The sequence below is a fragment of the Gymnogyps californianus genome, chromosome 11 (assembly GCF_018139145.2).
Source record: "Gymnogyps californianus isolate 813 chromosome 11, ASM1813914v2, whole genome shotgun sequence".
Lineage (NCBI taxonomy): Eukaryota > Metazoa > Chordata > Aves > Accipitriformes > Cathartidae > Gymnogyps > Gymnogyps californianus.
Genome location: NC_059481.1, coordinates 4,845,823 through 4,917,395, shown reverse-complemented (window position 1 = coordinate 4,917,395; position 71,573 = coordinate 4,845,823). Strand labels below are relative to the sequence as shown.

General features: G+C 41.5%; 1 protein-coding gene across 30 annotated transcripts; it reads left to right on the top strand.

Moving 5' to 3' along the window:
• The first annotated feature begins 45,157 nt into the window (after nucleotides 1-45,157).
• On the top strand, nucleotides 45,158-65,699 carry TPM1 (tropomyosin 1). Of its 30 annotated transcripts, none has more exons than XM_050903341.1 (10): nucleotides 45,160-45,432; nucleotides 46,067-46,192; nucleotides 46,372-46,497; nucleotides 52,889-53,022; nucleotides 54,282-54,399; nucleotides 54,890-54,960; nucleotides 55,212-55,287; nucleotides 56,404-56,466; nucleotides 56,724-56,793; nucleotides 58,073-58,155. In XM_050903341.1, exons 1-10 carry the CDS (start codon nucleotides 45,319-45,321, stop codon nucleotides 58,153-58,155), a joined length of 981 nt encoding a protein of 326 aa, XP_050759298.1. In that variant the 5' UTR covers nucleotides 45,160-45,318. The 30 variants fall into 30 exon arrangements, with proteins under 30 accessions (XP_050759317.1, XP_050759298.1, XP_050759316.1 ...); XM_050903344.1 differs by lacking the exon at nucleotides 46,067-46,192 and adding an exon at nucleotides 64,757-65,699 and having other exon boundaries at nucleotides 45,164-45,432; nucleotides 58,073-58,151; XM_050903340.1 differs by lacking the exon at nucleotides 55,212-55,287 and adding an exon at nucleotides 55,780-55,855 and having other exon boundaries at nucleotides 45,164-45,432.
• The last annotated feature ends 5,874 nt before the right edge of the window (nucleotides 65,700-71,573 follow it).

The window sequence follows — 71,573 nt, the reverse complement described above, 5'->3', positions numbered from 1 at the left end:
GCATACTTTTCCCTTTTGATTTACCCTCCTAATTACCTCCTTCAGTCTTGTTTCAGCTGCAGCACTTACTGATAGCAAAGCAAAAGTGAAGAACAGCATGAGAATGCTGGTGTTTGCATGCTACTGTCACTAAACCTCTGCTTGATTCTTTCATTTGTAACTAAAACAGTATTTGGAGCAGAAGCTCACTCACATATGCTGAGGCAGCACCAACCATAATGTGGGATTTTGATTTCTGAACTGGCACATGAAGGCATCACTGCGCAACAAGCAATGGAGTATAATGACGAAATAAAAACTCTTCAGAAACTATATCTAAAATGTCAAGTCAGCCACATTCAGTGAGCTTTCATCTTTCATGACCTTTTACTTCTGTGTGCTCCCAAGTTCTGACTAGGAGGTGCAGAGCCGTAATCAGGCATTGCTAGTCTAAAAGAAAACGGCAAGTAGGGGAAATGCGAGGAAGGAGCTCGAGGCCTTCTCTTGAAGTTTCAGCCTTTATACTAACTACTACTGAACCTCTGCTTGGGAGTTTGTTTCTGTAACGCATTGAGCAGGAGTAGTTACATATGGCAGCTCTCAAGGGAGGAAGCAAAAATGTAGAACATGGATAGGAAGGCAGCATTCTTCCTTTTAAAAGGGGATGAGTCTTGTCCTCTAGGGAAGGCAAGTCACAAGAGGAGGCCATATTCAGGGATGTCATCAAAGCATTGCCAGCATATTCCTTTCTCTCAGCTCGGTGTGATTTACAGAGCTGGTGATGTCAGAGAGCTGGGATTCCAGACAGAATTGTTGATCTTACCTCACCGTGAGAAGTTGCATGGGTTAGCTTTTCCTTACAAGACATTGTCCAGCCTTTCTTACATGAAGGATTTCTCATATTTCATTTGGGCTAATTATGCTGCCTCCCTTTCCTGCTCTCATGAATTAATACCACTATGCCTGACTCTATCCATTCTGAAGATAGCTATCGATACAGCTCACAGCTATTTATATCTGCTAGTGTCAACATGAAGCAGGCACACATTCCCAGAAGAAATTATGACTTTTTACAGCTTCTGCATTAGCAAAGTTAAAAAGGCTCAAAATGCAGAGGTAGCTTGGACAAAGTTTGAAATGTTCGCCATTCTTGCCTTTCCCCTGAAGAAGATGCAGGAAGTTGCTTGTTGTGATAGATTTTTGAAGTCTTATAGAATCTGCCAGAATTTGCCCCCCTTTTTTTTTCAGCTTTGAAAACAGGATTTTCTCAAGTCATGTTGTGTTTAATGTACGGATTAGCTTCATGTCCAGGAATGCAATAAGAAATGTTTATCATTCTGGTGTAGTAACTTCCTTCCCTAGAAGTAAGTCTTCCATATGCTTTGACATTTTGGTTCCTGAACTGCTGTTGTAATAATGCTAAGAAAACCTGAACAGGATTGAGTAACTCGGAGAGCAATTTGTACTCCAGAGTAGCTCACAATTTAGATGTCAGAGCATTACGAAGTAAAGAAACACACTCATGGGACAGTTAGAAAACAAGCATGATGTTCCGAGGAGGATGTCTGGAACACTGCTGAGCAGAAAATTGACATTGTTTACTTGCATCTGCTGACAGGTAGCTGAAGTGGCAATACTTTTTTTTTTTTTCATATGTTTGTGACCCTCTATTTATCATTTGAAGTATGAAGACACATTTATATCTAAGGATCTGGGCTTATGTCCAGTAGTGTTGTCCCCACAATGCTTTGTTGAGAAGCTGGAGAGATAAGAGGAAGAAGGATACTTACGAATATATTGAAACACTTTGTTCAATCTCAATTTTTTTAGATTGTGTGTTCCATTAATGTCTAGTGCAGAACGCTAGTTTTGAAACAAGAAGTATCAAAGCATTTCATTTCAATAGTTCAATATTATTAACATTTCATCCAAAAGAATTCAGTGCAATGCTCTTTATTTTGCTGTGTGCATTGGATTTTGACAGAATTTTTTACTCTGATGAAATGTGACTTGCAGTGACTCTGCATTGGAGTGCCATGCAAAAGCAACACATCAGTTTTTTAAGTATCTGCAAAAGAGTCGGTTCCAGGGCTGATGGAACAAGAGAAAGAGTGAGGGAATCAGTTCTCCTAACTGCCTGCTCCAGAAGAGCATGCAAGTCAGTGGGAGCAGAAGCCTCCACAGGGTCCTAGCAGCCTTAGCCAAATGTGAGAGACCATGTGGAGTAGGTGCTTCATGTCTTTCAGAGCAGTGACATATGATCAAGCTCTCTGAGATGGGGAACAGGAGAAGGGATCAATGAGACTCTCATCTTCCTGGGCTTAAGTGACTTTTTGGGAGCTTCCCTTTCTTCAAAAGTTTCAGGAGCAAATTTCAATGCCTAGGAGCATTAGGAGCTTGTCATGGGGCTTTTGGCATTTATGAATTGCAGACAGCAACAATCCTTAAACAATGACAAAGGAAGTAAGTATTTCTGAATTTCACAGTGTGGGGAACTAAACCCAGTTAGTACAGCTACAGATGTGAACAGGACAGTGTTAAAGACTAAAGAGCTATAGCATCACTTGTACTTGGTTTTTTCCTTGTTTTGTGATCATGCATGCAGCTCTCTAACTAATCAAAGATAAGAGGGAGTTGCATTCTGTGTTGTACTTAACAGGAAACTAAGTTATACGCATGCATGAAAACCAGCCAGAAAGTGTTCAGACAGGAATTTCTGAGTAGCTGATGAGGTCAAAGGTGGGAGCCAGTTACAGTAGCTTTGGTGATCCTACAATATCAGAGATAGTTTTGAGACTCCCTTCCCAAACAGAAGGATGAGCTAGGGCTATGAAATTTCTGTCACTTTGGTTCTATTGTGGTAGAAACAGTCCTTAAAGATCTTTAGACACAGGCAAAATAAAGCTATATAAAATGTTCTTTTCTGGCTGGAAGCCAGATCCAGAAAGAATTTAAGGAGCTGGCTGTGAGTTTCCTTGTTGTCACCCTTAAAAAAACGCTGAAGGCATTGGGATCCTTATTCTGTATGACAGGAAGAAGTATCTGACCTTGTAGTATGTTTAGTATTTCTTCCTTCTGTTCTTCAAATAACGAACGAAAATCTCACAGAATCATCAGTTATACACAAGAAAATGATGATGATTAAGTATGGATTTAGGTAAGTATACGTCTCTGTACAGTATGTATGAGATGAAAATCTGCTCACTCCCACTTCTCAGGTAATTTATGGAAGCTTTCAGCTCATGCTATGCAGTAGAGGAACTCTGCTGGAAATAATGAAACACCAGTAAACCACTAGCTCTAACTGTTCTTGTGATATTTTAATTACAAATTCTGAATTTAAAGCTAGTCAGAGGTAAGGGATTGCTAAGCAATTGTAGAAGGACTGAAACACACATGTTGTAAAAGCTCCTGAGATCCCTCTGTGGAAAACCTTAATTGTGTCTGTTTGGAAACTAGTCTGAAATCTGCATCGTGACAGCCTATGGAGAGAGCGGTGTGTGTCTGCCCTTCACAGCCCCCTTCCATAGGGATTTGGAATGTAAATTGTATGCTGCTGGTACCCAGTGCCGCCATCTGTATCATCTCAGCCAGTTATAGGAGTTGCTTTTCTGAACACAGAGGTAGAATTAGCACTGATTAGATGCAGTAAGACAAACTTTAATCCAACATGATAGTTGTTAAAATAAATATGGCTTTTTCAGATATTCTGACAAGGCTTTTTTGATGTTTTTGTATTTGGGGGTTTGTGGGTTTTGGTTTTTTTGCTTTTGGGTTGTGTGTTTGTTTTTACATGAGGGAAGACACTAGAAACAATATGTTTACAGTTTAAATACCATTTGCAAAAGTTCTTAAGGAGGCCAGAAAAGTGGAGCAGCTGGCAGCAAGTTAGTGTTCAGCTGAGTCTGGGTTTGTGAGTTCCAGAGCAGTAAGGGCAGAGAGTAAGAGAATGAACCTCATGCGGTAGATGCTGGTAGTATCAATTGGAGGATAAGATGCTATAGTCATAAGGAGCAGTGTCAGCACAATTCCATGGATAACGAGTTTAGTGAATTCTGCCCTGTACTGTGATCAGTTTATGACAGCAAACTCTTCCTTGATTTGGAGTATTACTTCATTGATTAAGCATTGTCCAAGCTACTCTAAACGTACGTGCTAGTTGCTGCTGTTCCCATTCTTGTTTTTTATTAGTATTATTTTATTACTGTTATTAGAGCTGATTTAAGGCCCACTTCTACAGAGTTCAGAGAAGTTCTTGGGAGATGGTTAACTCTCCCATTCCCAGTTGCTATGTAAGGCTTAGCTCTGCGATCAAGCTGCAGCAAGTTAACAAGTTGCCCTGCAGCTGTTGACTTGGTCAACATTAAACCTGGCCAATGTATGATGTTTAAGTTATATTGTATAGTCATGTGTACTATAGGCTAAGACCAGATAGTACAGACTGTCACCATGGTTCAGCTGATGAGTAGAAAGTTACGGAGGTGATGTAGTTTGATCATGTGTCTGAATATGGGCAGCAAAATACAGACTTAGTCAGGGAGGCCCTGATTCCCCCCGATTCTCCACAGTTTTTAATTTTTCCATCTAAGTCTAGAGGACTGCTTTTGCTGAGGTCTTTTTTAAAATCTGTTGGGCAAATATTTTAGGTACTGGTGTTGGATTTATTTTGTGGAATGACATTCATGGTGCTCTTTAAATGCTGAGTAGAGCTAGTCACTGCAGTCAGGAAGGAAGACAATAAGAATTGTGGAAGAAAGTTGTAATTTCTGCAGGTGAATGAAGATAACCAGGAAAGCATACCTATTTTTATTAATCCCAACCAAATGGGGCACAGTGTCCTGCAGTATGCTAAAAAAGCCACAGTTGTTGCATACAGTAGAAATTAAGACTGATTCAGACACTGCAGTTCAGGTTAAAAATTTAAACACTGAAGGCTGTAATTACAAAAATCACAGTCAGTAACACTCACTAGCAGACTCCAGAGTAATGGTGCAGGGAATGCAGAAAACAATGAATGTGGTGACAATAAGTTTTTTGCGAGGAAAGGCAGCTACACCTACTGTCCTGGTTTCAGCTCGGATAGAGTTAATTTTCTTCTTAGTAGCTGGTACAGTGCTGTGTTTTGGATTTGGTGAGAGAATAATGTTAATAACACACTGTTTTACTTGTTGCTAAGTAGCACTTATCCTAAGTTAAGGATTTTTTCAGTTTCCCATGCTCTGCCAGCAAGCAGGTGTACAAGAAGCTGGGAGGGAGCATAGCCAGGACAGCTGACCTGAACTAGCCAAAGGGGTATTCCATACCATGGAACGTCATGCCCAGCATATAAACAGGGGGGAGCTGGCCGGGAGGCGTGGATTGCTGCTTGGGCATTGGTCAGCAGGTGGTGAGCAATTGCATTGTGCATCAGTGGGGTTTTTTTTCTTTTTTTTCCCCTCTTCTTTTTTTTGTTATATTCCTTTTCATTACAATTATTTTTATTATAATTATATTTTACTTTAGTTATTAAACTGCTCGTATCTCACCCATGAGTTTTACCTTCTTTCCCGATTCTCCTCCCCATCCCACTGGGAGCAGGGGGGAGTGAGCAGCTGTGTGGTGCTTAGCTGCTGGCTGGGGTTAAACCACGACACCTACACCCTGCAGAATAGGATGTTGAATAAGGATCTATAAAATCATTTAATGAAAATTTGGCGTTAATGCAGTTTGAGGATCTTGTTTATTTACACTGCTTCAAGCAAGGGTAATGCTTAGTAAAATGAGCTAATAGCACTGCTCAGAGATAAGAATAAATATGGATAAGGGGCTTTAAGCTTCCCTTTCATACCTTTGAAAGTTATCTTTTTTTTCCTTTTTCTTTTACCGTTACTTTCTGCTATTCCACACCTTCCACAGCAGTTCCTGTTAGTACAAGAACAGCTCCGTCGATAGCAAACCAGGCAGTCGTAAAGTTGAGCTAGCTAATGATCATGTATTCATGTACTCATGATCACTGCTGTGACTTTAGTGGATAAGGTATTGAAGTGTGTTGCTTCTTGTCCTTCTGGCACATTATCTCTGCCCTACTTGATTTCTTATGCGTGTTGGGCAGTAGTAAGGCAAACTGTGTTTTGTTCAGAGTAGCAAAATGGCAAGAGTTCACACTCACAGAGAAAACTGAAATTGCCCCATGTATTTGTAGACATGTTCAAAGGAAGTAAAGTCAGTGCTGCTTTATTGCTTTTGAAGTCTAACCACAGTGTTTGTGTCTGTGACGTCAGTGAAGAGTGAGCAAACAGATGAAACCTCATAGTACCTTCTATTAAAAAAACCAAAAATAATTGAATAACAAATGAAAACAGTAAATACAATAAACTGAAACATTCCTATCAGATCTCTGTCCAAGAATTTGTAAAAGGTAATCTCCACTGGTGTATTACCTGCAGTGTTCACAGACAAACTTTTGTTGTTTCTGAAAGAGATAAGAACAGCAATATGTGGTTCTGGTGTGATAAAGCATCCTGTATTTCTGAACTCATTCAGTTGATTACTTTGTTTAATATCCTTCATGCCTGGGATGACAAACAGCAGAATTCCCATGACCAAAAGCGCCCACACAATTACAGTGCAGGAAATAAATTGAGATGTTGGATGATGCACTTGCATGCTGTGAGTATGTCAGAGGTCCCCTCTCTGACACGAAAATGTACAATCTGCTTGTTTCTGGGATGCCAATTTCGTGTCTAGGTTCCATTCACAATCAGTGGAAATAGCAGTGCAACACTCCTATTTCTTCAGTATGTAATAAACCCATATTGAGAGATTCATAGTCTATTGTGACTGGTAAGCAATAAAGAGCACAGTTGAAGCATAGACCATTTCCCCCTATTGTACCAGGTCTGTCAGCTTGCTCAGTTTGAGCATGGGTTATGCGTTACAGGATGATTTTCAGTGAGACCCAGCTACTAAAGTAATATAAGACCCGGCTCCTAGAGTAATCTGAGTGCGTGAGAATCTCAGATTTGGCAGGGGTAGGGTAAGGTTGTTTGTTTAAATTACTATATATGGCGAAAATCTTGGAAGTGTCATGTAAATTCAAAATCTGGAAAGAAACCCAACATCAATTTATTATTTCTATGAAATTGTAGAAATTAGGATATTAGAATGTTCACCTCTTCGGAAGAGTTTGACTTATGATTTAGGAGCATCAGCAACATCCCCATAATCTCATGCAATTAATTCTTTTCCATATATCCAGCCAACTCTTATTTAGGATGCATGTAGCATCGGTTCACACAAATAAAAACCCAGATAATGCAAAACATAGAAATTAAGTTAAATCTGTCATGAGGCTGATGTAGAAGGGAGGGGTGCATGTGCATAGCTAGTCTGTAATCTAGAAAATCAGAACTGAGTTCACTTTCTTCCATTCCTTGGAAAGCGTTAGAAAGTACGTCCATCACTGAATCTGTCCTTCAGGTATGTGAAGTCATGCAAAAACAGATGAGAGGAAGAAGTACACTCTACATGTCTTGCCTTGATTTGTTTTCACAAGGTCACTAGTCATATGTTACTTTCTTTACAGTTATCTGCAGAGGAATCAATTACAAAGGAGAGAACCCTTTACTTTAGGGCTGTAGAAGCACTGAATCATAGAATCATAGAATCGTTTAGGTTGGAAAAGACCTTTAAGATCGTCGAGTCCAACTGTTAACCTAACACTGCCTAGTTCACCACTAAACCATGTCCCCAAGCACCTCATCTACACATCTTTTAAATATCTCCAGGAATGGTGACTCAACCACTTCCCTGGGCAGCCTGTTCCAATGCTTGACAACCCTTTCGGTGAAGAAATTTCTCCTAATATCCAATCTAAACCTCCCCTGGGGCAACTTGCGGCCATTTCCTCTTGTCCTATTGCTTGGGAGAAGAGACTGACACCCCTCTCGCTACAACCTCCTTTCAGGTAGTTGTAGAGAGCAATAAGGTCTCCCCGCAGCCTCCTTTTCTCCAGCCTAAACAACCCCAGTTCCCTCAGCCACTCGTCATAAGACTTGTTCTCTAGACCCTTCACCAGCTTCGTTGCCCTTCTTTGGACGTGCTCCAGCACCTCAATGTCTTTCTTGTAGCAAGGGCCCCAAAACTGAACACAGTATTTGAGGTGCAGCCTCACCAGTGCTGAGTACAGGGGGACAATCACTTCCCTAGTCCTGCTGGCCTCACTATTTCTGATACAAGCCAGGATGCTATTGGCCTTCTTGGCCACCTGGGCACACTGCTGGCTCATATTCAGCTGGCCGTTGACCAACATCTCCAGGTCCTTTTCCGCCAGGCAGCTTTCCAGCCACTCTTCCCCAAGCCTGTAGTGTTGCATGGGTTTGTTGTGACCCAGGTGCAGGACCCAGCACTGAGCCTTGTTGAACCTCATACAGTTGTCCTCAGTCCATCAATTCAGCCTGTCCAGATCCCTCTGTAGAGCCTTCCTACCCTCAAGCAGATCAACGCTCCCACCCAACCTGGTGTTGCCTACAAACTTACTGAGAGTGCACTCGATCCCCTCGTCCAGATCATCGACAAAGATATTAAACAGAACTGGCCCCAATACTGAGCCCTGGGGAACACCACTTGTGACCGGTCGCCAACTGGATTTAACTCCATCCACCACCACGCTTTGGGCGCAGCCATCCAGCCAGTTTTTTACCCAGCAAAGAGTATGCCCATCCAAGCATGAGCAGCCAGTTTCTCCAGGAGAATGCTGTGGGAAACGGTGTCAGAGGCTTTACTGAAGTCCAGATAAACATTACAGCCTTTCCCTCATCCACTAAGCAGATCACCTTGTCATAGAAGGAGATCAGGTGAGTCAAGCAGGACCTGCCTTTCATAAACCCATGCTGACTGGGCCTGATCACCTGGTTGTCCTGGACGTGCCACTTAATGGCACTCAAGATGATCTGCTCCATAACCTTCCCCAGCACCGAGGTCAGACGGATGGCCCTGTAGTTCCCCGGATCCTCCTTCTGGCCCTTCTTGTAGATGGGCGTCACATTTGCTAACTTCCAGTCAACTGGGACCTCCTCGGTTAGCCAGGACTGCTGATAAATGATTGAAAGTGGCCTGGTTAGCACTTCTGCCAGCTCCCTCAGTACCCTTGGGTGGATCCCACCCGGCCCCATAGACTTGTGTGTGTCTAAGTGCTGTAGCAGGTCGCTAACCATTTCCCCTTGGGTTAAGGGGGCTTCACTCTGCTCCCTGTTCCTGTCTTCCAGCTCAGGGGGCTGGGTACCCCGACAGCAACTGGTCTTACTATTAAAGACTGAGGCAAAGAAGGCATTCAGTACCTCACCCTTTTCCTCATCCTTTGTCACTATGTTTCCCCCCCACATCCAATAAAGGATGGAGATTCTCCTTAGCCCTCCTTTTGTTGCTAATGTATTTATAGAAACTTTTTTTAATTGTCTTTTACGGCAGTAGCCAGATTAAGTTCTAGTCGGGCTTTGGCCCTTCTCATTTTCTCCCTGCATAACCTCACAACATCTTTGTAGTCCTCCTGAGTTGCTGGCGCCTTCTTCCAAAGGTCATAAACTCTCCTTTTTTCCCTGAGTTCCAGCCAAAGCTCTCTGTTCAGCCAGGTTGGTCTTCTTCCCCACCGGCTCGTCTTTTGGCACATAGGGACGGCCTGCTCCTGCGCCTTTAAGATTTTCTTCCTGAAGAATGTCCAGCCGTCCTGGACTGCTTTGCCCTTCAGGACTGCCTCCCAAGGGGCTCTGTCAACCAGGCTCCTAAACAGGCCAAAGTCTGCCCTCCGAAAGTCCAAGGTAGCAGTTCTGCTGACCCCCCTCCTTACTTCTCCAGGAATCAAAAACTGTATCCTTTCGTGATTGCTATGCCCAAGACAGCCTCCAACCATCACATCACCCACAAGTCTTTCTCTGGTCGCAAACAACAGGTCCAGTGGGGAGCTTTCCCTAGTTGGCTCCCTCAGCAGCTGCGTCAGGACGTTCTCTTCCACGCACTCCAGGAACCCCCTAGACTGTTTCCTCTCTGCTGTATTGTATTTCCAATGGACATCTGGTAAGTTGAAGTCCCCCATGAGAACAAGGGCTAGCGATTGTGAGACTTCTCCCAGCTGCTTATAGAATATTTCGTCTGCCTCTTCATCCTGGTTGGGTGGTCTATAACAGACTCCCACCGTGATATCTGCCTTGTTGGCCTTCCCCCTGATTCTTACCCATAAGCACTCAACCCTATCTCAGCATCATTAAGCTCTAGACAGTCAAAACACTCCCTAACATACAGGGCTACCCCACCGCATCTCCTTCCTTGCCTATCCCTTCTGAAGAGTTTATAGCCATCCATTGCAGCACTCCAGTTGTGCGAGTTGTCCCACCATGTTTCTGTGATGGCAACTATATCATAGTTTTCCTGCTGCACAATGGCTTCCAGCTCCCTCCTCCTGTTTGTTGCCCATGCTGCGTGCATTGATGTAGATGCACTTCAGTTGGGCTATTGATCCCGCCACCTTTTTGGGGAGAAGCCCTAATTTCTATGTGACCATTCTCAGGCGCTTCTGTGGTTTCTAACACATCAATAACTCTTGCGTCTTTGCTGCCGCATGGATCTCCATCCCTTACCTCCACCGAGACAGCAGACCGAAGGACCTCGCTAGCACACCGTCCCTCAAACGTTGGTGTGCTGTCCCCAGGCTTATCTCTAGCAAGCCTGGTTTTATCCCTTTACCCCTTCAAATCTAGTTTAAAGCTCTTTCAATGAGTAGAGAGGGTCTGCCTGAAGGAGCTTATGCAAACACCATTAAACATCACTTATTTAACAGTCAAAAGAACTGACGTGATGCAGTCTGTAAGCATGCAGTCAAGTAAGGGAGTCTGTATCTTCAGCAGCCCAGTTCAGTGCCAGATAAAATAGACGTTATATCATACACTGTGTCTTTCTTCATGTACAGAAAGACTCAGGAATTAAGTATGCTTTCTGACTTCATCACAAATAACTATTTGTTAAAAACACATCACAGACTGTTATGTTACCCTTCACTTAAGATTTTTAGGTGACAAACCTTTTAAATATATTGAGGACCAAGTAAACCGTAGGCCACTTGTTAGTGGGGAGACACTAATTGCAAAACAGATTGCATTCATAACTCACAAATTATTTGTCTAGAACCTGTATTTTCATTAATTACTTGCATTGAAATAAGTACTTTCCTTTGAAATATTCAGGTATTCTTGGTATTTTGTAAGCTCATTATGGGAAATAGATGATGTTTGGATGGAGATGACATAATCCTTACAGAAGGTTTTGGCAGATGAGTTTTAGGTTTTGTGGAAGCAAGCTAAGAAGCTGAGTTGGCAAGTAAAATGAATGTCAGCCTTCCAGTTCACAGGCCTGTGTGAATGGTGTTTGCTAATGCCTAATTGTAGTGGTTTCATGTTGCACGTCCCCTTTTTCCTATCTCAGTTCAGGCTGGCTCTGGGTTTTGAGGTTTACACAAGTACAGGTGCTTTGCAGAGGAAAACTTGTTGCTCTCAACAGAGGAGCACTGTGGGATCCTCCTTGATTTCTAACAGCTACATTCTTTCAAGCTTGGTAATGTATTTAGTGACAATGAAAGTAAGTAGCTCATTGTGTTGGTATGAGCCAGGTGTAATGTAAATAAGCATTGTGCAAACATATTCAGACTACCAAAGCAAATTATTTCAAGTTGATCCTGGCCTTCTATAAGCACAGGTTGATAACCAAGGGGAAGATCCTTGTCTAAAAGCTTACTACTGTTATCTGTGGCCCTGGCATCTGGAGATCTTCCCAGAGAGCAAAATGCATGACTGCTTCCAGGGCAGGATCCCTGCCATACTGCTTTGACAGAGCCTATGGCAAATATTAATTGATTAAACCCTTGAAAACAATTGTGTTTAGAACTGAGCTCATCAGGCTGAAGATCTAGCAAACCATTAGAGGAGAGCAGCTTCCAAATGATGCACATACAGTGTCTCCTTCCTAGACCTAGAGTTCTCCAGTAGTATGGAAAAATTATTAGAGGAGATCAAAACAATGCCTGTCAATTAATGCATTTGTGACCAGTGGGCAGACTGTAGAAGAGCTTTCTGGAGGGGAATCACTAGCACCCTGATACCTCTGAGTGAGTTAGCTGAAAGCCATACTGTTTAAAAACATGACTGAATTGGTACCAAGTCTTTAGAATTAATGTTAGCCCCAAGCAGAGAAGCATGTTGGAACGCTGGCTTCCACTTCCCTTTGGTCTCATCACTAACCCATCCTCTTGTTATCAGGGCCTGGATGTGCAGAATCCCTGGAGCTGTAACAATAAAGACCTGGTGAGCATGTAGAACTGGGCGAAGGGGAATTACTGGAAATCTGAGACCCCTCCCTGCCTTTACAGAGCAAGCATCTCTTATAATTGATATGTGTATTTATTTAGTGTTACTAGTTACAAATCTTTAGTAAATAATGCCTCAACAGGTCAAACATTTAAGGCACAATGAGTCATTCCCCAGCATTAAATGAGAAGCCTTGATCCCAAAATTTTTGATTGAGGCAAATAAGTGTTTTAAATGTGTATCTCAAGCTGCTTGTTAAAATAAATGCCTGTGGTATGACTGGGCTGGAAGGATGAAAGAGAAAATTCACTGGGCTTTCAAACTGGAACATACATTGCCTGCTCCAACTTCAGGTTTTATTGCAAGGGCTCTGGTTTTACCCAAATTGACAGCAACTTGGCAGAAATTTTCCTCAGCTCGTTCTTTTTATGTAGATTTACCAGCAGAAAACTCAAAAATTGGACAAATGAAACTTGTCAGTGAGCCTGTGGTGTAAGTCTCCCTCTCTGCCCAACCCACAAAATGTTATTAGTCAGCTGTTGCCCCAGCCAGAAAGTGTTAGCTCCTTAGTTCAGGTTGTGGTAGCTCGTGTGTTTAGCTTGGGAGACTCCAAGTTCAATACACAGAGTGCCAGCCAACATGACTACTCTGTCAGAAACAAAAGGCCTGTCAAACAGAGTGGCCTCCTACCTCTGAAGAAAAGGTGGATGTGTCCAGGGAAAGAAGGACACAATAGACTTATACCTGTCCTTTCCCCATCGTGTCTTCCCTCCAGCTTTTATCAAGATAACTTGGATACCACCTCAGTGGAGAACCTGACAGGTGCTTCCTTTAATTCATGATATGTCTGCTACCACAACATTTTAAGCTCTGTATTTCAGCATAGAATCATAGAATAGTTTGGATTGGAAGGGACCTTTAAAGTCATCTAGTCCAACCCCCCCTGCAATGAGCAGGGACATCTTCACCTAGATCAGGTTGCTCAGAGCCCCGTCCAACCTGACCTTGAATGTTTCCAGAGATGGGGCATCTGCTGCCTCTCTGGGCAACCTATTCCAGTGTTTCACCACCCTCATTGTAAAAAATTTCTTCCTTATGTCTAGTCTAAATCTACCTTCTTTTAGTTTAAAACCATTACCTCCTGTCCTATCGCAACAGGCCCTACTAAAAAGTTTGTCCCCATCTTTCTTATAAGCCCTTTTAAGTACTTAAAGGCTGCATTAAGGACTCCCCAGAGCCTTCTCTTCTCCAGGCTGAACAACCCCAACTCTCTCAGCCTTTCCTCATAGGAGAGGTGTTCCATCCCTCTGGTCGTTTTTGTGGCCCTCCTCTGGACCCGCTCCAACAGGTCCATGTCCTTCTTATGTTGGGGGCCCCAGAGCTGAACGTAGTACTCCAGATGGGGCCTCACGAGAGCAGAGGAGAGGGGCAGAATCACCTCGCTCAACCTGCTGGCCATGCTTCTTTTGATGCAGCCCAGGATACGGTTGGCTTTCTGGGCTGTGAGCGCATATTGTTGGCTCATGTCCAGCTTTTCATCCACCAGTACCCCCAAGTCCTTCTCCGCAGGGCTGCTCTCAATGCCTTCATCCTGCAGCCTGTATTTGTGCTTGGAATTGCCCCGACCGAGGTGCAGGACCTCGCACTTGGCCTTGTTGAACCTCGTGAGGTTCACGTGGCCTCACTTCTCGAGCTTGTCCAGGTCCCTCTGGATGGCTAGCATGTCCCTAAGAAATTAAGTCCACTTTCTGGAATGATCAATATTACTAGAGCAAAAGTAGTTTGATAAATTTAGCAGGTTGTATTACACAAAAGACTTCTTTACAGGTATTTGCTTAAAGTAGGGACTGGCTGTTGATTAAGAGGTAGCATAATCAGAAATGTAGTTGTTTAATAGCTCTGAAATAGAAAGCCTTTTGTGCAACTGTACATATGTGAAATTTTTGAGTGAAAAATCAGTCCTCTCAACTGCTTCAGATACGACATGCATAATACTTTTACAAACATCAAAATGTTCTTGAAAGAAAGGAATTTGTGGCGTGAGTTCTTAAAAAGCCCTGCTTTGCTGTAATTGAAAGCCACTTTGGCTGCAACTCAGCAGATTTCTGTTGTCTGATACTGTCTTTCTCCTTTTTGTCTTCTAGGACAGTTTTTCTTTTTTTTTTCCTACTTTGTCACTCTTTGGCAGTGTTTTGGTCACCTAAGGAGTATTTGGTTCCTTGCCACATACATGGTGTCCACAGAGGGGATTAAAACTTTAAGCTCTTGCTGGACAGTTTGATGGAAGACTGCACACACAGTTCTAATGGCCACCTTTGTGGGTAGATGGATGGTTACACTGTTGTAGAGGTTTCGGTCTCCAGGGCTAAAAGCCTCCCTGCATTTTGTATCCAGAGGTGGTAGACTTGCAGATTGTTGTTCACTGTGGACAAAAGGAAATGCTTTTAACACTACACAGTGTTTTGTAAAACCTAGACTATGTCTGTGTGTTAGTGACTGCTCTCAGTGCTGCTCACAAAAGTAATTTCACACTCCAGGTGGAGTCCTGTGATGTGTATATGTGCAATATAAATTGAGGTTGCTTAGGCTGTCCACCCTTCAGGTTAGCAAATGGAGACGCAATTAAATTTTGCAAAGACTGGAAAGATGATAGTATTATATCCAGCCAGAGCAGCGGAAGAAGCAGAATATCATTACATGTAAGGGGTCTTTTCTCTATGCAGGCATTGTAGTTTAGATCTGCAATAACCAGAAGTGCTTGGAATGATTATGAAGTGGTAGGAAAAAGCTTTCATGAGCATCACCTAAATCGCTGCTGTGTCCGCAAGTTCTAAAATTTGTTGATGCATGCTACCGAATCCTGTAATCTCCCTTGCCATTTCCTGGTATCTATGTCTTTATTGCTTTCTAACAGTGACCAGATGGATGTTCAGCCAAAAAACTATCCAATTATTTCATGTGTAAGAAGATAGCTATACACATGTGACTAAGCTGCCTGTGTCCTTTCCTTTCAAACCAGTTAGTGTGGAATTTACAGCTCCATTTCCAAGCACTTAGCTTTATTCTTGTGGCTGCCCAGATTAGAGAGCCTAAAGCAGTGTGAACATAAATACTGCCAACAAATATAAACAATTCTGTTTTCTCTCTTTGACACCTCCAAGTACCATGTTCGTAGTGTCTTTGTGTGAAGACTGAGTTAGATACATTAGTGAAAAAGCAGCAGATTTCATCTATAAAGATGAAGGTGGTAACGTTGGTAGAAGTTAAGAAGAACCGCCACCAAACATTATGGCCCAGATCCCAAAGTACCAAGATAACTTTACAGAGCTCGATATAACACCTATCAAAGGATAGTAGAAATCACAATGTGTTTCCACAGTTGTTTCTTTGAGATCCAAAATATCTTCTGAGCCGTGTTGCAGGGGAGACCAGAGAACTGCTGCTTTCTTGCAGAGTAGATTCAGGAATGGGCTGGATCTGACAGAAACTTCAGCCGCATTTTTTTTTAATTACTAACTGGGCAACCATGCAACCATTTGTATTGATCATTGATGAACTGTTAGAGAGTTTGGGGGATAAGCTTCAGCCTTAGTTGATCATTAGCTCAACATGATTCTTTCTGTTTCCTGAGTTTATGAAGGGAACTACAAGTAAATGGCCTAGGAAGTAGCCCTGTGTAAAAGGGGTCGGGTAGGAGATAAAGGGATAGTGGATGTTTTGTTTTAGTTTTTTTAGATCAACAGGTTTTTTAAAAAGTGCAATGAAAATGTTTAATAAAAAAAAACAAAACCAGTTTTTTGCAGGAAACATTGCCCTAACACACTAGTGCATGGCAATTGAGATAGAAGTGCCCTGGGCTAAAGAACTCTGCTTTCTTTTTTCGGCTACAGGAAATATAAAAAGAAAGCACAGTTGCCAGTGCAAGAACTAACTCCAGATTTGAAAATCTTCCTCTTGAGAAATACTAGTTTCATAAGCAAGGAAATGTGTTTTTCATAATTACAATCAATTGTTCCACCTAACTCTTTCTTACTAAAGTTTAGGAAATCTAAACAACCTTCTACATAAACCGTAATGTCAGATGCTGTTATTTTTTATACTATGTAAATGTGACGTGACCTGTCTTTCCATTTTTTTTCAAATCAATCTTTACAATTTCTGGACAATTCCCATACATTGTCACTCAAGGTAGAGGGTATACGGATGTGCATGTCTCCAGTACTTCTGCTCTGCAAGTTGTGCAGTTCTAATGCATCTATTAGTGTAGAATCCAGAAATAATATTTTGCTAAGCCAGCTCCTGTTCTTCGCTTCTTTTTTTTTTCCCTCTCTCTCCCCCCTCCCCTCCCCCCCCCCCCCACCCCAGCAGCGTGCCACTCAGCACTGGTGGAATTTCCTGAAGGCAGAGCAACATTATATCCCATTACAAGTCTTCCACGTGTTCCATAGTACATGAAAAAGTTGTGCTGTCGAAAACCAAATTTCCACCTGTTGCCTTTGAAAAGGCTGTCTTGTTTTTCCTGGGAAAGCAGGCAGGGCCCCTACTTGTTGTTTCTAATGAAAATAGCAGTTTGCATAGTGTGCACAGCCGATGCGTCCGAACTCCCATGTTTGTTGACTTCTGAGTTTCACATTGTAACTGTTGGCATTCAGCTTTGAAGTGATGAAAGACACAGAAAGCATACAGAAGTGTGATAAAAATGGGAACAGAGAGCTTGCCAAACCCTGCAGCATTTTGTACAGCTAAAAAGCCGATAGCGTCCTTTTGCTCTTGGCTACAGTACTTAACTTCAGCTGCCCAATGGGCGTAAGAATGAGCTTGTTTCTATTGAAAACATGTTTGAATTGAACTAAGAGTCTTCTCTGCTCTTATTTTTGTAACAGTTCTTACAAGATGTCTTGCAGGGATCATAGCATATCCTCAGTCAGCATGAACATCAAGAGAAATTTGAGTGTAAGATGTGTACAGCAAGATGGATATACTCATGCTACTTTTAGAACTGGATTTCTGAAGAATCAGGCTAAAATTTCCTATGGTCCCTTAGTTAAAGAATGTGTATATTAAAATGTTCCAGGCCTCTTCTTTTTCTCTCCTGTTTGTTTGAATGGAAGCAATGTGCTTGCTTTGATGCGAAGATGAGCGGGTAATACATTTCCTGCCATGTGTCCCACTGCACTGTCTAAACACTGAAATATAGATGTCCTTCATCTATGAATTACCCTTATGCTATCGATTTGTATTCACAGTATGGTTTTGACAATGCTAGTCAGATCCTGAGATTTGGACTTCAGAGACTGGAGTGGTTGGAGTGATGTGATCTTTCCCTGAGTTGTACAGTGCCCCTGTCACTAGACGTAATAGAAGTACCCTTCCGTGGTAAATGTGACGTGTGTTCTGAAAATCAGTGTCAGGAAAGGAGTTCAAACAGTTAAATGTGAGGACCTACTCAGTGTTTTAGTGGCCAAGATCACTCAGTATTCCTGATACCATATATATAATTTCTGTCCTTGTTGATCCTAAGTACTTTTCAGAATAGAGAAGCAGATTTTTGCATGTGCTTGATCATATGTACAAAATCATGAAGTCCATATCTTCAGACCAGCAGTAAGGTTACGTCTGTACTTCATCATTGATTACAGGGTTAAGAATATTGCAACAGCCCCACCAAAGACCAGAACAAGCACATTTTTCCTGAGGGAGTTGACTTCTGAAAGCAGCAGTCAGATTCTTCTAGGGCATAACTTCTACCCCAGAAGAGGTATAGACTGCTATCCTGTCTCTCATACAAGACATAATTATGCATTATTGTACTTAATTATACATTACTGTATTGGGCAGGGAAGGTATTACATTCTCTACCATGAAGCTTGACAAGGTTTACGTTGACTAGCGTACTATTATTTTGAGCTAAGTAAGGGAGTAATCTCACTTGTTTCCAGATTGATGCTGTGGTATCTGAAATCACATTCTGAATCTCTCTTCTTAATTGCTTAATGTTCTAATCTCTTTTTGTTTGTTGATACAGCTTTGGCTTTACTTAAGTAAGCACTGTGATTTTGAGTCCAAGCTCAGGTAGTGCTTGAAGTAATGTTGGCCTTATTTCCTGTTCCGTCTTCTTTTCTTCAAACAGACGAAGATTAATCCATGACTGAAGCATTCGTTAGAGGAGAAGGCAAGATATAACATATGATTGTTTGTGGTACGGAGTGCATATGTTTGCCGACTATGTGTTATGTAGGGTAGAACAATTATTTAATGATGGAATTCAGACCTCAGTTACAGCCTGTGCGAGGCAGTGATTGATGGTTCAACATTCTTAGCTGTGCACAGGTGCAATAGGGCATCTGTCTATCAGCATGGGTGTAGGAGCTCCTGCAAGGGAAAGGGACAGGTTAGAGAGAGTCCTGCAGGCTGCCAGCTGGAGCACCCTTACCTATGGGAAAGTCTTCAGTGCTCCTTCTCTCTTAGATTACCATGGCTATAATCAGGCTTAAAATGCCAAAGCAAAATGTTTGTACTGATTGTCCAAAATTTCTACCAATAACATTACAGTAATAGAAAAATACGCAGAACAAAACACTGCTCCTCTGGTACCTCTCACCGTGAGTCTCTGAGTTGTATCTAAGGTGTAGGTATCTTCTACTGAGAATTGAAGGACCAATTTTAGGATCATCACTGTGCCCAAGAGGCTCCAGCAATATGTGAAAGTGCAGGAGTGAATGACAGAACTACCAAACACTTCACTTCCTAATGCTGCCTCTTGGCTGTTATGCCCTACAAATCTCCACAACACAGTGACAAAGAGCTTTTCTTCTGCCAATCTTTTAGCAGTCTGCAATCCTCAGCCACGCAGGTTTTATTTCTTTGCAAAACCAGCCTTAAAAGTAGCAAGATGCTCCTCATGGTTCTTAATCAAGTGGGTTAGCACTGCATGAAAGGAATTCTGTCTCTATAGAGCAGATTATTGGCCCTTGCTATTATAGTGATTTTTCTTAACTTCCTAATGTTGCCTACTTTCAGCTCAGGAGGCCTCTTGTGAAAATACCTCAGTTCTGCTACGTTATTCGTAGGCAAAGCTTCCTGTGTGTCAGGAATTACAGATTTCTTAAAAAATATATGAATATGTTGGAATCTGTGACTTCTGCAACAGCTATGACAAAATGCAGGCTAAAGAATAGTTTACACTTGCTTGTTCTCCCGCTTTCTCACTCTTGATCTTTCGGTGCTGCTCAAAGCAGAAATCCCCTAGCACCTAATTATGAATGTTCAAGGAGAGGTTCATGTTATTTTACTGACAGTGGGCCAAAGTGATGTCTGTGTTATCGTCTTGCACCAACTGTGAGTCTGACCCACAGTCAAGCAATTTTGTTACTCAGTGTGAAAAGAAGAGACTTTTGTCTCATGTTCCCAGTGCTCACTTGAAGTCGTCAGATTTACCCTGCCCTGTCATCTTAAATTCTTTCCAATGAAGTGTGACAACATAGCTTAAAAATGTCAAAGGTCGTAGCTTTTTTTAGGAGTATCTGTTTCCATCTCTTAGGAGGTTATTAAAAAAATTAATAACAACCTTGAAAATAGATAGAAAGGGAGCACCTGTACAATGAAAAGCAATCTCTTTTAAAAAAAAAATACCACCAGCATTTGTGTGATCCAGGATAGGGTGGGAGGGGAAGTTAAAGATGCAAATTCTCCTTCTCTCTCGGTTTTTCCTACTTTTTTGTAACAGAGAGATTTATGTATCTGCTGCTATGGCCACAAAGGGAAAAAATGGATTAGGGCGAGATATCACATTGCAGAAAATTAGTGTTCTTGCTGCAGTTACCCCTATATACAGACAGAGCCTTGGGCCATAGTCATGCCAAGTCTGGCTTCTCACCCAGTGTATCACTGCAGCAGCACATGTCCATGCCAGTCTTTAACACACTCGGCAGTTAAATCTAGGGATTTGATTCCCACACATTACCAAGAAGCTTAAACCCATGCCATTCATGACTACAAATATATTTAGGAACTTTCTGCTGTCAGGAACACTTGGGGAGGAGTATCTGTCTGGTCGTCTGTTGGGTTTTACGATAATCAATTCTGCTAATAATGAGTACTGTCTATTATTGGGCTTCAAGCAGTGAACTGAAAGCATGCCCTATAATGAATAAAAACTTAGTTGGAAAGAATTCTTTTGTTCTTACATGGGTTTGCTGTCATCTCCTGAAAAGTTATTAATTTCCTTTTGGAAATGGCTACAACAATCAAAGCTTGATATCCTTGCCAGCCATTTGGTTTAAATAAACAGCTGTATTGATTTACAGAGATGCTGGGCCTTGTTCCAGTTTTTTCTTTGTGCTGCTGCTAGAGTACAAAAGGATCCCTGACACAGTGTGCCCTTGACTAAGCTGTATCTTGTCTGCTACCTCCTACCGTACTCAGTTTCTTTCAGTTTCTCTCAGTTTCTTTCTACATGTGAAAGCCTGCTGGCCACTAAGGAATGTAATGATTTATGGTGTGAAAGCTGGAAGTAGCCAGCTAGCTCTTGACTTGGTTCTTTTCATCCCAAACCCACATGTTTCCCAGCCCCTCTGGGGATCCCAGCATTTCCTTCTAGGCTGTTTTAAGCATGATTCTGCTTCTCCGTCTCTGCTTTTTATATTTTAAAAAGAAAATGCCTAGAAAATGGCTTTCTTGGAGACATTTCCTTCCAGACACTAGACTAGAGCAGAAAATATAATTAGAATGGAAGGCACTGACTGAAGGTTTAATACCTCTGTCCTTAAACAGGCTATTTCACCACTGGGAGTAGTATAGCTAAGGCAAAATAGGCTGTAAAATCCATTTAAGAAGCTGGCTAAATACATAAGCTGCGGTCTTGAGCTAGCTTTGTACCACCATGGCAACAGTGCTACCAAGCTAGCTCAGATGTGTTTGTGGGAAGTGATGGCATAGGAATGATGGCAGCATAGCCCGGAGGCTTCCTCCCTGCCAGAAAGGCAGTGTCCTTTCAGTGCATCAAACAAGACATCCCAAGAAGTGGCCTGATAATTTCTGAGGCCCCTCAGGACTTTAAAACACAGTCAGTGAGTGAATAAGCCAGTTCATGTTGGACTTAGATGGACATCAGAAAGGTCTGGCATGTGGGAGCTGCTGAGGAAGATCTAGATTTTAATTTCTTCTGTTTGTTGTGAGTCACGTTGACTAAGGGCAGAAAGTAGCATCTGTTGAGTCTAGTGGCAACTGCCGCTTTAGGAAACGAGTAACCTGACGAGATAAATGCTGTGATGCAAATGTGATCTTAAATTAGGACTTCGAGTAAATTCAGACTGGCATCAGGTAGGAAAGAGCAACATAGGAATCTTTATTCTAGCAGGTTATGATCAGCAGTCAAGATTCATCTCAGATTGCTGAGTTTTGTGATTAGTTGATATTGCACTTGGAACTTTCTTTGCCTTACTCTTCTGGACTTCGATCTTACCAAACACTTCAGGTATGCACGCCCGGCCTGTCTGCAGAACCTTGCAGCATCTCCAGAAGCAACAGTGTCTGCAGCAGCAGCTCCCTTTGGGGTTCTGTCAGCTGATCCAGAAGTTGATTTTTGGAGGTAGACTATGCTATTTGCTACTCTGCCAATGGAAACCCTAAGTCCAGTGGACATGGTGATCTGTTTTTAAATTGCTTCTGACACCAAACTGTGATAGAAAAGGGAATCACTCTGGAAGCCTTGAAAGTTTTCCAGGGTCTGGGTTAGTGTTCCTTGTCTTCTGGTTCTTGGGTCACTGCAAATGTATCCATACTTGGAAGACAGCAGGATGTGCCAGAGCAGTGACACAAACCTCATTCCACCCTTGTTTTTATATAGTTCATCTCTACTAGTTTTATTCTAGAAAACAGGATAGGAGGGATAGTAAGAGCATGGAACAAGTCCTAGGCTGTAGGCTTTGCTGGGGGCTTTGTGATTGGCTTCTTTTGCTAGAAACCCCAATGGAAGAGCAATAGAATCCTACAGGCAGAAACTTCCCCTTGATCCGTTTGTCTTTTAGCGGTGAACGTCGCAGCTGTAGGTGTCCAATACAGCTTGTCTGCCCTTTCTACTATGTCAATCTCCTGTCCTTTGAAAAGACATCAAGAGATCCAAACGTTTTGTACTGAGAAGATTTTGTGTTTTGCTTAGCTGCTAGTGAACTGAGCTGGAGCGAAAGAAAAGCTTGCAGGTTTTTTGATTCATTCATTCAATTGATCTGTAGCATAATGATATATTGTACATTATTGTTCCTTATGGACTAGAATCAGAATTGTCCACCTCATCCCATTTCCTAAGACTGTTAAAAAATTATTCTCCTGCAACTTAACAGGTAGAACTGGAGTCTTAAGCATTCTCTCCCAGTGTTAGCAGGAAGGCTGGGGTATCCTTTTTTGGGGCAATAACGTGATATTTGATCACACTCATAGAGCTGTTGCAGCATTTTGGTCTTTACCTGATGCTGAAGTTTGCATCTAGCAATGCTCATGCTGTGTTATATTATCATTGGTTATTTGTGGCAACAGTTTATAATGCACCATCACATCAAAATGAAGTGTTCAGTTACTCCTCTAATCTGGGTAAGACTGATGCCCAGGGACTGGCCAAGGACAAGACTCTCCTGTACCAGGCAATATAATAGCTCTTCCTCAGCGGTTTATTGGAACAGTGGCTAAAGATGCAGGCAGGGTAAGTAATAGAATGGTGACTCACCAGGGCAAATTTTGGGATGATTAGTATTGTAGTTTAGAATTATGCCTTTTTTTTTCCACTTTGACCTTTCGTGAATATTGGGTTTATGGCAGACAATTAGATGCCAAGGTGCTTCGGGCTTCCGTTCTTTATTGCCAGTTCATATTCTGGATTTCATCTGAAATAATCTTCTCTAGGTGATGTAAATATTTTATTTCCAAGATGGGTTCTATGACCATTTGCTCATTGTGCTTATAAAGCCCCCTCCCATTTTTGAAGAGACTCTGTACTTGTTTTAATAAAGGCATAAAAATGTCCCAGCAGGATTGCAAATCCACTAACAGCTTGCTTTTATCTTTACTCTTTGTGGAAGCAGGAAAGGAAATTCCTTTCAAAAGATACTGACATTCCGTGCTTTCCCTAGACTCCAGCAGGGTTATCCTTTGCCTATAAATGCTTTTCTGGTCAGCAATTGCAGTTTGCTGTAATAATGGTGGAAGAGTCGCCACACTCTTCCAACCTTGAGCCTAGGTTGGAAAAGGAAGAACAAGATACAATTGTAGAGATCCTTCCCCAGGTATTTCCCCAGTCTCTGGTAATCTGTGGTGTAAGAATCACCTTAATCAAAGACAGTGCTTTTGTGTTCAGTAACAATGGATTATTTTTTTTTCTATGAGTTTAGTTGCTTTTGAACCCTTAAAGGTTTGCTCTCCAGACTGTGTGGAAATGAGTTCCACACTGTGTCTCCATGTTTCCTGAGTATGTAAGCCATGAACAATATACAAGACTCCTCCGTGATCTTCTGTCTCCAAATCTTTAGTTTGCATCATGGTGAATTTGCTTTAATCTCCTTGGTCACACCAAGACACCGTTGCTGGGGAAAGGAATACCACAGCCTGTCTGTTCTCTGGCAAACAGCAGACAGGTCCAGGCCACAATTGTTGTCTTTTGCGTGTAGAGCTGGAGTAAAGACTGACATCAAGCAGGTAGATGACCGGCACCTCTGCAGGGGTGCAGCAGAGTTACGGCATGGCTCTACGCTCCCTTAAACTGACAAAGCAAACTATGTGCTGTGGCATCACATACACTGTGTACTAAGAGTACATGGTACACTCAGCTGGATCTGCCCAACATGCTGGTAAATCCTGGAATGTAACAGTGCTCTAGGGCAGTTTTTTCTTTTTGTCCAAAGGCCACCAAGTTGTTTAGAAAACAACAGAAAGACCATCTCACACAGCACACACATTGTCACCATGATAAAAATGAGGCTAAATTTGAACTATTCTTCTGTAGTTTATAGTGCTCTTCATTTTGTTTGGTGCCTCCCTCAAGTGAGTGCATGGCAATGTGCATATGCGTGTTCTGTTTTGTGGGTTTTTTTCTTCCAGTTATTTTGCAGACTTTCTTCTCCTGTCTACCCCAGACTGCCACTGTTCTGGGGAGTATGGGTTAAAAACCACTGGTGTAAGTGTGCTTCTGTACTAACATGATAACCAATAGAAAATTGATATGCTCCCAAGACTTTTTTCAGTGATATGATTTCCATTCCTCTTCTTTTTTTCAGAATTAACTTCTGCTTTTCTGTCTGTCTTTCTGATGCTGTCATCCTCGAGTCCCTCTAGCCACCTACAAATTCCATTTTGGAATGGAGTCTGAATACTGAGGAGTTCTTCCATGTGCAGGTATGGGATTTTTTTCATGCAGTAGTTGCTCATTTAACTGAGCTTCGTCACAGGCTCTGTATGCTATAAACTGTCTGAAACAGATCAAAATCTTGATAACCGGTTCAAAAGATCCAGGTTTTCTAGTTTATGTCTTCAGCAAAAAAAAACTCTTTTTGAGGAAAGTGGATAGCTAGGGAATCCTGACAGTGTAACAGAAAATTATGCCAAAAGGTAAGTGATTATCCTCAAAGCCATAAATAGCTTGTAAGTTAACTTAAATACTTCAAAGGGAGTAAGTAAAGCGTTTTTTGCCACCACATTCATGTGCCTCTATTGCTGTCACTGAATCTAGAGAGAGACATAATTAATGGGATACTTAATCAAGCAGCTGCTTCATGGTTTTCCTAAAAGTGAATCAACTTTGTTTAGTTTCAAGACAACCCAGTTGAACAGAGACTTCTGTCAGAGCCATTTAATTATATTTACAAAACTGCTTAAATTCTCTTCCTCTCTTCTGACCCTGTTTGTGAAGGAACAGGAGGAAATCTGCATCACGCTCTGTGGCCTTGAGTCCTCTGCACTTGTGTTCTAGGCCTTATTCCGTGTCTGTAAGGCTTAAAAATGGAGAACAGTACATTTAAGCAGTCTGCTGCTGCTGCAAACTTGAGATATTTTATTTTTTCAGCTCTGGATTCGTGCAGTTATTGTTTCAGTGTCTTTTGGGAAATTGAGAAATTATAGAAATCATTTGGAGAATGAAACTTAGACAGTAAGCATTGAAAAAATGTATCCTTGGTAAATTGATTGTATACATGTAATTTTTGCCTTCTGCTTTGCACGTAGATCTCATAAGGAAGATGACCAGTAGTCCTCATGTATGTGTTATGTATTTCTACAGGAGCTTTCTTGTTTATCTGATAAAGAGCACATTCCTTAGAGAACAGCAAGGGCCCGCAGGGAGCTGTTTGACATCTCTGACCCTTGGTGAGGTGTTACAGAGCAAGCTAAGGTCATTCCAGAGGTTGTGTTTTGATCCTCTGTTCCTTTAGGTCAGCACTGAGTGGAGGGGATTATGGGATTGTTTTTAGCAGTCTGTACAAGGGGTCCACTGCTGGGGATAGCCTTGAAAAGAATGTTTGTCATTCCCACTGCCTGCTGTGGGAAATTCATAGGATCACTGCATCAAGTGCTGGGATTGCTAGAGTGTCTTAAGCCAGAAAGAGCCTCAGGCAAGATAGATCTTTCTTATCTAGCTGTGACATTTCTACAGGAGATGCTGTTTTACAGCATTTTGATTTAAGATACCTGATTCATAGAGAATTGGCACTTTTTTCCCAAGTGATTTCTCCTATAATCTTAACTTGGGGGGGAAGTTAAGCATTGTGTCCCAAGTCTTCCTCTCACTGTTCTTCTTGATCACGTGAAACTTCATTTATGGCTATCTGGATCACAGTATTTAGAGGAACAGTAGCTATTTGCTATCTGTCCCAAAGCCTGCATTAATTAACTAGCTACCGCATTCATGTGCTTAAAAGTCACTTTACTCAACCTAGTGGTGTTAAAAAGCAGTATCAAAATCTGGGTTTGGCTTGAGGGAAATCAATGCGGTGGCAACAGGAGATTCTCCTGGGGCACAGCTCCGAGTCTCAGCTCTGGCATTGTTCACTTTGTACTGTCAGCTGGGTGCGAAATCACCTGTTTTCCCTTTCGTAAGTTCAGCCTGTCAATGCAAAGGATGCACCCACACAGCATGATGCAATATAGCCACAAGAAGGCTGCACTCTTCCAGGTGTATTAGCTGTGGTGAGAAACACAGTTTATTAGCCAGTGTGGTTCAGGACAATGCAAGTTTTTCCACTTCCAAGACCTGAACTGGCTTATGTTTTGATAAAGGACTACATCACACAGTCCATATCCAAAAGACACTAGGGGTAAAACCTTTTAACAATTCTAGCAGGATTTTAAATATACACATTTTTGTAGCTTCTACTTTGAATGTAATACCCTGTTACTTTATACAGAGACCTCTATGCCTGAAGGTCTCTGGGTGCTCTCAGATTACTAGCAAAATTCTCCACTGTTGTCTCCTTTGTCTGTTGTCTTCTTTCTGCTTGACTTACCTGTTATGTCTCCCAGTGGCTGACAGTACTGCAGTCAATGTCAAAGCAAAGAACTTTTGATTGTATGTGCTCTGCACTATACTTATAGACCCGAAGAATAATGAGCAATCTTCTGAATTAATTCTGCTTACTAAATTCTGTGATTAAGGACAACAACAGTATGACATAAAAATCTCTGAATCCCAAAAGAGAACTTTGAACTTGAATATTTGATGAAGAGAAATGTTCTGATTAGGTCTTTAGTATATTGTGGCTTCATAATTTTGCATCTTGTATTGCTCAAGCCATCAGTTACTAAAAGCTATTTGGTACAAAATCCCATTGATATTTCAAGAAATTAATTGTATTACTTGAAAACATAGTATCACCCTCAGAACAGCCAAAAGGAAACAGTTTTGTGTTTGGAAGACAAATTCAATGGAACCTGTCTAGTTCACAGGTGGAAGGATCATTCTTGTCATTTCATTGCTAATTGTGTTACAGAACTGGTTTCTTTCAACAGGAACTTATCATGAGATAATCTATTTATGAATAATTTTGTTTACCAGACAGTTTTTCTTTGGGAATAATCTAATTGAAGTCTCTAAAAAATTTATCATCTCAAATATATCCTATTGTTGGTTTCCTAGCCCTTCTTCATTAGTGCTTCTTTTATGGGTTTTTCTCTCTTACCCTTGATGATTGTTCCAGAAGAATAATCTGTCATTATTTTAATCTGTCTTCCCATTGTGAAGGCCTATCAGTTTAAAGATATAATTCTGTTATTCTTTCCTCATGCTTTCCAGAAGCACAAGTATTTGAAAGAATACCTGTATTCTAAAAAATAAGTTTGTAAGAATGAAGGCTGGAAGGTGTTAAAGAAGATTAAGTTATTAGAGGCCTATGCTGCTCCCCATCACTGCAGAATGTGAACATATTCCATGTAAAATAGCATGGCCGTTGTGGAGTATCTGTGATCTTCAGGGTATGTTCTGTCTCGTCCTTTCACATAATTATAAATGGGAAATAACAGTCATGTAACAAATTGGTAGCTTATGCAGTTGAAGAATTACTGTGTTGGGCTCATGCCTTTTAAAAAAACAGCATTACATCTACTGGCATGCCGTAGTCCAAGAATACTGTTCCGTAACTGTTGTCTCTTTCCACATCTCCAACTAAACTGCTACTCTGCAGTTTGTTATTGCAGAAAACACAGCCCTTACTGCTGTCAGTTGTCACATTAGCTCTAGCATTGCAGGAGTGAAAGTGCGAAATATGGGATCAAGTCACTCTGCATTCTACTTGCATCTCAAATGGATGGATGGATGGCACCACCTCCACAGGCTACCCTTCCTTTTTTTTCTTTTTTTTTTAATTTCCCTCCCTCTCATTATTTAAAAATTAAGCCACATGAAACCTACCCCCAAATATCTGTCTGCTGACCAGAGCTGTTAAATGCTGGTGCCAGAGAAATGAGCCTGGCCTGACTGGACTAATTAAGTTGGCCAAGACACTTGAGAATAGCTCAAAGACAAGTCGCAGTGGGAAAGGGAGGGAGTAACACCAATTTCTTATATATGCACGTATTAAAGGAAACCAGCTGCTCCAAAATACCCGTGGTTAGTGAATGGCTCCACAGGCAGTCTGCTAAGGGAGCAATGTCTGGAGTTTAGTAAAACTGACTTTTTAAAACACAGTACTTGAAAAACGGAAGGATTGATTTTTTTTTTTTTTTTTTTCTCCCTCTCCACCCTTTATAGTCAAAGTTGCTTTCACCCTAGCTTCTAACAAATAATACTTTTGGCTTCTGCAACCTTTTTTGCAAGACTGTTAAAGGGAATATGGGACGATCCTAGCAGGAGGGCCCTACACAAATTACTTCACCCTCAGGGTAAGATCTGTGTGCTAAAGCCCTCTTCTGTTTTCAAGCAATTGAACTAGACTGCTTCGGCTGCAGAGTTTTTACTGTTGCTGCTGATTTTGTGTGCTTTGTTGATTATGCTCTACCACTTCTAATGTTTTTCTGTTTTTATAGAAACAAAGACAGTAATAGCAATGGTTGAAAAATGGAGCCGACAGCAAATGTGAAGCTGAAATTCCCATGTCTTCCTTCCTTGGCATGTCATTATTGAAGGCTCTAAGAGACTTCTGTTTCATATCGCATCTAATATCTCTTGTAGTATAAGCTGCCTACTACTTTTTGCAAGTGCTGATAACTCCTGTCTTCTAGCTGAAGTCCAGTGTGAGTAACTATATTCTTCTTACCTAAATTCCTCTACAGTTTTAGTTGAACATGTTCTTCACTTCCTGAGTTAAATTGTGCAGCCCATGAATTGCCAAAGAGCAAGTGCCAACTCTTAGTTCTATTTTGGATGAGCAGATCTTTCTGAGAAAGAGGAGAGAGGAAATGCTTGTCCCCATAAATTTAGTTTGTAGCACTGTTCCCTACAGCTCTTTATAGAGTCCAATACATGTCTTTGTTGCAATGAGAAAGAAATACAGTGGGCAGCATCTAGTTGAGATTTGTTATGTGATCAACTGTCATGAGGAAAGCAAGCTACTGGACTCACGGTCTCATCAGAATTTGTCCTACAGCAGTTCTGTGCTGAGCTTTGTGTTGTCAAGTTCTTACAAAGAAAAATGGCTTCTCTCTTTTTTTCTTTTTTTTTTTCCTTTCTACTACATCAAAAAAAGTACAAAGGCAGGCGGAATGGTTATCTTTTCAATATTACATGATGTTTTTCTATATCTGGCTGGAGTCTTCAGCTAAATAAGGAAGTCATGAAAGCAAGGCAGGGAGTGAATAGAACTTCCAGGAAGAGCTGTTCCAGCAACTGGATCACTATTTTCATATTTAGGAGACCTGAGTATAAGTCCCTTCTCTCAGGAGAATTTCTACAGTAGGTAAGTGGTTTTGCTTTTCTGCACCTCAGGTCCTCAGTTCTACAGTAAGGCTAACAGCATTGTCTTGCTAGAGCTTGCTGTAGTGAATACCGGCTCACTCTGGTTTCAAGGGGATATCCACTGGGTAGGAATCATCGGAGCACTGGTGCTCCTCTTTTTTTTGCTGAGGATGTTGGACTGTGGTTCTAGCAAATGCCTATTCCAGGCTTCACTCAATTCTCACTTCTCTGGTAAGAGAGTACAAGAAAGGGAGAGACCCAAGCCAGTGTCGTGGTTCTTTTTCAAAGGACTGGTGAAAGAGTTAGTATTTTGGGCAGAGTGGGAGGGTGTTTGGGTTTTTGCTTGCTGTTTCTCCTTCTCCACAGAAGATGCTGAAGATTATTTGCATGTGTGTGCACAGTGGGAGAAGATGCCCAACTGAGATTCAAACACAAATGAAACAGAACTTGCAAAGTTCAAAGCTGACACAATCCAAGTTCTCGCTACTAGGGGAAAAAAAAAAAGTTCCTCTATTTTTCCGTTATTAAAAAAAAAAAACAGTCATCTTCCTTTTAAAAAATGCATGCGTTTAAATCGGCACACTGATTTTGGGGAAGGAAGAGAGAGAGATTTCTGTTCCCAAAGCCTGTTTTTAATCATCAGATGAATTTTGAGACAACCTCTGAACATTCAGCACTTGTGGTCAGTTTTCCCCACCCAAAAAAACAGTGGTTTTTGCAGACATTCCATAAACACAGGAAGCTTTGACTGTGTCTCTAACAGATAGGGAGACGGAAAAGCAAAATACACATAATATAAAGGCAAAAGCTAAACTTGCCATGCTAGCTCAGAGGAATGTCGTCCAGAAGTCTGTCTCAATAGTCAGAGCCAGATTTCAAAGAGAATACCCAAAATCTGTAAAGTACAATTCTGACATAACCTGCCTATGTTTTAGATTTCTTTTTAATTATTGATTTTCCTCCCTGAAGCATGGGACTTTATATTCTGTTTGAGTCTTTGGTTTGATTTCGTTTCTTTGGAGAAGGGAAAGTGGCAGCATGGAGGGCTAAAAAACTGTGCTGTGCAGAATTCCCATGGTGTTTAGATTCCTGATGATCTCATAACTGGTCCTAATTTGTATCTGCTGAAGTATTAACCTCAATTTTATCTGCAGCAGTAAGTTTCATGGATTAACCATGTTTTATCCAAGTTTTCTTTTCATCCATTTTAAAATTTCTGTCTTCCAGCTCCTTACTGAATGTCTCATTTTTCTTTTTAACATGAGACTAGCCAAAAAGAAATTCCTCACTGTCTTTTTTCCTGCACCATTTATTGTTTTCATATAGCCTAATGTTGTTAGTCTCCTTTCTAAAATAAACACTTATGTTCCTTTCATCCATGCCTTTTTTCAGAGAGAAGTCTTTCCTTTCCTTCATCTAGTTCCCTCACCAGTCTCTCTCCTCAGCTTTGCTTTTGCGCACTTGCTCACCAGAACTGAAGCCACTAATACAGGTGAAGGTACCCCTTTCACTTTCAAATAGCCTTTTAATAGTGTAATTATTTTCTTTTCCACTTGAGTGTTAACCTTTCTAACCTCCTCAGCCCAATGAATAGAGATTTTAACAGAACTGTCAACGATTAGCCCCCATGAGCAGTTATACTGTTATTAATAGGTGGAATTCAGAACATTTTTTCCAAAGTACATTACTTCTTTCTGAAAAGTAAAGAATTTGCCTGATTAGTTAGTCTGTCTACTTTTCTCATTTCTACCCAGTTAAAATTACAGGAGAGAACCTTTAACTGGGAAATCTTTAACAATATCTGATGATTTCTGTGAATGAGTTGTCATTGTTGAAGTAGCTGTATCTAAGGGCTTTTAATCCTTTTGAATTTAGGATTATGAATCGGAATAATCTCATATTTTTTAGAATCAATATTCTTTGATGACAAGCTTCCTCATTTTTTAATCTGTTTTCTAAAATCCTGTTTTAATGATTTCTCCCTTCACAGTCAAACTGGAACATGTCATCATTGTTAGCCTGTTTGTAAAAAGAAACCCTCATTCCAGAATTTTTTTGTTCTGTAGAAAAGTTTCAAAGTGAAAAAATTAATGAAATTGGACAAAAAAATAGATGTTGAAATTTCCAGCAGAGTGAAAAAAAAATAGTAAGGCTCTTTCATGATATTGTAGAATATTGGTGGTATTAAAATAACAATGGAAAACAGGAAGAAAACGGTTTTACTTCTTTGTAATGTATATATCCTGCAGATACATACAGATTTCAATTGCACTATCCTGTGGTGAACTCCTCTGTAAAAAGTTTAGTTACAATTCCACCAAGAGAGGGCTGCTTAATTTTTGGTTTGGTTTTGTTTTACCCTAACTGCTCTGTGTTAACAAAGACAAATTAAAATAGTGTATATTCTATTGTACTCTACAATTAGGAATTATAACATCTAAGGTATTGAATCTTTAACCCTCACTGTATCATCTATAGCTTGTGTTCAGAAAAAAATTAATTTATCATTATTGGGTTTCTGCTGGAAGCTGTTTAAGTTGGTTTGGTTAAACTATCCATTAACATCCCAGACAGTTTCCAGTTAAAATCTGCCTTTAGTGTATCCGTACCCCATCCTGCTCCTGCTTTCTCATATCAGCTCAGCCTGAAATCTGGAAATTCCTATCCCCATGACTAATGGACACTGATGCAGTTCCTCCCTGAAAGCTCTGCGTCCCCTGCTCCTTTGGGCGTGCTTTGAAACTAGTTAATAACAAAGAACGAAAGACTCCTGGCCCTGCACATTGTTTTACTAAATTTGCTTGCATGATAGCTTTAACACTATACGCTCATTTTCCTGTTTCCAACCTTAAGCCACATATGATAAGAAATACCTTGTTTTACCAGTCAGTGTAGTTAAATGACAATATAGTAGAAAAATTGCAGATGTTAAAGCAGTTCGGGTGATGTACACCAAAACCTCATCTAAAAAGAACTCTGAATCAGCTATTCTCAAGGGAACTGTCGGCAACCTTGGAGAACTCCCTGCTGATAATCAAATGTCATCTGGCCCCACCAGCTACATTGACTTACACTGGGTGTTTCAAATCCAAAACTTGCAGTGTCTTTGAGTCCTTTATTCTGCTGAACCATTGTTTTCAGCAGTAGTTTTGGCTAATTCATATACCACAAGCTTTTATGGGAGATCTAGTCAACACCTGTAAAGGCAGGATGCTGAATTAGGTCATGTATGGATTTTCAAAGGCAGAAATAGAGTAGTGAGGCCCCTTTTCCGCTGGGAGCAGCTGGCTGTCAGTGGAACAAGATGACTCTGTGCCACCAGTGTCCGTGGACCCAAAAGGGTTTCACCCAGTCCTGCGTTTTTGCATTGTACTGATGAAGAGCTTGGGAGTCTGTGGCCAAAGATCACCCATGCTGGTGTTACAGACAGATACTGGATCTTTTTCTTGAAAATTAATGGAGTGGGGAATTTTTTTTTTTTTTAATTTTGGCATGTTAATTAGGTGTGCTAAAATACAAGATTTTAGCAACTTTGTGGAAGTAAAGGACCAGTATGAATAACTATTACAGCTGTCAACATTTCTATGCTGTTTTTAGGGGATTAATATGCAACCACAAAAATTTGTTCCAGGGAGAAACTTGGCATTAAAAGATGCAGTCCAGGATTTTTTTTTTTCCCCCGCTTAAATTTGAATTTAATCCATTTGGCCATTTTTAAGTAGGAAAAAGACTGTGTTTTTTGAAGGTAGAGATTCCTAACATAGTTCTGGTTTCAGAGGGAATATTTAGGGAACTAACAGGGGCCGCAGGACTCTGCCTCCTACCTTGCCCCCATTCTGCCTCTCTTCAGCAAACCTATTTCATGTTCTTATGTTTTTGCACTTTATCACAGCCTATGATAGGGACAGATAAAAGTGTAGCTGTAGGTTTATTCTTCCTCGTTTTTCTCTTTCATTCAGTTAGGTACTTGCAAAAGCTCCTAACTGGTTATGCCTGTTGACTTTTGATAGCAGTTGAGGGTTTCTTTGGGAACTTCTGGAAAATTACATCTTGGTTATATATTCTGTCCTCAGTGAGTGCTTTCTATGCCCACATGTAATATAAATTAAGCACCCCATGATGTCCTGAAAGCGTCGTTTTTCTCCAGTCATCATAACTGTGTTCCAACAGATAGGTTTTCAGCTCTTTCTGGAGTAAATGACCTGTTGGGAAGACAGTAGCAGCAGAAATTGATCTAGTCCCAATGCTCTTGCAGCCATGTTTCTTCTGCCAAATTTCTGCTCGTCTGGGGAAGAAAAATTTAGCTTTTACATAGTAAATACTTCATGACTTAATTTAAAATAATAAGGGAACTCAGAAGAGGAAGAGGGAGAATGTTTAGAATGTTAGGAAAATATCTTCTTAATTTAGAGAGAGATATTAAAAAAAAGAAAAGTAGGGAATTTTCTTACTTATAAATTAAGAACCCCCGAATGGAGGGTTCACTCAAGATTTTCTGCTCAGCTGGCAGGGAAAATCACTCAGTGACTTGTTCATTTTTCTTTTTATCTTGAGTATCTAGTTTTGCTTTAAAAATAAGCAATGTAGGTTCTATGCTGAATTCCAGTACTGACTAACATAAACCCTGAGATTTTTTTGTAAGTTCAAACAAAAAATGTGCCATGAGGTAACAAAGAATCCATTATTCTGGGTCTGAGTTTTGCTTCGTACATTGCCTGTGAACTTACAGTATTACTTATGACTGTTACGCTGTCTGTGGTGCAAAATGGAGTTCTGTTGCCCTAAGATCTGAGAAAACAAATGGACTGAGGGATGAGCGCTCATATTTGAATCATAAAAGAGGAAGAGCAGTACTGTAATCCCTGTTTTACTGAGACCGAGAGTGAGTATGTTTGCTTTGTCAGAGGTTGCTCGGATAGTCTGTGGCAAAGCTCATCAGAGTCTGGCCTGGTAGTCTAACGCCTTGTTAGTATAAACCTCTTGTCACCAGCTGTATTATCTTGAAGACAATACTCTGTTAAAGGAACTGGTGTGATTCCATGTGGTTTCTAGTTCCAGTGATTTTAACGATACTTTATGTTGATGTTTTTAATTTTTTAGTAAAATTTTCTCCCTCTTCCCTTGATACTGGTGCTAAGTTGTGCTGTATAGATTGCTAGAAATAATTAGGATATAGCCTTGATAACAAGCAGTGTAGTGGAAGATGGCAATATACATAGTTTGTGTACAGTTCTCAGTGCTTCACAAATAGCAATTTTTTAACCAGTTTCAAAATTTTTCTCAGTATACAGACTCAGAACCAGAGGCACAAAGCAGGTAGGTGACGTGGCAAAGGCACCAACTGGGAATCAGTGACGAGCTCTGACTTAGAATAGGGTTCCTTCCTGCCTTCTGATCCCTGCAACGTTACATGAGCTTTTATAAAACTTCTCCTTTAATTAAGAAAATTATGTAATATTTTTAGAATCCAATCCATCAAAACAGTTACCTTTGTCCTTAGTTTACCGTATTTAAATTTAAAGAACAAGATTCAAAGCTCTTATGAAGCTTGGCATTGTCATTTATTGAATAAATTATTTATTTAGGGGGGAAAAAAACCCCAAAGCATTCTCCCCCAGCCATTTTGTCAGAATTCTTGAGAGCTTAAGGTCTTCATGCTTTGAAAACCAGTTGTTAAACAAAATAAACGGCATGCAGGAAGGAGTGAAATTTAAAGTCATACAAAGTTCAGAAAGGATAAAAAGAAATACAAAGAGCTTATGCTCAACACCAAGCTCTTACACTAATACTGAGAATTAATTCACCTCAGATTGGAGGCAGAAGGATCCCATTGTTTTTTTTTTTAAATATGTTTTTCACTAAAATGAAATATCCCATACATAACATTTCAGACCAAGTTATCTTTTATTATTTCTATTTTTAATATATGATGCAGGAGTATATTATCTTCCCTGTTTGTAGAGCACTCAACAGCCAGAACTAGGTATTTTTCGTATACATCCATCCTGAGGTTGTATTTTGCAGAACAGAGGAGGTCCTGCAGATACTCTGTTTAACTAGAGAAAACAATGGTCAGGTCTGCTCTGCAGAGAAGAGCCTCATATTAGCAATCGCAGCTTTAGCTCCAAGCAAGCCGCTGATTCTACATTGGGCAGCATAATATCATGCAGAGATACTAACCAGAGTTTGGTCCTGGCCATGCTGTAAGTGCTAATTAGCCTATATACCTTTGTGTACTAATGCAGCTAAACTTTCAGTTCTGACACTAACTTGTTTAACACTTGCTTGGGGATTTTTACAAGGTGCTCATTATATGATACATACATGCCTAAAGGATCTGCAAAGTGAACCTGGTAATAAGTGATGCTGTGGGAAGGGAAAAAAATAAATAATAACAATACCAGTAAGTTTTAAATACGTCATTGCCTTGAGTACAGGAAATGCATTTATACCCTGGAGTTTTATAGAAACAGGCACCTATATCATGCTTTACAGCAAAATAATTTGGAAAGTACTTAGTGTGAACAAGAAGGGCTCATGTGTGATGATGTACTTTTCTGATTTGAGCAGTTGTGGAGAACAACAGAATGAAATTAATGCTCTGCTTTTGCAAGGAAAATAACGTGTGAAACAGTCCTGTTTTGTGCAACAGCCCTGACGAAAGCATGGCGGATTGCTTTTCTAATGCAAGTTAAGGTTTAGCTGCTCAGCATGAACCCCAGCTTCTGACATGGGATTTATTTCAGCAAACCAACAGATCTTAAAATACAACTTACCTGTTATACACTCAAATTCAAATATATTAGTAAAATGTTTAAAAACTCACACTTTTTTCCTTACTGTTTACTTGGCATCAGTGTGCACATGTTACATACCTGCTGCATGTTACCAGTTGTATTCATAAAAGCGGGAGCAAATGCATGAACGCTGGCCAGATGTTGCCTTGAAAACCATTCAGGCTATCGGGGCAATAGTAAAAACTAAAAGCTACCTATACAAAAGCTGAAGTGGCACCTTGTCAGGGACCCAAAAACTGCCTCTGTTTTACATAGCTTAGACTTATAGCAGTTGTCAGTTTTCAACAAGGTCTTTAGAGGGAGTAGCTGTTGGCATGCAGAACCTCATTCTGTCGGTGATTAAATGAGTCAGAATGGGCAGTCCCACTCATCTCTGTAGCCCGGGTGGATGAGTCCAGAATATCTAAATCTCACTAACTCTCAGCAGTTATATTTTTGAAGCCGTTACTCTAGAGCTGCATGCTAAAGAAGAAAAGCTGTGAGCAGCCTTCAGCTTCACCAGGATTTGTGTTTGATATGCTGGTGTCAGAAGTAGAACGTAAAGTCATGCAGCCTCTGTTAGAAATTATAATCCTTTCTCATAAACAGCTGAAGTGAAATTGTAATCAGCAAAGTAAAACTTTTGCAAAAAGGCCACTGGGGAATTCTGCCTCTGGTTAAGCTCACTGTTGGCTGCCCTGGAAAAGTGTGCAGTTGATTCTTTGTAAAATGTTAACTTCAGCCGTGAACTTTCAAGAGTCACCCTGGCAGAGGGCTCTAGTGAAAGTCCAATTGTTTGCTAAGCTTGTTGTCCCTGTAGACAAATGAATGTTAAAATAGCTTCTAATGAAACTTTAGCTTCTGGCTGGCTCCTAGCCGGTTATCCAGCTGTAGCAGCTATGCCATTTGAGTGCCAGTTTTCAATTCTACTTGATTAACAATTCATGCAGACTATGGGATGGTTGAGATGGATGTTAAACACATTGACATCCAGAGGATTACTGCTTCAAATGGTTTTATTGTTGGCACCTGCAAGCTGCTGTTTTGCTAACTGTTGTTACAGTGCCAGTGATTAGCTGGGAGAGGTGTGACACCAGGTTCTAGACAGATTTCAAAACAATGTGTTGCTCAGTAAAATTGATCTGGAAATTTGAAATACAGAGGCCGTTTTACCTTCAGAATGAAAAGGAGCTGTGAGCTCTAATGATCTGCAATGATCTTAATGCTTGAAACTGCCATCTGCATGGTGAAATATGCATGTTGTGATATACTGCATTAACTATTACAGTACCTTTGTGATGGGCGCGCAGAGGCTGTTCTCTCTGCTATTACCCAAGGGCTGTTGTATGGCAATCCCATGGCAGTCTTGTATCCAGCGTTCTTGTGTAGCTTTCCCAAGCGAATGGAAAGCCATTCATTTTGGCATCATGGTATGTGAGATAATTTTAACTAACTCAAAGGTTGTTTTTCTCTGAAGAAAAATGGTATTCTTCATGGAATTTGACAACTTGTTATTTCAGATACTCCCTTTGCATCTGGTAATTTGGTTCTTACATTGGGACATAAAAGTATGTCTTCTGAGGTTTGAGGAAGTACGTTCACATCAGGATTAATTTCAGGAAAATGATCTGGAATTTATTTTTTCTATTTCGTTGGGGGAGGGAGGAGTGTGTAAATGTAGATTATACAGACCCATGAATTCTGTCCAAACAGCTTTCCATAGCAAATATAGCATGAAGACTAATGGGAATGTCAAGTAAGTTCTTTAACTAGAAAAGCATTAACTGCCAAGTAATTAGTGAAAGGTTTCAGAGTTACAAAGAAAAAGGATAAGGAACTAATGAGAGGACAGATTAATATGTATTTGTTATTCCAGTGGATTTGGATTTATTGTGTTTACTATTGCTGAATCTCATCTGTCATGTTAATAACATGTCAAATTGCCAGCTCAAAGATCTCAGTGAGATGAAATGGATGTTTGCTATCAGGAAAGATAGCATAGAAAAGAACAAGCTAAGGTTGTGGGATTCATGGAGATAGATGTCGGAAGGATAGAGTTAGCACCTGGGCTACACTCTTCTTTCCTGAACTGAGACTAAACACTTTCACAGTTCTCTTGCTGTGGCAGCAAGTTTCAGGCTGTACAAATATAAGGCCTGAAGTGAAGGGGATAAAGTATTATTTGTTCTGCTACATGATGAATGATTGTTTATAAAATAAAGCTGAATGCATCTTTCTTCCCTTTCTCTCCTCCCAGAAAAAAGACTCAGAACAGATCAGAGAAAAAAAACTTCTCTAGGTTTCAGTAGAGAATTTTTCTTTTTTAAATTTTTTTTTGTTCCACGGTGGGTGTAGTCTTGATGGCAACAAGAAAACTTTGGCCAGACCTGGTAGGGTTGCTGTTGACAAAAATTTACATTATTTAAAGGCACAGTCAGTTAGGTTCTCAGGATCTTCCCACCAGAAAGGTGAATATTCAGATCAGATAAGAAAGTTTACTGTCTTCCAGAAGTAACCTCTTTACCTTGTAGGCTTATATAATGCATTTTGACAATTTAATTACTCGCTTATGTTCTTGAGCTATACACACGGTTTGATTGAAATGGAATAATTGCTGAAGATCAAGTGTAATGATAGCTCTATTTGCTATCAAAAAATTTGCTTTTCCCAGAGCCAGATTCACACAGCAGAAATTGCCCATGCTGGTATTTCTTCTTGGCTAGGAATCTCTGAAGACTTCTATCTAGTTTCCTAGGTCATCAGTCATAGGCAGGTAGGTTGAATTTAGGCTGCGTGAATGTGGACATATTTTCCTACATCCTGTCCAAATTCAGATTGATGCCTTGTTGTGTGACAACTGAGAACCTCCACAAAACAAAAACTAATTCCTGGCAGGAGAGGACCGCTCACATGTACAGCCCAGAAGCTTCTGCTGATTCACTTACTGGAGCAGCTTTTTCTTTTCTAGCCTTCTGTGCTGCAGGAGTTGCTACTGCTGTACATTCCCTGCTGTGAACTCTGCTATATGATTTCAGGACATTCCTAGAAGACTTTCAGTTTTCTCAGTTGCAGCCGAGAGAAGGGAAATAGCTGTCTGCCTTGACAGGTCTCTACAGCATCTCCCTCTGTACTGTTGTGTGAAGAGGTGGACATCAGAAATACCATTAGGTTTCTTGTCTCCTTTTTTCCATTCCTGCTCTGTTCCACTATTTACTGTCATCATATGTTGCTGTACCAATAAGATCAGTAACATAAATCTGTTAAGGATATGTAATGGTAACTGTTCTTTGTTCTGCCCGCAAGAAAAAGAATCCCCGACAAAACTGCAAAGCTATATTTCAGTACAGCTTGTAATCATATAGATGTGGCAGTAGATGTTACAACGATAGTGTATTTATCTATATATAGCTCAAAGCATTGGCAAATGAACTGCTTAACAAGGATGGAACTGTGTCTTTTGAAGGTATAGGCCTTCTTGTTGTCCAGGAGAGTGGGTCTTCCTACAACTTTTTTCTCACCTTGCATTCAGTAGAACTGGGTCTGATATCATTTGGCATAGTGTAAATCAGAGGAGATCCATGAAATTTAATGCAATTTCTGCACCAGTGTAAGGTTATGACTGGGCTCTTTCACCAGGAGAGAGTCACTTCCTTTTGGATTTGTTGATTCACAGTTCTTTTCAGTGTGGTGTTTGGGTACACTTGATTTTAGTCTTTCTTTTTCGTTCCCCCACATTACATATTACTTGCCCTTTTCTGTTACTTGTCCTCTTCAGCGTTCTTCTTTTCTCTTTCACAATAGCATGCTTTAAATCAAAGTGGACTGGGTGTTTTTTTGCAAGACTATTTTTTTAAACACCAGATTACTGTAGTCAAATTCAAGTAAGTGACTTCAACAGAGACTTCAGAGTGGAACATAAATCCAACAATGTATAAATACAAGCAAAGAGTTTTAAATGATCTATTTATCTTTTTTTGCCTAAAACTCTCTGAAGCTATAAAAAGAAGGATGTGGGAAAACAACTTACCAAAAGTCTTTTTTTTTGTCTTTCCATTACTTGTTTTTTGTTTATTTTTTCAGAGAATTACATTAGTAATTCATAACTACCAGCTAAAGCAAATCTGATTTAAAAAGGAAAGACAGTACAAAACCTTGGGAGACATGTTTGCTCAGCTGAAAAGTAGTGAATAACAGTAGTGTAATTAGGGTGAAAGGAGTCTTGCAAAAAAAAAAAGAAAAAAAACCCTTCTCAGAGCTATTTTAATATCTTAGGTCATGAGTTAGGTCATGAGCTTCTTAGCATTTGGTGTGGTATCTGAGTAGACCCTTGGATTATAGATCAGGGCAGGTGCAGAAGACTGTACTATAAATACTTTTACCCTTAAGGAGTTCACAAATTTCTTGATTGACAAACCAGACAGAAACATATTAGTTCTGAAGAGGAAAATTATTAAAATAATTTTAGAATAATTTAAAGCTTTATTTTCCAACAAGTCATTCCACAGTTCTTAATTATAAAAGCTAAAATGCTCTTCACGGTTACCTTAGAAATGTTACAGAAAACCTTTTACAGAGTTACAGCATGTATTTATTAAGCATGACTGGCATGTTCAGGGGTATTTCTGTACTCATTTGCTGCCTACTGAGCTGTGTAGAGAACTGACCATCAGGATTCCTGCCTTCTATTTTAGGGCCTTCTCTTGCCTTACGGCTGGAGCATATATGACCAATTACCTCAGGGGAAGTTTTGCCATTTATACGCTTCTCTTAGAAATATTGTCCCTCAGCTCCCTTAGTGTAAAGCTCTCAGAGATCCTTACAGGATAATATACACAAACTGTAGTGGTAAAACCTGCCTAATTTCGTCAGTATCTATTGTTTTATTTGTTTCCCAGGTGAATACAGATGTTTTCAATTTCCTATTTTTTGATGATATGCAACACTCCTGTTGCTGCTCCCTTTGTTCAAAATGAACCTTCCAGTTTTTCAAGGGCTGCAGAGGTCTCAGAGAGCTTTGAGAAAGGAGTTTGTATTTTATTTCTGTTTGCCTCCCTATGAGGGAACACTCCACTTTTCAAATGACACATACAGGCCTGTGAGTTCATGATGACTGACCTAATTTGAATCCTTAATCATCTTTTAAGAGGCATATTTTCATAGAACTGGCAGAACCAGTTGTAGTATAAAATTAGCTGTCATTTCCTGCATATTCCTTTAAAAAAAAAAAAGAAGAAGAAGAAGAAAAAGGAAAAGCAACTCCAAGGGTATGTTTGAAGTTTTTCCAAATGAATATATCCACCTACCCTTTTGTCTGTTACCAGAATCAACAGTGTGAACTCCCTTTGACCAGCCCAATCCATGCACAAAAAAGCAGGTCCTTCTCAAGGCAAATTTCTGTCTATGTCAAGGGATATGACATGACAGAAACATCATGATACAAACGAGTTCCAGCCTTGCTCTGGGAAACGATACGATATTGTCAGTAAGCCTGAAGTGCAACATCACCTACGAGGAGGAGTGAATTTCAAAAACAGTACCTCCTTCTCTGGTTCTTTGTGTTGGCTGTCGTGATTTTCTAAAGAGCCTGATTAACTTAACAGAATTCAAAACAACTGCAGTAGGTACTCCCCAGAAGCAAGTAAAGCTGCTGCTAGGGAGTTCCTGCACCATTTGTCAATAAGAGAGATGAGATAGCCGCTGTGGTGAAAAACAAAAAAAGGTAACAAGTAACATTACAGAATTGGTATTACGTCAGAAAAGCAAAGTTTGTGCTGCCTTCTTTTTTCAGTATGCAGAAATAATTTGTATACAGTCTTTCTTCACATATCAATTAAAGAGGGAGAGACTATACAAGCTATTTGATTTCCAAGCCTATCTTTCTTAGCCAGCTGGAACAGAAATTTCCAAGCAATTGAAATTGTTAATGAAAGGTATAGCAAGCATGTTTACACGTGTCTGTACTTTTCATATTCTCTCTACGAGGAAAAAAAAAATCACCATCAGCCAGTTCAGCCCCATGCATACAGGGTCATCTTGATATAAACAAAGCTTATTAATTGGACATTTTCATGTAAGTGGAACCTCAGGATTTTGTTCTTCTGTGGAGGTGATAGCATCCTCCAGGTATTTTTTTAAAAAAACTTTGAGTTCCTTTCCTTCTCCGCATATCTCATACTTTCTCACGTATCCCAGAGGCTCCCATGTCATGGCTAACATTCTTTTAGAAAAATGGAGCTGCACAGGAATTCTTTAAGAGCCTATCAGCACCACTCCCAAATTAGCCAGACAGGATACTGTTTGTTTAATTTCGCAAGACGTTTGCTTTCCCCAAAGCCAGAAGAGCTACCTCAGTGAATTCCCAGCCATGATAGTCCACACTTTTTAAGGAATTTTTTGTCGCAGAGGAGTAAGTTCTCCTAAACTAGGAACAAAACATACTGATAGATTTCATAATGCAGTCAGGTTGCTGAACAATATGTAACTAGGTGTCCTTTAAGTATTCACTATACTTACCTCAGAAGGGCCCTAATCTGTTCTAATTGGCTATATTGTAAAAGCAAGATAAGTGCAAAGAGAAAAACTACACTTCAGAGTTGGCTGCAACTAAATCTGCAGACTTTTTCAATAGTCGGTTGTCTGGTGTTTTTAAACATTCTGTGACAATGCAATGCTGTTTATATTTTGATGGGTTTAGCATTTTTTTGGAACTGATAGATAGGGATGAATGAACAATATTGTCTGTATAGAAAAGAGAATTTCACCCTCTAGAAGCATTTTACTTCATAATTTTTACTATTATTATTTTACTATTATTGTCATAGGAGTTTGGTTATTAAACCAATGCAGTGAGAAAGGAATGCAGTGAGAAATCATCTTTTAAGTAGGCGTAAGGAAAGCTTCTACTTTGCCAATGGTCTTCCATGCTCTCTAGTAGCAATGCACATGAATCCCTGTGCCTAGTTGTGAGCCTCTCTGAACTTTGTATAGCTCATAGCTGAATTCAGAGTATGGCCTTTCTCAGGAGTAGGGGAAGACAACTGTTGGTCTGAACCCTGATCAGGGGGCTTTGCTACCTTGTAGAGCTGAAGCTTGATGGTGCAGCATGTTTAAGCTCTCCAGGAGCTGGCCTCCAAGGCCTGCTTTGCAAATCCAGCCCTTATTGCCCTGGCAAGTACAGCGGGCCAGAAACCGTAGGACTCCCTCCTGCTGCAAAGTAACATCAGTTCAGCCGATCCAGTGACAGCACCAGGGAGGAATTTTCTGCTTCAAGTACTGAGCGCAGACAAAGAGGCTGCTTAATTTTCTCTTTGTGCAACCCAAATCCTGTGGGGCTCGTGCATGTCCGTGTACTTTCTGCATTGTACAGCGGAGCGTGCGTTGTGGGGACAGAGCGTGTTGTGTCTTGCTCACTGTGCTGATGAGACTGAGACCCGCCAGAAGTGAAAATAGGTCTCCACTTAATTATATGTTATTTTATTAATTGTCTCTCTCTCTGCTGGCTGTCTCTCGCTGGCGTTGCAGGCGGAGGGTGCAAGCCGCCTCTCCAGCCAGTTTCTCTGTCGCAGCTTCTCCTGGGCTCCATCCCTCACAGCTGGGGCTACCCCCAGGAGGGCAGCTGACCTGCCACTGTCCCAGCTGAGGGGCGTTGTAACTCTCCTCTGCCTTTTCAGTTCAGTGTTTGTGCCCCTTGCACGTGCAGCAACGAGGCACGTCTCCCTGCAGAGCCAGAAGTCCCAGCAAGGTACTGCAGAGGAGGGCAGCAGACGTGGGAAACGTTGGCAGCTGCTGGCAGCTCTGCTCTGCCCCGGCACCGCCTCGGGAGGAGTGGAGAGCCCTCCTGTGCCCCCGATGGTCACCCGCCCCAGGGGTCTGGGTCGCACCTCAGCCCCTTCCCCCTCGGCCTGGGTCCCGGCGGAAGCCCAGCCCTGCCCCTGCTCTGCCCTGCCTGCAGCCCTGCCCGCCCGGCCAAGGCCTCGCCGTGAAGTCTGGTCTTCGTGCTCGGCGCTGTACGGGCCGGCCCACCACCCCGCCGCCCGCACTTGCTGCAGCCTGACTGTTCAGTAGAGATGCCCTCTCCTCCTCCTCCTCCCCTGCCTCTGGCTGCCGGAGGGAAGGTCTTAAAACGCATTCGTTCCGTACATGCATGCAGTTAACCCCTTCCTGCCCCTCCAGCTGCCCCCACCGCAGCCCCGCGTGTTCCCCTGCCGCCTAGCGCGGCCGGCTCCGCCACTCTCCTGCTTTAAAACACATTGATTTCCACGGGCGGGGACGGCTCCAGCACAGGGCTAGTGTCACCCAAACGCCCTGCCCGCCCTGAGCAGCCTGCGCGGCCGTCCCCTCCGCTCCCCGGGCTCCGGCTTGCTGCTCTCCCCGCCCCCCCCCCCCCCCCGGAGTAGCAGCGAAATGTCCCGTCCTGCCTATTTGGAAATGGGAACAAATTGCTCCCCTGCCTTACCTCGCCCATCGCATCCCATATATAGTCATATCTACGGTCAAATGGCAGGCAGCAGCGAATGGGAGCGCTGAGCCTCCGAAAAAAGCCGGGGAGGAGTGAGAGGGAAGGGGGTAGGGACGAACGGAGGAGGGAGGGAAAAAAAAAGCCCTTTCCAAAAAAGTATTGGATGTCTTGAGGAATGCAGTCAGCCCCCTGGGAAAGTACATATCCGTGAGGCGCTCCCTGCCCGCCGCTTGCACTCCACCGGCGCCCCGTCCCGCACGGATCAGCCCCGCCGCCCGGCAGCTCCGCGCCGCTCCGCGCCGCTCCCTCGGGGGCCGCGGCTGGGTCTCGGACTCGGGGCTGTCCCGCAGCTTTTCAAGTTTTGCTTTCGGGTGCAATTCGCGCGGGGACGCGCCCTAGCCCACCGCCGCCATGGATGCCATCAAGAAGAAGATGCAGATGCTGAAGCTGGACAAGGAGAACGCCTTGGACAGAGCCGAGCAAGCCGAAGCGGACAAGAAGGCAGCGGAGGAGAGAAGCAAGCAGGTCTGCACTGAGGGCCCGGGCGCGGCCAGCGCCGGGGCGCAAGTCTTTCCGGACGACTCCTCTCTCTCTTTTTTTTTTTTTTTTTTCCTCCAATGTACCTTGTTGTATTCCCCTCCACCCCCATCCCTTGCAGAACTGGTTGAACTTTTCCTGAGGCAGAACTTCACCCTGGCAGCCCCTGGCTGGAGGTTCCCAGGGGCCCGGCAGGAGGTCGTTCCCCCTGCCCCCAGCACCCCAGCTGGGGAGCGGGGCCCTGGGACAGCCACATGGCCTCTGTGTCTTTGTCATAGGGGCATGGCTGGGAGAGGCTGCCTCGAGCACCTGGTTAGCAATGGACAGACATGCTGCGGTTTGGCACAGGACACTTAAAGCTGTGTTCGCCCCCTCCAGCACCCCCCAGCAGACTTGTCCGATTTCAGCTGCCCCCCCTTCCCATTTTCCTGGCCTTCTCCAACCCCCCTCCTTTACACCTGGGGCTTTATTCGTTTGGGGGAGGGGGGCACATTTGTTGCACGTTTCTGGGAGATCCTGAAGGAGGAGGGAGGAAGGGAGAGGGATTTAAAAATTAATTTGCCACTTCTCTAAGCCCAGGGAGAAACATATTTGTGCGTTGTATTTCCTCTTGTGCACCTAGTTAGAGGATGACATTGTGCAATTGGAAAAGCAATTGCATGTGACGGAGGATGCAAGGGACCAAGTGCTGGAAGAGCTACACAAGTCTGAGGATAGCCTCCTCTCCGCAGAGGAGAATGCTGCCAAGGTATCGTGCCCTTGCCACAAGCAAAGAGAATCTAACTGTCTCTCCTTCTCTCTCTCTCTGTCCGTCTGTCCTTTTCTGTCTCTTCTGCACTCGCACTTCTCCCTTTGCACGATCACGTTGCCTGCTGCACCTTTTCCTGCCCGCCCTCCCCTCTCCACCACTTTCCACCCGTATCACAGCTGGAGGACGAGCTGGTGGCTCTACAAAAGAAGCTGAAGGGCACTGAGGATGAGCTGGACAAATACTCCGAGTCCCTTAAAGATGCACAGGAAAAGTTGGAACTGGCTGACAAAAAGGCCACAGATGTAAGTTACCCCCATCCCTTTCACCACCACCCCAGTACAGAAACCACGCACTCCCTCTGCACAGGACAGCCAGGACTTCTACCAAGCAGCACTCCAAAGCTTTGCTGAGGGCAGGGTCCAGGCACCTCCTGGGCAGGGAGGTGGGAAACGCAGCACTGCCTCCTTGCATGAGGTTTGCACACTATCAGAGGCATTTGATTGGGTTTCTGCTTACTCAACACGTGCTTTTCATGTGTACTTGCTGCTCTAGACGTGAAAGTAAAGAAAGGGTGGTGTACTTGCTGCTCTAGACGTGAAAGTAAAGAAAGGGTGGATTGTCCATTCAGGTGATGGGGAAAACAGCTCAGGCTGGAACAACACTATCTTGATAGTTAAGCAGAATCAGTTAATAGCAAGTAGACCCAGGAGAGGGAGATCCAGAAGAGCAAGGGCTGCTAGTTCTGTCTTGAAGAGAGCTGTTCCTAGGCACGCATGTGTTAGAACTGCTGGTAGATACTAGTTTGGCTCACTCACTTGTCCCTGAGATAAAAGATTCGCTCCTAGGGTTTTTTTCGTGGAAATCAGTGGAACTGTTTCACTTGTCAAAGAAAAGTTCAGTCTCGTGTGAGAGAAGATTGTCCGGAAGATGATACTTGCTAGGTTTGCAGTTCAGAGGACAGGGATCTTGAGAGCAAGCTGAGAGATATATATAGCTCAGTACTTTATATGGTAATAATGCAAGAGCCTGTGTCTCTCCCAGGCCCTCATCCCACCCACCTGTCTGCCCCTGACATGCATTTAATGTATTGCATGCATGGAACCATGCAAGTTTGTTGTCTCTGCAGTTAAGGTCCAGATCTTTGTGGCTGCTGCTGTACAGTCCAATTGTCTCTGAGTAAATCTCAGGTCTGAATTATAGGATTAGGTGAAAGCACAGTACTTCCAAAGTGATGACCGTCCTTTTCCTCTAACTCAGCTTTAAAAATTAATCTCACAGCCATAATAATAAGAGGAGTTGCCACAGATGAAGCAAGCAAAGTATTTCAGGCAGAGGAAGGATACTTTTAGAAGGGGAAATGTTACAAACAACTTTGCATGAAAGACAACATGCTTTTATCTTACTTTACTTCCAAAATGAACAAAGGATAAAAAAGGTTTGACTTCAGTGTGGCAGTTAAGTTGTATAGCTTTGAAAGAGAACTCAAGAACTTAACAAACGTAAGCGTGCATAGGAGCGGGAGAAAGGGGTTCTATGTATAATGTGGATCAGATGTCTGTCTGCCTCTGTGTATGGCTGCATAGATGAGAGGCAGCTTCCTAGCAGGACGTTTATTTAACTTGTTCAAAGGAACCACATATAGATCCAGGGGAGATATTCCTTATAAGGAAAAGTATGCAGACTATTTGGAAACAGCTCGCCTAGGATGAAGGCAGGAGAAATGCTACTAGATTCCCTTTTTGAAATGAAAGGTCTTCCTAACCAATCCGAATGCCATTTTCCTTTGCTGGAAAACAGCATTTGGAAGCTAGTTGAGGGCAATTGTATTTGCAGTCATCCCTCAGGTGGAGGGTAGGCAGATGTCTGGCTTGTTTTCATCAAGGTAAATGCTGTATTTAATGATACGCATGGAATATGTCTGACATTTTAAGGATGTCATTCTTTTTTGGTGATGCGGAGTATCTTTGGGGCATTGCAGTTGACCCAGTATTTGCCGTACTAGTTTGGATAGTTCCAAGCCTTAGGAAAAAGACACGGGCAGGGGAGGGAGTGCCAGCTCCCTGGGGTGGACTCGCCTTACACAGGGGGATGAGGAAACCTTACCTCGCCGGTATTACTCACCGCGGAAAAGCCAGGCTCATCCCCTGAGCCCCGGAGCCACCTCACCTGGGAGGGGGCAGCCGCAGCTCCCTCTCCCCTCCCCGTGTCTCAGGAGCTAGGCCAGGTGCAGCAGCAGCTGGCGGGGGCAGGTTGCTCGGTGTCATTTTATTATGCTCATATTGGGGCGGTTTCGGGGGGGGAAGGCGGGTCCGGGTCCCGGTCCGGGCCCGGGCCCCGGCCCGGCCCGCGGGAGCCCGCGCGCGCTGCGCCGCCAGGGGGCGTTGCCGCCCCAGCGCGCCCACCTGGCGGCGGTCGCCGCGCCCCGGTCCCCACGGCCCGGCCCCGCCCGGCACGGCAGGGCCCGGCAGGGCCCCGCCGCAGAGCCCTGTCCCGGATGGGGCTGGCCTCCCCCCGGGGCCTGCCTCCGTGCCCGCCTCGGCGGTGCGCTGCGCCGCTCCCAGCTCGGTGCTGGCGGCCCCGCCCCGGTGCGCGGTGCGTTGCGGCGCGGGGGGACTTCCGGGGCTGGGGCGGGTGGAGAGAGGCGGTGCAGGGCGGGGGAGACGCGGCTATGGCGGCGATGAGCTCGCTCGAGGCCGTGCGGAGGAAGATTCGGAGCCTGCAGGAGCAGGCAGATACCGCCGAGGAGCGGGCGGGCCGGCTGCAGCGGGAGGTGGACCAGGAGCGGGCTCTGCGGGAGGAGGTAGGGCCGCCCGCTCGGCTTGGCCTGGCCTGGCCCGGCTGGGGAGCCGCGGCCCGGTGGGAGCGGGCGGGGGCGCCGGGCGTGGGTCTCGAGGCGCGGCTGACCCTCGCCGCTCCCTGGCCGGCGGGTCGGGCGGCTGCTTCCTTCGCCGCGATCGTCCCCGACAAAATGGTTACCTGCCGGCCGCTGCGGCACCCCGCTCCCCGCGCTGCGGGCAGAGGCCGCAGGTGAAGAGTGGGTCACGGCGGTCTTCGGCCTGGAGTGCTGTGCTTTCCGGCTCAGTAACCTGAGTGGTGCGTGGGGCAGACAAAGCTGGAGTGCCGAAGTGGACCGCACTAGGTCTGCTGGCCAACTGCAAAATGCTGAGCTGGAATGGGGCTGAACTTGGGCGAGATGGTTGAGATTGGGTGCTTTGTATTAGGTTCTGAGCAAGCTTTTATGAAATTTTTTTTTTTTTTTTTTTTTTGCAAGCGTCGGTTGTTTTCTTATCCCATCCAAACAAGTTCAACTGTGGGAGGTCAGCATGCCGACTGTTAAGAAATTACGTACTTGGGACTGAACCTGAGATGGCCATGTCCAAGTATTGACCCACAGTACCTGAAAACACCACAACAATGTGATCATATGGCCCCTGTCACTATACATCTGTAGTATGTTTAGCTTGTCAAAAACCCTAGCTAAGATGGGAAGGGAACAGTAGGTGCAGTTTTAGGCAGAGACAAGATCAGGTGTGAGCAGCACAGACTCCTGTAGCAGAAAGATGTAGTTATGAGCAGCAGTTACAGCAAAAAACTGATGGGGCTGTTGTTTGCCTTGCCACTGACCTTGGGGAATTCTAGCAGCTGTAACTTAATGTTTCCTGCTATAAAATGTATAGTGTCCTTTGTGGTGGTTTTAGTGTCTTCAGTGGTTGCATAAAAGTGCAGCAAAAGAACAAATTTCTTATTCATGTAGTTTATTACAATAGAAAAAATTGTGATTATTGGATTTTCTTATAACGTGGGGCTTTCTGTGCATTCTGGGCAGCAAGTTTGAAGGAAGAGCCTTCTGATTACTTGCAGGTGATCTTCCCAAGGAGCAAAATATGGCTTCTTACGCTTGTGTAACTACTGCATTCTTGCAAATCACTTCACATATCCATTTTTTTCAGTGAGGGATCATGTCACAGTCATTAATTTGTTTCGTAAGGGTTTCTCTCTTAAAAAAACCCAAAACTCATTTTCTAAGCTTTGTGGAGTAAAGGACCAATTTTCCTAGTTTCAGTAACATGTATTGTTCTAAACAACATATTAAGGGATTCCCATTAAAGTGGGAAGCTTTGCTGTTACCTTTTGTGGCAGAAGGAATAGCGCTGGAGGAGTGATTACAGCTTGCTGGTGAAGTCTTCTCATTACAGCTCAGCCACATTGCTATAAGGCTTAGGATCCTAAAGGTTAATGTTTGTCTCTTCCCTGGAGTTGGTTTATGCGGGTGATGTGGAATTCTGCAGAGTACGTTTACATGGTATTTAAGTTTTTGTTTGGAGGGGTCACTGCTGGGGTGAATAAAGGCAGAAAACTGAACTCACAGGCATATGTAGACCTGTGCCTCTTCTATAGTGCTAGCTATGTACTGATTTTTTTTATTATTGCAGCTGTATTTCTGCATGCTTGAGGAGGGAGGCTTTGAGAACTTTGCAGCAAGCAAGCCGAGGTGTGAATCTGACCCTTCCCTTAGTGCAATGCCTTACATGTATAGCATGTGACCAGCTAGGGTTGTTCTGGGTTTTTTTTCTTCCTGTGCAAGGTACAGATACGCAAACAATGAAAAAGCTAAAGCTGTGGCCAAAACATATCACAGCTTACAGCTTTTGATTGTTAAACCAGATTGTTGAAAGTTTCAAGGCTGTGACTAGCAGCCATTGCCTTAAAAAATAATTTCTTCTGTTTTGAGTGCATGCATCTCAAGGGGCTGTTGGTAATCACGTTTTCAGAATGCATTTTTCTTCCTTCTTCTGGAAAGCAGAATCTCTCTTACAACAGTAATAATTAACACCCGATGGTAACTTATCCATGTCATCGCTCATTGTAAAAATATGTGGTGTATAAGTGCTATAGCAAAAACGCAGAGGGTTATGTTTGTCTGTTGGCTGTGGGAGTGCCCCTTAATGTCACTGGGGTTTTTTCCTTCCTTACCATATAAGGAGAGAAGTCCTGCTCTGCAGAAGAATAACTTGGGCCATATAAGGCTGGTTGGTAAACCCTTATTGAGTTACTGGAGCAGGAAGTAAAAACTTGAACTTTAGTCACCCTGTGTTTTCTAAGCATATCGTATGCTCTTATCATGATGAGGAGTCTTGACACGATAATAATTAACTTGTAACATTACAGATTTCCCAAGGGTAACATTTATGAAAGATTGTTTTCTTTCTCAAGTCAGAATGTTCACATTCTTACTGTTTAAAGCCAGAAGTCTGAAAACACAGGTTTGGAGTACTGCTGCTTGATTACATAGCTAAAGATTTTATATTTGGGTTAATGTGGATCTCTAAGGATGAAGTCTCTTCTACTCCTGGTTCTACATATTCACTGCCAATACTCATTAACGTTCAAATATATATTTGCTTCCCTGTTTATGTGTTACTTCCAGTCATTCTAGTGGGGCAATGTTACTATTATGTCTAAGGTGTTTTTTAATTGTCTGGTGTGTAAGTTACTTGTGTTATGTACAACAAAATTTTAGCTGTGGCCAACTGTATCTAGCTGCCTCTGGTTAGTAAAAGCAACAAGTAACAATTCCTTGAATTTTTAATTAAAGTACCAAACTGATACTTTGGTATCTACTTTTGATAGAGGGTTGGTTCCCTCCCGCCCCCAACTAGACATCATAGGAAATTCAGATGTGTACTTCCTCATATATAGCAAGATCATTTTCAGTACTAATTAAGAGTAACTGTTATTCTTGGAAGTAATTAACTTTTTCGAATAATGACTTTTTTATATATATTTCAAGCTTAATATTCTTTTGAAAGAAATAAAGTTTAATAATGAGATTACTACAAGAAGGCTGTTATAGAACTTACTCGGCAACTTAAGCAAGTATAGGTTTGAGAATGTCAGAAGTAAAAGCTTGTAATGACAAGAGGCAGATGAGTTGCAAGTGTTATAGAGAAGATGAAGTGAACAGGTAATGCAAGAGAGGCAAATCTGGAGGTGGTTTGTGGATGGCAGTATGGGGGGAAAAATAATAGATGTTTTTAAGCAGTTGTTGCCTGTACCAGGGCCCTTCTGAGTTGTAGCCTCTGCTGGTGCCTTCTTTGTCGGCTCTTGCATAGCTTGCCTGTAAACAAAACTTGTGGGTATTCGGGCATTTCTTAAATGTTCTCATGCTCTCTCTGTGTCAGCTGTCTCATTGCAAATGCTGATCTAGGTGTATTTTTGCATGTTTACGCTGAACCCTTCTTATGGAACTCAAGGAAATATTGGGACAATTCTTCTCAAAATATGGCAAAAGGTCATAAATAAAGGATTTGGGATAATGTAGAAGAATCGCGTAATTAGTCTGTGTTGATTAAAAAAGGGGGGGAGACTATAATTGGTTAATGTGTGCAAATACAATAACAGAAAATATTTGGGGAACGATGCATAATTCTTCCAGTGCAGTTCTTTCTAGTACAAATTGTACAATCCTTAATGTGCTTCATTTAAAGGAAGCATTAATCACTTTTTCCTCCGTTAAGTAATAACTTCACAATTCAGTGAGGGCATGTACATCTCTGTCTATGGGCTTTTTAGTGGATGAAGTCAGAAATTACTGAAGTGCTGTTAAATGGCACTAGCAGGTATGTGGGCTAATCTTTTACAAGAGGTGATGTGTGCCTTATTATGAATTAATTTCTGTTCTTCTGTGCTTAGGCTGAGAGCGAAGTAGCTTCTCTGAACAGACGCATCCAGCTGGTTGAAGAAGAGTTGGATCGGGCTCAGGAGCGCTTGGCTACTGCACTGCAGAAGCTGGAGGAGGCCGAGAAGGCTGCAGATGAGAGTGAAAGGTAGGTGGGGCCACTCTTGAATGGATCATTAGCCATATGACAAAGATGATAATTGCCAGGGTGTGGGTTAGGGAAATAAATTAAACCACTCCTATGTCTCTGAACATGTGTAATCCACTCTTCCTTTGCCTACGTGGACTTCAGTTACAGCTTGTCTGTAGGGATGTCCAAAATGTGTAGGCTTGAATTATTTTTCGTATCTCAGTCGTAAAGATAAGATTTAAGTGGGATAGGGCTTTTGATGTATCATGCCACATCCTGGGAAAACTGCTTGGCCAAGCCCAGACTTCTCTATTAGGATGACAACTTTTTGAGGGTGATGTGTTCTCTTGTGGTGTCAAGTGATTCTTGATTTCATTGTGGGTAGAAAATCTCACCTGGAGAATAGCAAAGTGCTGGAAGAGGCTTTGGTTCTCCTGTTGGCGAGATTGGTACATGAAGGTGAGCAAAGGAGAGCGAGCATGATAATTCCTTCAGCTTTAGGCTGGGATTTCCATACGTACTTAATGTAAGTTAGGAACTCAAGATTTGTGGCTTTGGAAGATCTTCTCTTTTACTTCTATAAATTACATTTTATATCTGTGATAGTATCTTTTATTGGGAAGAGTCCTACATATTCTGTATATGTATTTCTACCTCGCTAACGATGCAGCCTGTTGAAAAGAAAAGCGCCTGAGACTCACAGTGCCTTGTGAAATAGTTAAGAGAATTTGGGTCAAACATGCATGGAAGGGGCAATATGCAATGTTTCCTGTTACGAAGGAGTTAAATTTTGCTTATGCAGAGCACAGAGAGCTTCAGTGCTCTAAGGCTCTGACGTGGCAAAACTCACTGGAATCTGTTTGGCCCATAAACATAATGCCTGTCAGTCCTGCAGGGATTGTAACATGCTGCTTCACGATGAGTGTAAAAGCACAGGTGTCTTTAGTCATCTTATTAGGTCTTTAGAAGCAAGACCCTTTATTTACCTTTCTATAACATCAGTTTTCCTTCAATTTAAAATGAAAAAGAATAGTACAGCTGAACTGTGGTAAGAGCTAAACAAATTAAATTTTCTTTCTTCCTACGACGTGCTTCTTTCCTTTGAACTTCTCAAGTGTGAATGCCCAGGACTAGATCTATGGTGTGAAGAATGAAGTATCTGACATGCTTCGTTCACCTTAATACACCTGTCTGAAAGTCGCACTCCAGTAGTAGTAGAGCTGGAGATAAACTGGCAAGCCCTGAACCTTGCATTTCCTGTTTTTCTCGTCTTTCAGAGGAATGAAGGTCATTGAAAATAGAGCCCAGAAGGATGAGGAGAAGATGGAAATCCAAGAGATCCAGCTTAAAGAAGCTAAGCACATTGCTGAAGAGGCTGACCGCAAATATGAAGAGGTCAGTTCTTGAGTGCAGGTCATCTGTTTCTAAAGCCTGTTGGGCTGTGCCTGTAATTCTCTCTCTCTCTCTCTCTCTCTCTTCTTTTTTTTTTTTTTTTTTTTTTTAACTCCCCTTTACCTTTTAAGTTCAAAAGATCACAAACACCACTCTTTGCAGCTGTGGAAGGAAAAATGGGCACACGGGTACCTCGGGGACAAGGTGGCAGGAGATCCGTGTCAGATCTTTGCACTAAAATGGTTGAGAGTATTCCCTGGTCTCTTAGGGAGAAAAATATTTTTAAGTAGCCTTTTGGTGAATGAAAGAGAGGTCTTGAAAAATGTCAGATAACAAAGACTCAAATGAATAATGAAGTTGTCACGTAATCAAAAGTTATGTGTTGACCAAAAAATGGAAAGGGGCCCAACTCCCTGCTTTGCAGGTTCTAGAAACAGGTGATGTGTGCTGCAGCAACATAATATCCCTGATTGTCATTTGCTTTTTCTTGTAGGTGGCTCGTAAGCTTGTGATCATTGAGAGTGACCTGGAGCGGGCTGAGGAACGTGCTGAACTATCAGAAAGGTAAGTGTTGAGCTGCCCTGAGATGTGTGTGAGGTGCTACAAGACAACTGTAACAGCATGAAACATTGGCAGTACACAGTGTGTTCAGCTCAAAGCTATGTTTTGCTCATTTACTCTAATGGTTGAAATAAATGGTCAACGCCAAAGTAAATGTGTTCATATGTGTGTGCGCGTGTGTTTTGTCACTGCATGCTGTACCTGCACACTGATTATGTGAATGGCTTTTGTGCATTTCATGTGTTCACTAACAGCCAAGTCCGACAGCTGGAAGAACAGTTAAGAATAATGGATCAAACCTTGAAAGCATTAATGGCTGCAGAGGATAAGGTACTGATACTAATAAACAGTTTTTAGGTTTAACTGCAACCCAAGTCTTTCAGCTTCCATAGCCAGTTAGCTCACTCAGTAGTAACAAATAAGTCCTCACTACACTCTTTACTCTCTTTGCATCTTGCTTTGGTGGTTTTCTTTGGTCTCTTTTTTGTTTATTTATTCATTTTTACCTTTAAAACTGATCTCTTGTGCAGCCAAAAAGAAGCTGAACTGTCTCACATGTAAAGGCTATGTAAATACTTCTGTGTAAGCCAAGGGCTGTAGATAATTTCTGTCTGGTCATCATTTTAATATACACTTGAAATGGAATTTGGCACCGTAAAGAGTTGCTTTCAACCTGTGATGGATTCAGCTGCTTTTGAGGCTGTTCTTTTGCTCTGTAATTGTTTTCATTTTTCTCTATCTTTTCCCCCTATTTTCTCCTGTTTCTTTTGCTTGACTGAATCTTCCATCCGCCCCTTTCCTGCCTTCCTTCCGAAATAACAGCAAATGTGCTGAGCTTGAAGAGGAGTTGAAAACTGTGACCAACAACCTGAAGTCGCTGGAGGCTCAGGCTGAGAAGGTAGGCTAGAGACTTATGTGAGAATGTGTCCCTTACGTTGTCATCTGGATTGGCCTGTGGGATTTTCTTTATATGATGAGCACTTTGCAGCATTTCAGCAAGGCCATTTTCAGTAGAAGCATTTGGACTTACTACTCAATTCATATTTGACTCTTGTCGGAACCTAGCATTCCTTCTAGTTCCAAATAGGTTAGTATTATTTGACCACATGTGCTGTTAAGTAGCCTGACAGGATTAAATATTATTTATAGAATGTTCCTCAAAATGGCACTTGTGTGCTAACATTTAATTTCTCCAAATGCCACTCCTCTTTAAAACTGTAGTACTAATTTCTACTCAAAGTTCCCACCGTATAGCACTGGAATATAACTCAAGGGAAGTTTGGCTCTTGTGTATTACCGCAGTCTGGTAAGTGGAATTAGTTTAGTTATACCCATATTAATTTCTTGCATACGGTTGATCTATTAGAAGAGAGTCCTGAATGTGCTATTTTCTTGGTATATTTAGAATACCTGGTCTAATATCAGTGATCCTCTTTCTAATTACAGTATTCACAGAAGGAAGACAAATATGAAGAGGAGATTAAAGTCCTGACTGACAAACTGAAGGAGGTAAAATTAGAGCTGTGCTTTACAACAGATCTTCCAATGCAACTTTGATTCTTTTAATATAAACACTACTTTGATGCTTTAAGGATAAACATGTCATTTTAGAGACAGTTTAGTGTTAAATGTCTCCTAAAAATTAGTATCGCTTTATTATTTGCCTCCTCTCATTGTACTTTTTTCCTCATTTGAATTGTTGCTCCTCTATTCGTAAGTACTATGTGTGTGTTTCCTAAAGTAGTCTGTATTTGTCTCAACTTCAGGCTGAGACCCGTGCTGAATTTGCTGAGAGGTCAGTAACCAAGCTGGAGAAGAGCATTGATGACCTAGAAGGTATGGGGTTTTGTTTTTTCTCACTTACTATAGAAATACAGATCTTTTATTCTCCTGTTGGTGGCGGGGTTTTTTTCAGTACCCAATTGTACTCACCTAACTTGTGCTGCTTATATAAATGGGTCTGATCAAAGTGTAAAATAGGCAAAATGTTTCCCAATTGAAATGTATTGATAACTTAAATGCTTCAGGTGAACAGTGTTTTGCTCTTGCCTGTTCCTTTTTCTCTCATGTTCTCAAGACTCTTTTCATTTTTTTTTTGCTTTATACTTTTCTACTTGGAGGTATATAAATGTATAGGGTAAATGATCAGATGGTAAGTAGTATTATTATCTTACTAAAAAGCTGATGAAGAGCTGTGTTATGTTTGTAATAATTAGGAACATAGCAAGCTAACCTACCTTATTACTGCGATAAGTGTGGGTCAGGGCAGGCATTTTGTGGTATAGACCAGTTGCTGTTTTTCAGTAGAGCTAATGGATTCTGTATAGAATCAGAAGGACAACTTATTTAACTCCAGAGAGTTTGTTTTAAGGTTTTGATAAATCTTTCAGAACTGCAGTAGAATAGTAGAATGTGCTTTCTCCCTCCGGAGAAAATAATTCAGTAGTGCTTTGTAATTAAAAGTTATATGGAGTTTACTATTTAGATGCGTTACACTAACTCTAGGATTTTAAGAAGCTTGATTGCTTGGCATGGCAGGCTGACTTCTGCATAAAGGGTATGAAATATCTAGGTAGCTGCTGAAAATTTATGATCACTGACTCAGGAAGGAAGCAGAGAAGAAAGATAAGTGTTTAGAAGGAACAAAAATTGCTGTAAGAAACTGAGTTTATGACATCACACAAACCTGAGTGGTTTAAAAAAAAAAAGTGGTAGAAAATAAATGGTAACATCCTTCTTGAGCCCCATATTTGGATCTTTTCTCCCTAGCTCCGGTGTGCCCTCCTAATGTGCGTTAAAACAAAAATCCAGGGCAGTGAAACATGGATTTTACTTCCCTTGTACACTTTTCTTTCCTTCATTTTCTCTGTATCACAGGTTGCCCCACTAGCAGCGCAGTTAATGAACTTGTCGCATAAAACTATTCACTGTTGATTTTTTTTTTTCTTCTCTAATTTTGTAACTTCTGTTCTGTTTGTCGCAACACCTCTTCCTGTGTGCTCTTCCCCTTTCCTACGGCTTCTGGATGGTATCCCATGCCACCACCTTCACCTTCCATCCCATGATCACGCTCCATTTCCTTGCACACCTCTGCCTTCCCTTGGGGGAATGTTAGATGAGCTATATGCTCAGAAACTGAAGTACAAAGCCATCAGTGAGGAGCTGGACCACGCTCTCAACGATATGACTTCCATGTAAATGTCTTCCCAGCTTGTGCCTGCACCTGCTTCCCTGCCCTCATTGATTGCGCAGTTCCGGCCTTGTGAAATTATACTCCCTCTGTAGCGGGAGACGCATTCCTTTAGCGAGACTAGGTGTACAAAATACCATGAACAATTTCTTTACCGTGGCAGAGTGTGGGTGAGTGTTGTGCCTAGCCTGGTAAATACTCATGGTGATTTTGTAAGCTCCCTAATAAGCTCATGTTTACTCTTTCGTTCTGTATCTGCAATCCTTGTGTCTTGTGGTTGCCCTTTGTTTGTAGCTCTGCATTTATCCTTTCAGTTCACCTCTGTTCAAGCATTGTCTACCAGGCCCATCATGTTCAGTTTACCAAAGAAAATTGCCTCGGTACATGTTGCATTCAGAGTGTATTCTTTTGCTGTCACAGTTTTTCTCTGGCAGAGTTCCTACAAAAGTTTCAAAGAAAGGTAGATTTAGCTGTATTCTCTATTAATGCCAGTGCAAAGTGTTTATCTAAATTTCCTTAACTGCTCTGAAAATTTCAGCTGTTATCACTAAATTACAAGTGCGGAAGTTGATTTGAAATACTTTGTCATTTAAACCCATAAAAGTGACAATTGAATTGTAAGTTGCTTCTGCATATTTTGTGGAGGGTAGTAGTAATTTTTTTTGCATATGCCAAAAATGTGGTGATATCAACTTTAGTCATAAGGGGAAAAATAAAGAGTGTATTAGGCAGCAGGAAAGCAGGAGAATGATCAGTTGTAAAGTGTGACTAGTCCATGCAGTGTTTGACACAAACTGACTCTCTTCCATCAACCTAAAACTCTGAACAGAGGTCAGCTATGCTAAATCCACCTTCCCATGCTCATACCTTTCACTTGCATGAACCCTGTACAGTTGACATGGGAAAGAGGAAGAGTTGTGCTTGTGAGCTGCGATGTTTAGTCCCAGCATTTCTTTTTGGAAGCTGGCATGCTTTCAGCAAGGCATAAGCTTTTCTCAGAGCTTGAAATGTATTTTGCATGCACCCATATTTTAAATGTTTTTTCTTTGCTTTTTTTCATCCCTGTATCTGTTCATTACTTCCCTCCTGCTCTGTCCCAACTTTTTAGTAGGGGTCTAATGTTGTCTGCTTTGTATGCTTTGATTTTATTTTTTTTTTTAATTCCCCCCTGCCCCCCGCAACGTATGCTTTTGCTCAGTGGCTTATCAAGCAAATAGATTTCTTTTTTCCTCCTCTCTGTACAGAGATTACAGTATTTCTTCAATCTGGGATATTTCTAAATGGAAAACAAACTTCAATATGTACTCTACTGGTACATGAGGACGTTACTGTTGCATTCCAGTCCCAGCATGGTGTGGTATTTCTCTAGTAGTTGTCTTGGCATGCTGGGCTTTGCTGTGCTGTTGCTGCTTTTTTGGAAGTCTTTACTGCACCTTTTTATTTCCTACCTTACCTCACTTTTTCTTTTCATGCAGATAATTTTCTTTGCTTCACTTCTCCAAAGACATCTTCATCGGGTTGGATAAAACATCTTTCCAAGCTTTGGATGTTTCATGGGTTCATTGTCCTGTCTTCTAGCTTAGCTGACTCTATTCCTCTAGCGCCTGTCTCAGAACATGCTCTGTTTGTGCTCTGCTGTACAGAAACTCTACATCTCTCAATGTAAAATAAACATCCCAGCTGTATCCCTTTTGCTATTCCCTTGCCTTTTATTTATTTAAATAACTATTTCAGTTATTAATAAAAATTGCTTTTTTTGCCATTAGGGATTTAAATTTTTTTGGTGTTTCCATTTTTTTTCTGCAAACACTTTTGCCTGAATGTTGACAATGCAAAGCCAGTGATAGCAGTCTATGGGATGAGAATACTACTCTTGGTATTTTGAGGTCAAAACTGACCAGTTATGATCTTAGTCTCTCTCAAAATCTGATGTAGATAAAATGACAAATAGATGTTATGGGAATTTTTTCAGTTGTTATTGTTAGGCCAAAATCTGCAAGGACACTACTTCCTTGGGGTCACTTGGTCGTGGGAGCATGGCTGAGAGAGCAGTTAAGTGCTTGACACCAGATTTTTCACTTTAAAGTCTGAAATTTTCTCTTAGCTTGATGCTGAAGACTTCCTGTGTTTATATAAATGTGTGTGTTTGTTAACTTAAATATTTGAGACAGATTTAAAGGGGCAATATAAAAAACTTTAAATTGTTTTTTTTCACCCAAAAATAGTCCTTTAAATTTCTTGCAAAAAAGTTTTCCCCTCTTTCACACCTCGATTAGTCAGCAAAGACATTGCTTGCTAACTTCTTTTTTTTAACAATATACTGCTCTTGAGTGGCATGATAGGATTGGAAGTTCAGGAGGGAGATTGCGGTAGCTTTCCACTCTCGTGCTTAGCTCAGACTTGTGAGTTTGAGTTACAGACTCAAGAGAAATGTTTCAGAACTGGAGTAGGAAAACTCTCATCATTACACTAATAATGAAATGATTCTGCTGCAAAGTGGAACATACAGATTTCAGGTTGGAAAGCCTAAGCATTGGCTTTCACCTGATTGGCAGTGCCTAATTAAGGATGAAGCATTAAATACTGACACCTTGCTTTTTTGTACTGTTATTTGCAGCTAGAGAGTTTATTGCTTTAACTTCATTTTCTTCACAATGAAAGAAGTTATTTTCCAGTTCACGTTAAAGTGAATCAGTTTAAAGTGGATTGATTTCTGATTATGCCTGTCACTGTATATATTGCTAAAGTTTCTAAGTCACTGCAGCTAAATAAACTCAGTGTAGCTGAGTTTTAGTTTTTAGCTTGTAGAATAATGTAAATGTGGCTTTCTTGTTCAACTTCAAGATGATTCAGCAGTGCAGTCTAGGCTAGATTTCCTCCCCTCCCCAAAACCTGTTTTCCAGATAAGGCTTGCAAATGGATGCAGTGTCTTCCCCCCTGCCATCCTCAGATAACTTCATCTCATCCCAGTTTTTTATCCCATGACACATGTCCTAATGTTATTGGCAATGGGGAGAAGCCCAAGTACAGTATGTGTATCAGCAGTCACAGGTAGTCCAGTGACAATAACTTACTGCTCATCAGTTGAGGTACAGTAAGTGGGTTTATACACTGCGTGTATTGCAACTGAAAAGTAAAATGTTTAGTGTGAAGGTTAACCAAATATAATGGGATGAGCATTTGTAAAATGACTGAAGCTAATGTGGTTAACTTCACAAATACAAGAGTTGTGGGAAATGTGGTCAGCTGTCACTTGTCAGCTGAGCCAGAGTAACTTATGCTACGGCAACTCCAACCCCTTCATCTATTGTCTGTTTTGGTTTATTGTGTTAGCAATGTTGTTTTTCCTCTCAATTCCTTGCAGTACTGTTGTTTCTTAAGTAAAAAAGCAAAATCCAATGTAGGAACCTGGTAATTTTTGACACAGTAATTTTGAACATCAGTATTTAAATCTTCCCTTTTTCTTCAAACACGCGTAATCAGCACTGTAGGGTGATGAATTGCTGGACAGAGTACTGGAAATGGGCAATGCAATGCAGATACCCAGGTAGCTGCGTATAGAATTCCTAGCTGGCCCTGCTGCACTGATCTTGACTCCGTGGAGCTGTTGTGGTTTCTCACTGCAGCATATTTCAGCACTATTGTCACCGTTGGACCTGACCTGTGCGTTATGTTGTACATCCCACAAGGTCTGGCCGTGTGTAGCTAGTCATGTACACGAGGCTTGTTGACAGGAGTGCAAGGCTGGCTCTGATGTCTCGTTTGCCTGGGCTCTCTGCTGTGCTTGAGGCTGAGCCTCACTGGGTCTGCACCAAAGCTTGAACTCCGTGCTTGGCCTAAGGTGGCTGCCTACAGAGCCAGCCCTTGGCTCTACCTCTGTGGTAAATCGCAACCTAGACAGACTGCTTGTGGGTAATCAAGGGCTGACTGTACACTCGGTAAATGCTTTCCATGCTTTACCTGGGGGTTTTAGTCTCATTTTGGATGTTGAGAAATACTGTAAATCTCTGCCTCAATTAAAGAGAGTTTTCTGTGACGAAGGTGAGCATCAAGTTCTTAGTTCAAATTATGTTGTCGTGTTTGAATAACAACTAAATACACTTTGCCAAACAAAGTGAAATTTTAGTTACTCTGAGGTTTCAATGTCTTTTCCACGTATATGTGACATTATCCTGATAAGAGAGACAACACCCGGTTGTTACCAGTCCAGGATCAGAGCTCTGAAATGTGCCCTGGTTTTACTGAGCTGGCTGTTGGAGTTTGGGCTGGGAAGGAAGCTGTGAGGAGTTGCCACTCACCGCACAATTATGTCCTACAGACCGGCTCACTGCACAGCTTTGCCACTGCTGTGTCCAGAGCCTGGAGGGGAACAGGATTTCTGTGGAAGCTGTTAGGAAGCTTGTGGAAAAGAATCAGAAACAGTCATTTCCTGTAGGGGAATAATCTGGGATCAAGAGGTCAGGAGTGCGGTTTGAATCTAGACTATTGAGAAGAATATGGACAATCTGAGAAAACAAGACAGTCAAAAACCATCATGGAACTTTCTTTCACTCTGCAGAACAACTCTCACTAAATGCACTGTCATAACATAGCTGTGGCTGTTCTCTTTGACAGGGAACATGAATCATCCTCTCCGTTTGCTATATTTGAGCAACACAGGTTTTCATACTTCCATTTCATTTTCACCGAATGTTTGGGTTTGTTTTCTTACAAAGTACAACTGGACAATTTGAAGGTATCAAAGTGTGTCGATGCCAGTAGCAGAAGTATGTTTCCCTACTGAAAATACAATTTCAGCTGTCAGATTCCCCAGGAAACGAGTACGGGTTGAGTCAGACCTAGTGGTAGTTGGCTACCAGCATCTCTCCTGCTGTTACTTACCCTGGTTGTGACGCAGTTGCTTTCCCTCCACTGACACATGAGATTCCACCACATCTTAAATAGTTTACAAAGAAGAATGGCACTCATAAAACAAATCTTCCACACACTGTACATAAAGATTAAAGCAGGACTTGGTTCTGCTAGGAATATAGCTGCAGTTCTTCCATTTCTATTCCCACTTAGCTGTTCCCGACAACAGGAGTCTTAGCCAGTTCTTCATAGGTTATAATAGCTGTTCCTTGGAGTAGCTATTTAATTACTAGAGTTCTAGAACCAAAGGTAAAATGTTTCTCTGTATGTTACTGAATTGTCTGTGGTGTGACCAGTTTCTTTATTAACTCTTACTTAACTGTTTTCTCTGTCTAATCTGTCTTCATTCTGCCTCTTTTTTCCCTTCTAACCTGCTTGCTGCCTGTACAGACCAACTCTACCAGCAACTTGAGCAAAACAGTCGCCTAACTAATGAACTAAAGCTGGCATTGAATGAGGATTAAACTTTAGTGTGACTATATTGTTAACTTGTTTAAAAACTGCTTCTTCCAAATTTCCTTAAGAGTGAATCAGTAAATGTAGAAATAAGCAAGAAACCTAGAAATTGATTTTTTCAGGCTGTTGATTCTGTGGTAAATTAATGGATGAAATTCTCAGTTTCTGTTGGAAAAACATGAAAATGCTTCTTCTGCATGAGGCTTTTCATGATCTGTATGCACACCTACTTTGGAGGAGCAGTAAGCTCTTTGGCTGTGCAATAGCTCCTTTCCACTTCAGTAAACAGCTACAACGTTTAGCTAACGGTATCCAAAAAGTAACAGCCTGCCTTGTAGAGAGACACTCAGTTTACCTGACATCATGAATTGGCCCTGAGATTTTTACTAGAACATGGACGAGAGGAAAATGTTCACCAGGATTCATATTTCCGTATTTCCAAACCAACATAAAGGATACGTATAGCTGTTTTGTTATCTGGAGACTTTAACGCAATGATTTTGCGTTACTATGAATTGGGATTGTATTTGACTTTAAAAAAAAAACCAAACCAAACAAAACCAAACCTAGGAATGGGAGCTCCATCTGAAAATACCCGGTCAGTTTAAAGGTATGCTTGCATTAGTATGAAGTTACTATTACTGGATTCTGGTAGGGTGCAGCTCTAGAACATTGTGCTCATTTATTGTATCAAATAAGTGTGTTAAATGACTGTCCTATGAAAGTGTGCATGCAACATAAAGCTACTAACTTCAATTTTATTTATTTTCTAGAAGAAATAAATTTCCTAAAGGTCACTTCACTGAAGAAGAGATTAGTTTTAATTTTTTTGTTCTTTGCAAGTTCTGAATTACATGAAACAAAGTATGGATCTGCAAAGAACTTAATTATTATCTTTATTGGCCTACTTTAAAAAAAAAAAAAACCAAAACCATTCACCATCACACATTCCTATAAGCAAAGAGCTTCCAGAACATGCAAGAATTTCGTCTCTGTTGGCAGTGCATTTTCTTAACAAATGCAGCTGTAAACAGTTCTAAACTTGCATTACTTGCCATTTGTTTTATTAATTTGGAATTCTCTCTAGATGTGTTGTCTGGGGACATCGATATTTATGAGCATGCACATTTCTTAACTTTCTAAACACTCCAATAGAAATGATGATTGCATGCCTTCGTGTTCTGAGAATCAGTGCCTCCAAAGAACTGCTATTCATGTTTTAATTTTCTAATCCCACAACAGAGAAAGTGGCGCATGCCAAAGAAGAAAACCTTAGTATGCATCAGATGCTGGATCAAACTTTACTGGAGTTAAACAACATGTGAAAACCTTCTTAGCAGCAACCACATTATTTGTTTCATTATTTTTACACCTGCTTGCCGTGAAACCCCATAAATGTGTCTTTATTTTAGTTTCATCACAGTCACAAGAACATCTGCTAAATTATCAGGCAGGGGTCAGGGAAACACCAAAATGGGCAAGCCATATGCGGGTTAAGCTATATTACATTATGGTTTAAATGTGCCATTTCCCAACAAAAATGTTACCTACACTTTGTAGAGAGTTCAGCAATTCAGTGTGCTTAGTCTTTTGAAGAATCCTGGCTGTGGCAGAAAGTGTCCCACCTCAAGTGCCAACTACAATTTTTAACGAGAAGAATGATTCATGTTCAAGAGAGATCAGGTGGAAATGGTGCTATTTTGAACAAAAGGTTCTACTGCAGTCTTGTTGGATATCAGACAAGTCAGGAGTTGTCCAGCACAGTAATTTATTTTTATCAGAATTTTATTGATCTGTGAGGATTTGGACTTTCTGTGCCTTCTAATTCAATAAAACGAAGGTATGTAAGCAACAGAGAAAAGTGAAGGCTTCTGGAGGTTTTAAATTGTGTTCTTGCAACTCAATACAGAAGTGTAGGTCAGCATTTCACCTTGAGTATTCATGCGATTGTATTTTTCATGTTGAAATGAAAGATTCAATAAATTCAGGAGAAAACATAAATTTGGAAGAGATTGTTTTAAAATGTATTTTATTTGTGTGGATTTTGGGGAGGGGGAGGAATTTATAAACTGATATTCACCTCACTTTTTTTCACACTTTCTTTGAGCAGTTCTAAAAGTATACCTGTATGTAAACATTGTATAATGATATGGAATAAAATGCACATTTTAGGACATTTTTTAAATTTTGCTCTCCTGTGATTTGTTTTTCATCACATTAGCTTTCTCTGTATCGCTGTGTAAAATATGCACGTGTGCAGTGTCTCTCATTGGGATACACTGTTAACACATTGGCTTTCAGTCTCTTCTGTGCTGTTAGGCTAATGTGTAAAAATGCAGTGAAAGGCAGCGATTTGAACTGATGTGAATCTGCAGCTGCTAAGAGGGGCCCTTTGAGGGCCATATTGCAGGAACCTGTCCCCGTCACTTGATTGTATTCCCAGATGGGTGCAGAATGCAACTATCCCCTAACGGATGAGAGAGCTTTCCAAAATTATTCATTGTTGACCAGAACTGTTTTCAGTGAGATCACTGCAGAACTCCCATAGACTTCTGTAGGAAATGAGCCCTAAAGGCCATGCTCTTGGAAACACTACCATATATTTGTATATCTTACCTGTTAATGTGTGTTAATTTACTTTGATACAGTGATAAACCTTCCAAAATGATGTGTCAAGTTCATGAGAGATCCTTTCACCCAACTTTTCACTACTGGTTGCTAATTTCTACATGTGTAGGTATCTTTATTTGAATTAAGAGGTCTGTCAATGAGCAGCTTCAGAACTTAAAAAATAATTCTTATTCCTTCTTTTTCTATAGTATATTGCTGAAAGTTGATGCTGTCCATCCTTCTAGCAGCAAGGAGCTTGGTAGGAGACAGGTATAGATAACCTTCCAGATCATCAAAGAATCTCCATTAGTGGACCCTTAGCAAGCAAGTGAAAACAAGTGACTTTCTCAGCAGCTGGTGTAGTGGTGAAAGGGTAAAGTAATGCATCATAATTTCAGGTTAAATGGGAGTCAAGAGAGGGAAGATGTACTGGTGTGAGTCTCTGGCTTTTTTTGATTGTGTTATAAAAGGGAGGACTTAGTAACATTACAAGCTTCTGCATGATTCATTGGGTGCTGCCAAGTCATCCTGAATGGAAAGGATAAAATCCCTGGCTTCATGTTTCCCTTTAAGTGTTTGTACTTCAAGCTTGTACTGGAGGCCGACAGTCTAAAGCTCCAAATAACAGTTGTGCAGAGGTAAGTTATTCTCTCTTTCTCCTTTCTTAGGACAAGGATGAAATGTCAGGTAATTGGGCTCTATGAGTTCAAGTCTCCGTGCACTCGTGGATTTGAGTGGTGTTGCTGGAGTCAGGAGGGCTGCTTCCAGTAGGAAGTGCTGTGCTGGGTAGTAGTTTGTAGGGTAGGGCCCAAGGCCACCCAGAGAGCTGGAGGGTGTGCTGGGAGCCAAACAGAGGAGTTCCTGGCACTTGGCCATGAGTCTTACACAGCTGAGTGTGCTGCCTGCTCCACTGGATTGCTTTTATGGTCCCATGGTCTGTGCTTGGGTCCCAAAGAATGTGTCCGAGTGAGGTCAGACCCTTTGTTTGCTGCTTAAAATTGCTTGCTTTCCAGGAGACCACAAACTGGTTTGTGGTTTGGGGAATCTGAATTCACCTCTTACTGTGTGTAAGGGTAAGGAGGTGGCTGTGGTTTTAGTGTCTCTTAATGAGATCGTGTCACTATTAATAGGGCAAGCATGTGCAAGCAAGGAGGCAAGAATTAATCTGAAAAAAATCTGTTTGTAGAATAGACTTCCCCAAAGTGCACTGTTGCAGATGAATCCATAAAGCTTCATAGCAGGTAAATACAAGCTTTCCAGTTCCAAGGAGAGCTGAAGGGAGCAGTGAACATAATGGTGAATCACACCAAGTGGCTTTTTTTGCTGACTAGCAACAGACACATAAATAGGCATATGGATGTATTTGCTGGAGCAGGAAAATCTGTTTCTACCATGTATCATAAGCCACTACCCATTATGGATTCTTTCCATGCAGTGCCTGATCAGACAAAACTTGGTGAAGCTAGAAAGCATTGGCTTGTAAAAATAAATAAATTGGGCTCTGATTTAACCCCGTTCCAAACAAATGGGAATTTCTCCCTCTTGCAGCTACTTTGCCTGAAGTGTTAACTCTAAAAATTTGTTACATTACAGAACCCTGCGTCATTCAGCATTCTTCAAGATGTGTGTCTTGGTTTAGAGAGCTACTCACCCTTTTCTTCAATGCAAAAACACATTTGGCAGTTTGAAATATACCATTATTGTACAGCAATGCTATGTAATTGTCTTGGTTGTTTTGTGAGTTGTCCTCTCTCAATGAAATGAGTAGTTCTGAGAGCACCAGAACTGGCAAAACCTGCCTTCTTGCAGATTCATGTCTCGTGGTTGGTTGTAAACTTGCAATGAATTTTTTTCCAGATACTGAGACATTTGTGTTGTCTCTTGCTCCCTCATGGAATTTCTCTGATGTCTAATAATATGCAAGGCATGCTGCAGGGTGTGCCTTTCCTTCCATCAGGATGCTCATAGGCATGCTCTTCTGTCTTAATGGTTCTTTACATTCACAAAACTTGCAGAAATATAATTTTCCTTTTAGAGTTCTATGTGGTCAAAACTAGTGAATCAGTTCAAGAGTTTTTGACTGGGATGAGAGACAGACATAAGAGTGACGTAAGTACCCTTTTCTTTAAGAAACAAGGCTAAAGCAGTAGCCTGCACCTATAGAGCACTGCCTCTCGGAGCTCTAGCACTTGAGTGAGAAATCTGAATCTCTATCTGAATAAGGTATTATGCATATTAACCAATTTCTGCTGTCATTGATGCTACTCAAAATCTGGGTTAAGTTGGCAAACTTTGCTATACTTCTAGTATTGTAGGATTATCTGTTACACTGGGCTGTCTATGACTGCTGTAATGTCTTAGTGGCAGCAAAAGAAGAAAGTGGTTAGCCAACTAAAACATTTAAAAATGAGGTGGGGAAATACTTTTTACATGGCTCAGCACTTGGGAAAATAGAATATTTGTTCCTTAGGTGTTCATTTTGGTGGGGTTTTTCTTTAATTTCTGAGTTTTTTTAATAATAAACCAGGAGCATCAGTGAAAGATTAAGAGGGAATTGCAGCAAAAAGGTCAAAGCAGTAGAGAAAATAAGGACAATGCTTTTTATCTTCATGGAGTTTTTTTTGAAAATGCACACAGGAATAGTTCCTTTTAATAGAGAGAAGCTGTGTAACTTACTTCAGTGTGTGTTGTATTCTTTCCAAGGTATGGAAAATCTGTAGAAGTTTGCATAATCTTCTTGGCTTCAGTTGCAAACCTATCTAGTTTTCTGTAAGTCATAGCCTTGCCAATTTTTAAGCTGTTGCTGAGAATTGCATAAATGCAGGATACCCCTCACAATGACAGCAGCTTAGTGAGCAATCTAGATATCCCAGTTAGTTAATTTATATAAGAGCAGAAACAATGGGAAACAGAAGCAGATAGAAGTCTTACAAACACATAAAAACCTGTTCCTTCCCATTTGTTATTTCTTGACTCATAATGCACTGAAATGAAAGGACATTACGTAGTATTTTGGATGTGAATATTATGGCCTTTAACGGCACCTCAGCACTGTTTTCTTCCTATCTCTTTGCTGATTTGAGGAATGGCTGGATAAAGATTAAACAGCATCTTTTTCATTAACAAAAATAGAGCCAACACCAAAAAAAGAAGTCCTGCAGACCTAGCTGCAACTGACAGTACCACATGCCATAGCATACTGGCATGCATGATTGTGGGAACATTTCTGTCATTTGTGTACAGCAAACATATATGGATTGTGGGTATAAAGGGATGAAATATGTTTGGGGCCATGATTCTGCAAAGTATTTTGAATGCCTTCTATTCCAGGGCCTGACCATGATCTACTTCTCAGGATTATTCCTTTCATCGATGTTGGTTTCATTTTTTGCTGAGATTCAAACAGAAATGTGAAGGAAGTGTCCGTGTGATCTGTCTCAGCCAAAGCTCATGGCAAACAGTGTTTCTTTGGATAAAACCTGCAAAGGCCTAACACCTAGTGATAGTTGTCCATGCCACTGAGGAAAATGATGCCGGTCTGGTGTCTCTACAGTAGAATTTGTGAAAGAATAATCAGGAAGGTGAAACTGCAAAGCTCTGGTTAAGTTGTCTTAACTTGCTTAGGACACATTGGTATTGATATTAACATGGAGATCTGTGTGAGTTTCCAGTTTAAAAATAGAGCATTTCTCTGCAGGTCCACCAATAGTTTGCATGTTTCTCTTGACAAGAATACTAGTTGGAGAAATAGCCTGGGAAAATGCTTCAAAATCTTTCCTGGGTTATGGTTTTCTGTAGCCAGCAAGGAGGAGCCTGCCAGACTTCTTTCCACTTAATCTGGATTGCTGTACTACTTCCTTATTTGTTTATTGTACAGACGTAGACTATAAAATAGGCTAAAGGGATGATGTAATCTGTGCAGGCTGTCCAGGAAAAAAAATGTATCTAAAAGATGAACTAGGCGAGAAAGCAGCTAAAAGGGAAATGATATGATAGAATTGCGCACGGGGGCTAAAGGCTGGTCAGGAGGGTATAGACAGCATGAAGGTGATCTACAGAAGAATGAATCCTCTCCCTCTCAATGCTACCATGTAGTTATGCCTTGTCCTGCTCCTGTAACCTCTGCTTGTGTTCCTGCAGCCACCGCATTCCTCTGCCACAGAGAAAGGTGGCTGGCAAAGTCCAGGTAGCAGCAAATTCTTTGTCACACCGCATTTGGGTTTAAAGTACAACATGCAGGAGCTTTTCCTGTAAAAATCAATAAAAATCCTTTCTCTCAGTGGTTCTCACCACACCGGCAGAATCTGGGTTAAATTTCTCTATGCTAGGACTTTATTATCAATTCCCTTAACCAGGAAATCATGACACTTAAAAAAAAAAAGACAAAACCACCATTTTTTGCTGCTTTTCAGCAGTTTGCAAACATGTAGTAAATGTGTGTGTGCTTTTATTACACTCACATGCAGCTATAGCTGAGTGCAAGGCATTTCCTGGAGATTAACAACTGGATGGGAAGGATTGTGGATGCAAGAGGCAGCCCAAGGGACCCAAACTGGTTGTTAATCCATGGGAGGCGCTCTGTGCTGAGACTTACTGTTGTAAATTGAAATAAAAAGCACATGGGCCTATATGTCTCTGTCTGTGGAGGAGAAGCAGAGATTATTGCCATTTTGAGCAATTAAGTTGACTCCTCCTTCTGCTTCCCCATCAGTGTATATGCTGCTAGCATTAGGAACACTACAGCTAGCAAAAGAACTGATAGAAAGGGCTTACTCTAGATCCATTATTTTTGTGAATCACTTGCTATTAACAGTTTGGATTTAATTGAGGAAAATCAATAAAATCCAAGTTTAAATTGAGTGCAGGTAGTATAGGGGTTTGTGTCATTTTAGCTAAGTTGTTTTGAAGGTCATTTTACCAAACCAGACAAGTGCATATACAACTTTGGCCATACAAATATGTAGAGTATATACAGCTAAGGCCTACCTGTTTGATTAAGCCGTAGTCAAACAAACAGTCCCATTAGAGCAAAGTCTCAGTGTTGTAGAATCAAGCTTTATAGAGTCATTGCACAATGAGTAGTTCTCTCTTGCGTCAAAGCTGCTGGGTCTTTAGCTGCTGTGACATTTGGTATGTAGGTTTAAAAAGGGAACGGCTGTCCACAGTGAGGATTGCAATGCTATATTTCAGTTTCTAAAGAAAAAGACTGATTTTCAAAGGCACTGAGCAGTTCTTTTTGGTCTGAGTAGGACACCTGCATACTGTATTAAAAAAGGTGGGAGATTGCAGAATCCCTATTTAAACTACAGTAAAACCAGAAAGCTCTGAAATCTGTTTTCCCAGTTCCTCTTTTCCCCGTGTCCGTTTTGCCTTTGAAGCAATAATGAAGAAAATTACTCTCTCTACTGCAGTGTGAACAGCAAAACTAAGTGTGTCACTTTGTTTCAGT

What these genes read in the sequence shown, in the direction of transcription:
- TPM1 (XM_050903339.1), top strand. Translation starts at nt 45,319, where the DNA reads ATGGATGCCATCAAGAAGAAGATGCAGATGCTGAAGCTGGACAAGGAG. An exon ending in CGGAGGAGAGAAGCAAGCAG is followed by an intron (nt 45,433 to 46,066) that starts GTCTGCACTGAG and finishes TTGTGCACCTAG; the next exon opens with TTAGAGGATGACATTGTGCA. An exon ending in TGACTGACAAACTGAAGGAG is followed by an intron (nt 56,467 to 56,723) that starts GTAAAATTAGAG and finishes TCTCAACTTCAG; the next exon opens with GCTGAGACCCGTGCTGAATT.